Source organism: Pollachius pollachius (assembly GCF_949987615.1).
Source record: "Pollachius pollachius genome assembly, chromosome: 2".
Lineage (NCBI taxonomy): Eukaryota > Metazoa > Chordata > Actinopteri > Gadiformes > Gadidae > Pollachius > Pollachius pollachius.
In genome coordinates, this window is record NC_136935.1 from 21082162 (window position 1) to 21153504 (window position 71343).

The window sequence follows — 71343 nt, forward strand, 5'->3', positions numbered from 1 at the left end:
TTAAGGGCTTTAAACAAAAAGCAAAACTTGAAAATCCATTCTAAATTTGATAGGTAACCAGTGAAGTCTTAATAGTGGGTTGGGGTGGCTGGGTCATATCTCGGAAGCTATTGAGCAAAAAGCAATTTTCCATAGGAAATTAATGTGACTCTTAAAATATTTTTTAAAAAATGGGAGGTGCAAAATTGGAATTTTTAATGAGGTGTGTCTTGTTAGTACCACGAAGCAGGACAGGTCTGCATTGGTCTGGGGTGTCTGGGTCCCAGATCTCGGAAGCTATTGAGCAAAAAGCTATTTTCCATTGGAAATGAATGGGATTCTTAAAATTTTTGAAAAAAAAGGGAGGTGCAAAATATGCATTTTTAGTGAGGTGTGTCTCGTTAGTACCACATAGCAGGACAGGTCTGCATTGGTCTGGAGTGTATGGGTCCCATAACTCGGAAGCTATTGAGCAAAAAGCAATTTTCCATAGAAAATGATTATCCGAATATCCGTCGAATATCCAACAACAAACTAACTTCACCACGGTATGTTTGAAGAGGGCCATCTTCTCAAAGTCTTTCAAAAGCCTTTTGTCTAGGACCAGCGACGACAGGTCCTGAATTGCCACTGAGTCCTTCTCAATCCTCTTCTTCTGCTCATGAGCGGTAAGAGGAGCGTGGTCACACCGATTCCGTTTTCCGTCACCATCTGTCCATTCGTGTTCATTGCAAGCATGGTGTGGAATGAACTTCCACCTGTTTTGCAGTGCCTGGGTGAAAGAAAAGATTCTCAATAATACTATTACAAAAAAAATAAACAAAATCGGATAGAAGCTTTATTGCAGCTTTTTCTTCCTTACCTCTACGTCACCTTACTTGTGGCACAGGTAAACCACATGTGGTTTACGACAGACCTGTGAAAGATATTTAAATTAGTAATTTTATTTTCAATGTTGAATTCCACAAATTACATATACTTTTATAATTCCATTAGAGGACAATATGCTGTACAAACTTACAAACTGCTTGGCCAGAGGGAGGATTCTTGACTTGTGTTGACCTCATTGGTGCTGACTGGTGTTCCTCATCTTCTGGCGACGAGAACAAAGCGACAGCAGACGTCGTTTGAGTCTGAAATGCGATACGTTGAATAAAAAATGTAATAACATTTAGTAAGTAAGTAAGTAAGTAGTAACTAACACACGTGAAACATCGTAAAACATAGATAACAGCAAACGTATATAGAATGTAGCTAGTCTATCTAACGTTACATTGCCAACTTTGCTTATTCACTGCTGAGGAGTCGAGTTTTAGAGTCGCCGGTCAGACACCCAATTTGGTTCTCCATTGGAATTCCTGTTCCCCCTTGAAATGCCATGTTAAATGACTCCGCCCACAGGATCTACGGAAAGCCAAGTGGTACAAAATGATTGACGAGTTGCGTGAGATTGCACGCGAAAACGAGATTTCCCTATTGTTTTGATCTTCTGTTCTTTAATTCAGTGTTGTTAGTCATTCTTTTTAATGTAAATTAGTTAATTGCATTTGTAATATATCAGATCTGAGGATCTGTTGATTTGTTTATAATGTTGAATGAATAAATACCATGCTTTGTTGTTGAATTGTTATTGTGTGTATGCAACAGTTTAAATTGTCGATCATCACAATGACTCATGAACTCAATGAATCATGTAGGCCTATAGCTAATTTTATAGGCATGTCGTGCAACAGATAATAGATAATGGGTAGGCCTACCTCAGCTTTCCGTAAACAATATTTTGTTAAGTGTTCGGTGAATGGATCATTGATTTGGGTGAATTCATGAATGAATAGGCATTCTGCTTAGTTATTTTAAAATCTTATAAATCATGCATTTCTTTGGAACTAATAAAGAAAGGACTCTGAAATCTTGGTTGGACTCTGCTCTTGTCTGTTTTGTCCGATAAAGGCAATATAATAATATAATCGTAGTGTCTATATACTGTAATTGTAGCCTAATTGAAGAGGGCGTCTAACCAATTCCGATGGGCGCGAAGTGTATAAATTATGGTGGCAAGGCTGTACATGATCTGGGAAACGTGTTTGTCACATGAATTTATGTTTATGCTGCGGATTCGTGAAAATAGACAAACTCATGTATACTGATCTACTGAACTACAAAAGAGACGGCTCATGGCTTCATATTCAACCCACACTGGGTGAGTCAATACAAATCCCTCAAGATCACTTGGCCTAGTTATTGCTTATTAGGTACATTTGGTATAAATGATAATGTGTCATTCCATTTGATAATCTCATTCAACTTCAATTGGAGTGGATAAAAGTGTGATTTATCGCGAGTTGACTCACCATACTATGCGATTAAAACTTGTAATCGTTGCCCAGCCGTAATTAATACATCATTGATGGAGACTGTTTCCCCTATTTTTGTCCTTTAATCCTATTCCTTTGCAAAGATTGACAATGAATGGTCTAAAAAATACCTTCATGATTTATTGCTTTAATGTAATAAATGACATAACAGTAGCCTACACATTTATAGTTGTGTTGTGAAGCTAAAATCAACGCAGCAGACTACTGCCGCACAGCCTGGTGTGAGGTTTGTCCCATTTTGCTCTCCGTACATCCAGCGGTTTTCGATCTGCGTTTCTTTCGTAAGTACGTACGGTAACATAGCAACTAGGCACGGCTCATCAGTAAATCAGCGTAAAGGGGAGCAGGAACTGGGGGGGAACCAAATCGGTTGCTACACCTGCCCATTAGAACAACATGCGACAAAAACATGCGAAAGGAGGCAGCACAACTCCTGAGATGTGGTGCTTTACTGCAAACGAACGTCAGTGTGTGTTAGCATTATCAGTAATATAGTCGAGTGAGTCTTACCTCCAGGCAAATGAGTTTAGCGCTGCTAGTTGCAGACATCCCAGGCTGTTCGTCGTCATATGGAAAGGTAAATATCGACGGAATTGCGGTGTTCAAAAGGGTGGCTCTCTTCATTCCCAGGACATTGAATTCAAAGTCGTCCGGCTTGAAATGGAGACTGCAAACCTTCTTTTGTTTTACAGCTTCCAATGGCTGTGTCTTCTCCAAACTTTGGATGAAAAAAGCCACTGTTTGCAACGCTCCAAATCTCTAGGTAGGAGATGAAAACTTACTGCTTGTCCTTTCCTTGTCCTGCTTGAACATCCCGGCACCATGCAAAAGTTCCCCATTTCGAAAGAAACACAAATGAGTAATTCACTAATGAGTTCACCAACTAATACTCTTCACTAAAAATGTGTGAATTGATTTTCAAGCTGTCTTGCGGTATCAGCTTGATAGATAGAACCGCGAGGTCTCGGATAGGCGGAGATCAGCGGGAGTGGCCTGCGAAGCTGTGCATCGTGGTGCATGGTGGGAGTTGTTATCTTCAATCCACAAGCGCCAAAAAGTCACTTTCTGCGTTTTCTCGGTCAAGACGGCACCAAATTAGAAATTTATTTTATTATTCGACTACATATAGGACCCAATTTCAAAACATATTCATGTTTCCACCGGTGAAATTGTCCTTTAATTGAGTAGATGTACTATTTAATAAATGGAACCTGGACCTACTCAATGTATAACATTTATTTCCGTATGTACTGAGCTGGAATAGGATGTTAAAAAGGTTTTGAAACACAGGCATAAAAACACATGGTAAACTATTTTTTTTACAAGTGAACCTCCTAAAATGGCGCAATTTGATTGGTTCGCTATCTCAGGATATTGTGCAATATCCCATGATTGAGATCTCAAACTTGGGATATAGTTTTCATCGCAAAACGTCCCGCTTTGTTTGCTGATAAAAACAAATAAATCCCGGCAAAAAGTGTTATCTTGTTTATTTTTGGAGTGTTCAAGTGTAGTATATAGGCTACTAAAACAATTATTCACCTCAGGCTCCTATTCCCCACTATTCACTTTGCCTTCGGCGAATAATTGTTAAATATCCTATATAATAAAGGGGTTTCCCCATGGTGGGCTCAGTTGAGCTGCTATATGGTTACATCCTATATTATAATGGGGTTTCCCCATGCTGGGCTCAGTGTAGCTGCTATAGAGTTATATCCTATATTATAATGGGGTTTCCCCATGCTGGGCTCAGCGGAGCTGCTAAAGAGTTATATCCTAGGACTCCCACAGGAGCGTCGCTAGCAATTGACAACATTCGGGGCTGTAGCCCAGAAGAGAAGAGTCCTTTTAAAACGGGGGTTCAGGGGTTTCTCCGATTTGAAAACCAGGCTGATGAACATGAAATTGTATCGTAGTTTGAGAGGGAAAGTAAAGACCAATCGTCATGTCTTACTCAAGTGGGGAGTAGGTTAATGTTTACGTTAAGGATAGGAATGTGCACCAAATACACCAGCAGCCAAAATTAGACATTAGAATAGCCTGCTATAGCCAAATAAAGCCATGTGTCCATGCGTGCATGTGTTACTCGATAGCCTGTTAATGTTTACACATGGGCGGTAATATTCATGCTGGTTTACATAATACATTTGATAGTATTTCTCATCTTTCCTGAGCAAGAGTTTTGTTCGAAAGGAATTAAAGGCCTGTTCCGTATAGACGCCTATCCAAAATATTACCCTGTTGAGTTCAGTTTTACGGTACGTTTTTTTATTTTAAATTTGACGTTACAGAAATCCGGGGCTATTCCCAAAAGATCCGGGGCTATAGCCTTGAATGCCCAGGTCTAACAACGCGCCTGGACTCGAAAGTAGCCCACGTGGGAATGGTACATGGACGGATAAGAAGGAGAGGTTCAGGACGTTGGAGTGGTCCATGGATGGATGAGAAGGAGAGGTTTAGGACGTGGGAGTGTTCCATGGATAAGAAGGAGTGGTTCAGGGCATGGGAGTGGTCCATGGATAGGAAGGAGTGGTTCAGGGCATGGGAGTGGTCCATGGATAGGAAGGAGTGGTTCAGGACGTGGGAGTGCTCCATGGATAGGAAGGAGTGGTTCAGGGCATGGGAGTGGTCCATGGATAGGAAGGAGTGGTTCAGGACGTGGGAGTGGTCCATGGATACGAAGGAGTGGTTCAGGGCGTGGGAGTGTTTAAAAAGTTATGAATCAGAAGGGCCTTGGAAACTTCAAGGTGATAAGATTGAGGTGCTTATACATCTTTAATCCTATCCTAACTCTTACAAAAAGTAGGCCTAATGAAGAAATTATTTCTTCTGAAAGTGCCTTTTTTTTTTAGGTTAGCTCAGAATGGATTAGAGTAGATCAGAATACCACAAAATCCATTCTTTTATTTAGATTGTTGCGAATGGGGAAATAAATAGATGTCTCTGTAACTAAATCAAACTAACTGCAAACAATTTTTCATATTTAAACAAAACAAAAAGAGGGTTGACTATTGAAATCTATTTGTACAGTCTTGTAACAGTCAGTAGGCTAAATGCAGCAATGGCATTCCTACACTACATGCAGTTTGTCCAGATAGGCCATAGTCGTTCGTCCAAGCTGTCCAAGCCAATCGTTCGTCAAGGTAGTCCTGACCATAAAACGTTTGATTCGGGGCAAAAAAGTATTTGGGAAACAGAAGAAAAGGCAAAGGTACACTGTGGACTGTGTACATTATTTTTGTGAACGACTGAAGGAACAACTCATCCCATAAACCATTGCAAACCTTTTCACAATGGTTCCAACCAAATAATTTTATTCTGTGTGTATGTGTGTGTGTATTTGTGTGTGTGTGTGTGTATGTATAGTGTTTCATATAGTGTATAGCGTTGTCATCGACATGGTACGTTCCTTTGATCCTGACTGCAATCACTGCGTAATAAAGTTACTTGTTTTAATACCTGTGACTTTCTCGAATTCCAGGTACCTATTCATTCAACATTATGTATTCCTAGCTTTTATGCTACCAAAATTACTAAAAAGCACTGCTAGTGCTATATCATGCGAGACAACCTATTGTTTTCATACATTTTCCTATTATTAGCTGTGAGACAACCTATTGTTTTCGTACATTTTCCTATTATTATCCTTCAATGGGAGTCCATGGCAGCCCATAGAACGCCATGGTGAAAAGTTGTGAAATTTGGCAAACTGATTCAGGACAGTCCCATTATCTCATGATCCAAGTTTGTGGTCACTAGCTTATGAGCTCTAGCGCCACCAACAGTTCAAAGTTGGACAAACATTCATGTTTATAACTTTTGACCCATTCATCCAATATTCACAAGCAAGGCATCATTGGATTCCTTGGGCCAAGCCAAGTTTTTTTTGCGCTATGATGGATTTTCCGCCATCTTGGTTTATGTCAAAAACCTTCAAAATGTATCTCCTATCACAAATCTTGCCCAATCTTCTCTGAACTTGGCACAGATGATCTTCAGGCCATGCTTGACAAAAAACATTGAATCGATTTTTCAAATTCAAAACCGTTTGGCCGCTACAGCCAATCAAATTCGACCGCGAAGACGCCAATCAGCAAGTAAGCCAATTTCTCAGCAGCCCTTTGACATATCATAACCAAAGTTGTCACATAGACCCATGACATCATCATGGGGACACTCATTAAATTCGGTGACCTTTGACCTTTAGGGGGCGCTGTAATTAACGAAGATGTATTTTAACTCCTCTCTCTTCACAGTTCTTCAAACTTATTTTCAATGTCTGGTGATACTGTCAGACGGCCCCATATAGCTTATAAAATATCTCCCATGGCAACAGAATTTGGCCGCCATTTTGAAAGTTGTCAAAATCAATAGTGCATATCCACAGGCCACAAATTATGTCCAATCATCATAAAACTTGCCATATATGATCTTCAGACCAAGCTGAACAAATGTGTTAAACAGCTTTTTCAAATTCAAAACAGTATGGCCGTGACAGCCAATCAAACTTGACGGCAAAGCCGCCAAACAGGAAGTAAGCCTGTTCTCAGCATCTCTTTAACATATCATAGCCAAACTTGATACATAGACTCATGACATCATTCTGCGGACATCTTAACAATTTGACCTATGACCTCAGGGGGACGTCAAACAGGAAGTGAGCTCATTCCTCTGCAAGGCCTTCATAAAGTGTCTTATGACCCTATCCTGATGATGCCCAAATAATTTGGTGACATTTGACTTTAAGGGGTGCGTTGTTAGCAGGAAGTCTATTCCAGTCCTCTATTCCAGCAACTTCAATGTATTTTCATTGTCATAACCATTTGCCAATAGCTTTCATTGTCAGTAAAATTATATCTAATCATATGCATTTTATCATGGTCATCATATACGGTGTTATATAAAACTGATAACATATCAATCATATTAAAAAATCATCACGTCAATCTGACATACAGCATACAATCAGAACCCTCCTTCATTTATATCAATGTTAGTTGCGCTGAACAGCGCTCATTAAAGGGTAGACACTGCGCTCGTGTTGCGACAAGCGGTACTGCATGTAGAATGTAACAATGACTTTATTTACCATTCCGCCCACTTACCATATAAACTGCAATTCTTACTGGATTAGATGCTTCATGAACCACCTCCAGAACGGATGCTTGTTTACATTGTGTCTCTGTTAGGGATATTATTCCGAATACTGCTATGTATTTGTGTGATTTGTTCGGTCAGGCAGACGATAATGCGCCCCTACCACTAGGTGGGTTCATTTTTCCATTTTGTTACCATTGACGCGTAATAATGCTGTAGTTCCTTCCACCAGCTGTCGTTATTACTAATTACTGAGACGGTCATCATTTAGCTACCTAGCCGATTACGTCTGTCCGGCAAAATTTGTTTATGGAGTCCTATTCTGCTTGACCCCCACATTGCTGCTCGCAGCTATGTTTTTACTTAATTATTTTATCATATATTCTATATGAACATATTTTTCAACATGTAGAGCTCATTTCCTCTACATCTCTTACAACAACTCTAACTTTCCATTAGTCTAAGGGAAATAATGGTTGCTGTAGTAAGCGATCGAGTTCAGTGGCAGCAGTCAATTACCGCTTGACTTTCGAGGATGCTGTAAACGTTTCCTGTTAACAGCAAACTCATCCAATCATCACCAGTCGTGTAACATTTTAGGATTATGGGTAGTGTGGTTTCAAAGACATCGCGAATAAAACACCTTTTTCTAAAAAAAAATAGATGTTTTACTTCTTTAACTTGTGGCTTCTGCAGGAGCATATAAGTCTGGATCTGCACACTTATATGTAAGTAAATCCAGTCTTATGCAATAAAGACCTATTATATTGCATTATATTCTAATACAATAGTGATGACAGAGGAGGTACAAATGGTTGGTGCAAGTGAAAAGAATCAACCTGACCACAACAAAAGATAATTATAACAAGCCATCTGAGGTAATAACATGAGGATCTTCGATGAAAGCCATGTGTTAACTGGGTCAGGGTCTAGGGCCCCACAACCCTCCACCTCCATGCCATCCAACATGTAGTCCTATATAAACTCACAAGTCAGTCCCTCAATGCTTCCCTCAACTATAGACTTGTTGCTAAAACTGAGTGGAAACAATTAGAGAGTTGTGTGTGCTTTTAAACAGTGTCATCACGTCCAATGTAGGATGTTACAGGACTCAAATAATTAAAGGTTAGTCAGGGCATCCACTGTCAATGTTTTAAAAAACTATATTGGGTTACAAATTATTAAGGGTTGTAGTACTACTACTTCAGCAGAATTCGTTGTTATGTCGCTTACAACCCACAATGCATTTCACAATATAATAATCCCAATTGTTTTAACTGAAACTTTTAAGCAATTTACTCACTTGCTGACTTGCTGGAATTTCTAACAAATGACAGAAATATCACAAAAAGGTCTTAAATCTTGCCAATATGCAATACTTTTATTTAAATATTTGTACAAATACAAACAGTCACTATTGGTCCTGCTCTCAACAAACCTCCTAGTTGTTGTTTTATTATCTTTCACTCATCGGATCCCTTATCTATAGGTGATGATGGCCCTGCCAGGCAGTTCCCCAATCAGTCATGTAATGTCAGGGTTCATTAAATAACATACAGATCTTGCATGTTTGAATTAATCCGCATATTCTGCAGTGAATACCTTAAAAATTTCCTATTATACTACTTTTCTGGTCTTAATTTCTTATTTATGACTCCTATAGAGCAACCTGACACGAATCACAGCACAAAAAACTACGTAGTTTTAGGGAAACTCTTCCTCTCCTCTGGGCGCTTTCAGCATTCTCTGTCAACACTCGGCTTCGTCCTCCTCCGCGCCCTCGCCCCCCTCCTGCCGACCCCACTCCGTTGTGATTGGTTACCTTCCGGAAGAGAATGTTGCACCATACATGGAAAATCCGGATTGTTCTACGTAGATAAATCCCGGAAATTTGAACAAGTGAATCGTGACCGGCGTCCCTAGTGTTTAGCGCTCTGCACAGCCACCCCAGACGGTCAGCAGGGAATACGTCTAAATGTATGTACGTCCTTATTTGACACTTTAGTATGGTTAAACATGACTATAAATCATTATAACAACGTTTATAGGTCATAAAAGTCGAAAAAGGTGTAGTTCCCTCACCTCTATTTGCATTCAGATTTGTGGTTACAGTCACTGGTTCATCAAGCTGCCTGTTGAGCTCATGTCAAGACCAATCTGCCTGACCAGCTCAGGGTTCACCACACACTTTAAAGGGATTTGTCCTAATTCCTCCAGTCACAAGAGTCTGGAAACCGAGGCTGGCTTAAACCTTACATTTACAGACTAATAGCTCAAAAGCATTATTGTGATAGAAACCGCATACTCTTTGTCATCACCTCATTATGCTTTGTTATAGGTAATCTAAACCGACAGATAAGTTGATTAATATGTTAAAAAAAAAAGGGTTGATATGATTTGTGAATTATATAGATAGGGCTACTGATTTGATCTTGTATGGAAATAGTATATAAGCAGTATAACACACACACACACAGCAATCTTTAATTGAGGTACAAGTTGAAGAGTGAAAGTAAGGACAAAGACCTAACATTTATATATATATATATATATATATATATATATATATATATATATATATATATATATATATATATATATATAGCAGTAACAGTTTATCTCCAATCTTTCTTAAGGAATTTCCACCCCCCATACTATCCATGAGTGTCTGAGACATTATTCCCCTGTCTCCCACGGTTAATCTCCTGTATTTCTTTCCAGTCATTCAGTTATACAGTATTTGAAAACCTGTTTATGCAGTATTTGATAATCTCATGTGATTTCCCACAGGCCTTGAAATCAATCAAGCAATATTTTGAAACTTCTGTCTGAATTTCGACCGCACCAAAGCAGTGAGACATGCTGTGGAGGTTTTTATGAACTCTCTAGTAAAGTTTTTTTTAACTCTGGAGAAAGCTCCTGAATCATAGTGCTACTCACACATCAGGAATGTATAAAACTATGTTGTAAGATGTTATACAGGTATCTATCCTTTCTAATGAATCTTAGTATTCTAACTACTTAAAAATAATTAATGATATTAAATCAATAATTTCATTATGGATTGGTCACCTATAGGTGTAGGGATGCATTTATATATAAGATATATTGTTTCCAAAATTTGGGAAAATTCCCAAAACGGGCCTGGGTACATTTACTACGTTAAACGGATTACTAGTAAATAAACTAAAGTTATAATAAAGTTAAAGGATTACCAATAAATAAACTAAAGTTATACTAGGGTTAAAGGCATAGAGCTATTGTTAAAGGGATCACTAAGGCTACGTTTACATGATGACGGTCTGAACAGAAGACGCAAAAGTGGCGTCGCGTCTTCACTTTTTATTCCGCGTCTAGACGAGCGTTTTCGGGAGGAAATCTGCGTGCATACGGTGACGCAAAGGTGTGTGGAATTCAATTGGGTATGCATGTCAGGCGGCTAGATGGTGCTGTGATACACTCACACAACACCACCATGTCTGAGCGCATGCGTAGAAACTTCCTTCTCTTATCTGCGCCGCGAAAACCAAAACATAATTACAGATCCTTCTCTGTTCAGTAATATTATCTGTACATATCCTGTACATTTCGTGGAAAGACTCCTGTAAATTTATTAGAGCTGCCAGAGCATCTTGACCGTCCGACGCATGGAAATAATCCAACATGTTTGTTTATTTCCCTGTGTTTAAGTTTTACTGTGTATTTAAATTTCTATTTATTTTTATTATATATTGCTTTTGTATATTATTATATATTATAGATTCGATAACTATCTATGCTTTTAAGGAGCTGCTCATTGCATTTCGTTGTACGTTGTATAGTGACAATAAAGCTTTCTATTCTATTCTATTCTGTACTGCGGCATGTATGTGACGTAAAGGCGTACGCGACGTGAGCAGATCTGACTGAGCAGAGTTTTGCGCTGGCAGTGTAGACGGAAACGCTACGGCAGAGCGTTTTTATGTTTTTCACTCTGGAGGGTGGTTTCAAATTTTACTTCCGTCGTATTCTTCTACGTCACTCGTCTCTAGCCAATCAGGGGCAGAATAGTAACACTCTTTCGCGGCAGTTCCTCCATTTCCGGTGCTGCTGTTTCGGTGCGGTCTATATAAACAACGCTGCGTACCACAACAACTCTAGTGAACATATATCGCCGAGATCTTTACATTAATTCGTCTTCGGCACAATGGCGCAGCTTCGCGTTACGGCGTTTTTCCCGCAGAAGAAGAAGAGCAGCGCTGAAGAAGCGACGCGCCGAAAGGGACCAAGAACCAGCAGCGTGTCGGGGGACAATGGCCTGTCCGGTAAAGTGTTTATGCCATCCACGGTCTGCTCGACGCCACTTTCTTCGAGTTGTTCAAAGTCCATACACCGGGACTTTGTCAGGAATATCGTTGCTGCCACAGAGGTGGTTGGAGAGGAGACCGATCACTGGTCTGACCCTAATGGCCAGAGGAAGACCCCTCCGAGTCCCGTCACCCCCAAGCGGACCTCGGTGGACGAGGACCTGGGCGTAACGTCGGCTGCACAGGACCACAGCACTGCGAAGAAGAGAAGACAGCTGGATGTGAGCAAAGGCGCACAAGAAGATCGAAAGACGGAGAGGCAAACGGCCAGAAAAAGATTGATACTCCCAAAAAATGAAGAGGTATGGACTTCTGGAACATTTACTGCTTGTTATCTTCGGCGTCAATTACGTCTGCTAAATTATTACAACTTCCCACATTTAAATTATAATGTTGCAGTACGTATACAATAGTAATAAAACCTTTTTATGATTTTTTGCATTGATTGTACTCCGTTTCTCTAGGCTACTGAAAAATGCCGTGCAGACGACCTGGCTCCAGCGGCAGCACTGGTTCATGTATCCGAAGGAGTGGAGCTGAATATCCCGGCAGCAAGGATCTCCTCCAGACAACATGCAGGCAGTCTCGACAGTAAGGTAAGCTTCGGGCCAAATCCCTCTACAGAGGTTTAAGTTGGATATGAATGTATATGTATGCATGAATAACAAAAAAGCTGGCAAGATACATTCTTCCTTTTTTGCTATCACAGGCCATGTCCAAAGAAGACCTGGTGGCTCTCAAATCACGCCTCGAGACTATCAGAAGACGGGCTGAGAATCTTCCCAGCATCTCCTCCACGAAGACGACCCCGGTGGCAGAGGACGAAGACGCTTCTTCTAAAACGCCACCAGTTTGCATTGACATTGCTGCCTTGAAGAAGAGGGTGGTTCGAGCCAAAGAACTATCTGCTAAGTCAACAAATACTTCCAAAAATACATCTCAGGAAAAGGGGGGGAAGACGGACGCTGGGAACACTGAAGCTCAGGATAGGTGAGTAAAGGGTAAACATGTTGGGTTGAATGGATGTAAAATGCAACAAAACACCTCAGTATTGGACATTTGCGTGATTATGCTTTTTGTTTTATTCTACAGCAATCTGCCAGCCTACCAGCGCTACCACACGCTGGCCCAGGATGAAACCCCCGGCCTTACACTACCGTACCAGTACAAGCTCCTGGCTGAGATGTTTAGAAGTGCAGACACCATTGTTGGAATGCTCTACAACCGCAATGAAACGGTGACTTTCGCCAAGGTCCAGCAAGGGGTTCGGGATATGATGCATAAGTAAGTGTTCTTTGGTGTTGCACCTCATGTTGTTCTTTGTGTCTGTGTATCTGGTTATGGACCTTTCCTGTTTCTCTGCTCTACAGGTGTTTTGAGCAGAGTCACCTGGGACAGATGAAAACAGTTTTTCCTGGCGCCTATACGTTCAGGCAGGAAAGAAACATCCCAACTTTCAATTCCAATATCAAGAAGGGAAGCTATCAGCTGACCCTGGAGCCTGTCATAAATACAGGTGAGAAGGAGACCTTGTAACATTTGCTTGCTCTATTGAACATTTGCTGTAATGGGGCTTTCAAGGAAACAATGCTATGATGGGCTTTGTTTGACCACAGTTATATTTTATGGAAGTGAAGTCATTCAATGCAGTGTTCTGCAAACATACTTGTGGGTAGTAACGGGTGGGGATGCACTTTGCACTGCTGTGTAGTTTTGGATCCTGCACGCATTCTTTGTTCTACATTGGTAGCGTGACATCATTAAAGCTGAGAAACATTATAGTGTACATTCATAATTGCCAGAGATCTTCAGTGTACAATGATGTGTCAAGCCCAAATCATTGGCTTTCATTTGTAAGGATGTATACTAATGCCTTCTGCCAAACCTTGTATAACTACGTTTTTAGTTTATGTGGATGTGAACTTCTCACAGAGCGTAGCATTGTAAAGTGTGTCTTCATCGTGGCGTCTTCTTTCAGGTCAAAAAGAGGCCCGGCCACTTCTCACAGCGTCTCGCCTCCTGGAGAGAAGACGCATCTTCCACCAGAATCTGGTGGGCCACGTCAAAGAGCATCACAAGGTACATACTACACCTAGATGTTCCCCATGGCTATAATAATACCGATTTTTGCCAATGTTTGTTTCTGTTGAATGTATCAGCACTTAAGATGCAATGTTTTCAGCTTTGATGGCAATAACGTTTTTACCATATGAGGTCACATCAATGCATTGTTTGTGAAATGGGCTATATCCGTTTCAACCCATTCATAAGATTCAAACTCTTGGCTAATTAATCTCTGTTGTGATATTTTCAGACCTTCCTATCTTCACGGGTTCCTGCCCTATTGGTGCCAGAGGACAAACTCACTCGCTGGCACCCTCGCTTCCAAGTGGACATGGTGCCCGCCATCGTGCCAGACGAGCTCCCCACTCCCCCTCACGTGGAGAAACTCACCTCCGCTCAGGAGGTTCTGAACAGGGCTCGCTCACTACTGACCCCCAAGGTACACTACTGCTATGTGAGACGTTATGTTGCAGTTCTGTAGCCAAGACATGTAGTTTAATGGTCCGTTGCCCCGCACTGTATCTGCATTCAGTTTAGGATATAGTGCCGTTTGTTAAATAAAGCGTAAAAAATATTCAGGATTACAAATGTCATATTTGTAATCCTGTATATTCCAGGTAATGTCTAGCAAGACTCGTGGACTGGTATAATAGAACGCGATATGCAAATCACATTTTTTTTTTTTAAATGTTTGTACTTTTTTAGGTTTGTATTTTTCTTTTACAATTCAATAGTTAAATAAAGGTTATATCAATTCATGCATCGATTCATCTCAACACATAGGCTTGGCCTAAAGGAAAGAGCAGTTTATTTGTTGACTTGCTTCCAATGTTATGTTGGTCATACTACAGAATGATTTATTCCTTGTTTAGTGAATAATACATAACAAAAGGAACTTTAAAATTAAATCGCATACTAAATCGCAATATTTGTCGAAGTGATCGCAATTAGATTATTTCCCCAAATCTTTCAGCCCTAGCCTGCCACTATAACATGTAATACTTGCATTCCAGATGGCGAGCGCGTTGACCTGTGCAGCCTCAAAGACTCCTCACTTAAACACTGTTGGTGAGGAGCCACAGCCTGTCTCATCACCGACCACAGGGACCAACGAGCCGGTAGCTCCTGCTTCAACAACCTCCAGGGACCTCAAAGGAGTGTCTCAGGCCCTTCTAGATCGGGTAGGTGCCATGTAGCAGAAACACAGTTGGTTTCACATCCTTATTATCATGTCGACACCTGAATCTGGGTTCAGGTCAGTGAAGGACTTCTACATTTACATTCAGACCATTTAGAAGACACTTTCATCCAAAGCGACTTAAAATAAGTACATTTGGCAGAAGAAGGTGAAACAATGTATCGCTGTCGGAACAGTAATTTTGACTTCTGCACCAAAAGCAGAGGTTTGCGTCACAGCCACCGGGTCTTTTCACTTGAGTCAGGTTTTTTTTTTTTAAAGAGGTGTCTGTTTGTCAGATCCGTGCAAAGGAGGCCAAGAAGCTGGAGGCCGCCATGACGAGGAACCCGGCCCAGGAGATGCGCCTCCTCATGATGACCCGTCTGACAGAGCTGGCCTGCATCCTGAGGACGGTGTTTGTTGCAGAGAGGAAACCGGCTCTGATCATGGAGATGGCCTGTAACCGCATGGTGGCCAGCTACAGGTCTGCCCTCTCCACAGGTGCGTACACATAGGGTTTTATAGCAAAAATGTGCAGTACAAATAACCAAAGCTAATCGGAATTTCAATGTTATTTCAGATGATCTTGTATTAAATTAGCTCACGACGGTGTGGCTGTGCTTTGGAAGTCGACACCACAAAGAGCAGTTGGTTAAAGGTTTTATTTCCACAGTTTTTATGTTGTGAAACCATGGTGCTCTGCACTAATGTTGGAAATATTAATTGAAGAATTAGACTATGCATCTAATATGCCTTATCAACCAAAGCTGTAGTCAAGACCATCTTTGTCGAGTCCAAAGAGGTTAGGGTTCAGGTCAAGACCAAATGAGAGGGACAGAAAAATAAATCCTCTCCGAGAACACTGACTAACCGGTTTATAATTTGTGTGATGCTAGAAACACAGTATCTTCTATTTTTAAATCCTTTTTGCACTATTTGTTGGGATCAAATTAGGCCATATCATTAGCCATTTCACTTGATATCATACTCGACACTCTCCAAAGACAAAACTGCAAGTAACCCTGAGAACAGTGTTGTACCGTATTTGTGATGATGATCAAAGTCCTTGTAATAAACATGTAGAATGTACAACTTGACCAGATGCCAGCAGTAGTGGCGAAAAACTCTATTTCTAGCCCCGGTAGGGCAGCCCAACCAAAACCTATACGTGGTGGCGTGCTGTACTGTGTGTCTTCATTTTCTTCTTTTTTTCAGTGTCTTTACCAAAGCTGTAAACCTGGTCTCCAGTCTTTGTGTAACTCTCCCTATGAACTCTGCTATATCCTTAGTCACTTTGCGGTGCCGTTTTGAATCGCGTTCATATATACTCTGGATCATTTCGGTCAGTGGTCCCTGACGGGTGTTTTCGGTCTGCTTGACACAGTACTGAACTGAACTGGCGGTCCGGTTTTTGTCTTTTTTTTTTTTTAGGACAAGTCAGAGTGAAAATAAAACTAGTCTGAGACTATAAAAGGTCTTGAGTCCTACAGCCCTGTTATCCGATGTTAAACAACATGCAGGTTCCCAAAACATCTGATCATTAATTTAATCTGGTGGACAATTCTGAACGGGCCTTTTCACACCAGTTGGTAACATCGGCCTTTCATGACTTCGTTCTAATATCCTTTATAATTAGAAATGACATAACGTGGCAGTATGGACAAGGTTTTGATCCAGTCTCTTAAAAGGCTAAGTATTTATTTTTATTTTTTAACCTTCAAGGTACTGCCTACTGTTTGGATGCCTACATACCAACTGGTGTGTGGCGGAACACATTCAAGGCATGATGGCCAACTGCAATCATGCATGTTGCAAAAATAACTGTCTGGGACCATTGTGCTACTGAGATGTGCCAACTTTTAATATATTCCTTGACATTATTGAGATTTTGATATATTCCTTGACATTATTGAGATTCTTTTCGTCATTCACAAAACGTACGGTTAACTATCAGGGAAATTCCTACAGAACGTCTGTAATATAAATACTCAAACAATTAGACTTGAGAACAATATGCGTGCTTACAGCTGATTCGTGTCCCTATGCGTTCCGTCTTCCGTTCTATATATAAGCTCTATTTTAGCCGGCCAGGGGTTGATGTATTCCTGGATGCCTTCCCTCGGTTTTAAGGGGAAGTTGCCAGATCATAGCACTTTCCTTGGCGATGATTGCTTGTTTAACTAAAAGACCACAAGCGAGGCTGATTTTGGCATGCTGATTATTCCTACTTGTGCGTCAGACTCTTCCTTCAGCTAAACCGGCTATAGTATTTAGTATAAAATAACAGCAATAATGTAAATGTGTATTTTCAGTATTTGTTATAGTCACAGCTTTTGGTAGGCTACTGGTGCATCAAACAGTATCTTGGGAAACGTGTTATTTAACTGGGTCTCCTTTTTGTTCACAATTTTGTCGCCCTATTCTAGGTGAGATGGAGAAACACCTCCAGCTGTTGGCAGAGTTAGTCCCTGACTGGCTGACAATCCATCCAGTCAGGAAGGACTTCTACCTGAAGCTCTGCAAGAATATGGACCTCCACATTGTTCAGGACAAACTTTCCCTTAGGCTTAAAGAGGAACAGAGGCTCTGAAGAAATGTGTGTATACGTATTTCAATATGCATCTTTTGGTCTTGAAGTTTTAATCAGTCATTAATGGTGTCAAAAGTGATTGGTAAGCAGGCTGAAAAAATGTTTAATAACTAAGTTGTTTTAAGATGACAATCTCCATTTGTAACCTGGACTGTTTTACCCCCGTTCCTCTCAAAATACCTGGAACCTGCATAGCAAATGAATAATCACTTTGACAGAGGTTGTGTCCTTGACATCCGATGGCAGCTTTTGTCCAATAATAATAGCACACCTCAAGTGAACAACATGGATAAAGGGGGATTTTGAGGGGACAGTGTGCATGTTTGTGTATAGGTGCGGCTTGCTGAGCTTTAACATTTGTTTTTATTTTGGTTTAGCATCAATAAATGCTACTGTGTTAGCATGTCAGACTTTAAGGGCATGATTGTACATATGTGTATCAGTATCAGTTCTTTAGTAATTGGAAGCTTATTCAAACGATGCGACAAAGACGACATTAGCACATAACTACTTTTGTTACTAAGTTATGGGTTGTTTAAGTAAGCTCTGAATTTCCATTTGATGCTGTTAAGTTTATGATTAACAGATCTATTGCATCCCTGATTCTGCTAATTTTTTATATGAATAAAATATATTGATAAATACCAGGATACTTATACTATGACCTTTTTCATTTTGTCTAACATGATTTGTTTACTTTAAATATGTTTATATAATACTTATACTTGTTATGACATAAATGGAATAACTAATCTAGTAAGGGTTTTTGGGAGGGAACAACTTTAAAGCATTAAATAGGGGTAGTAAATAGTGGATTCCTAGTAAGCATTGTTCATAGATGAATATGCATTTGTAAGCTATTTATAATCAGTTAAAATGATTGAGGCTTTTTTAAGATTTATTTAAAAGTGTCTTGTGAATGGTTTAAAAAAAACGATTTGCAATGTGCTAATGGTGCTTTAGAAACACAAACAATGCTGCAATCAGGATTAGGTCCGGTAGTTGGCATTGATGGGTCTTTTTTTGAGCTTATCTAAAGTGAGGACTACGCCTTGCTAAACTTTTATAAAAGACATGTTGCGGCTGGATTTATCAATTCAGGTAGTAAGAAAGCACCAGTTAAGGGTTTTCTGTGAGCTAATCAAAGGTAGGGAGTGCCTCAGTTAACATTTGTAAATTACATTTAAAAGCTGTAAATGCCTTAAGTGCCTTTGCTACGGGTTATGCAGTTATATATATAACCGCAAGAGGTGAGTAACGGGGTCCGAGCAAAATTAAAAGTCAAGAACACACTAATGGAAGATATATAAATATGACAAATAATTATGAAGGAAAGATGTTGAAGATGCTCCACTTAATGCAATACTGTGCCTCGGCTTTCAGGTGAGCTGCAAAGCAATGGCCGAATGTCATGTTCAGCATGCTATAATCGGGATTTTAACTCAACTTAAGGATCACCTGTACAAGACATTATCCCATTGAGCCACTGATAAACCTGAACTGCAGCCTCATTTACATGGTCACAATGTCTATTGATAAGCATACAACATCCAGAAACCTCCAAGCACACATTTCTCAAGTGAATTAAGGGCTTTCTTAAAAGCATATACCTGAAAAATCTTTGAAATTCTGGGGAAATTAAACCTTTGTAGTCAAAAACACTAACAGAAGAAATATAAATATGACAGTTAATTATGAAGGAAAAATGGTTAACGAAGAAGTTCCCCTTAATGCCGTACCGTGCACTCAGATTCTTGGAAACTAATGAGTCGGAATGTTGATTGCCTGATGAATTTCAGGTGCTGTTCAATGTTGTGTTTCTTAAATGAGTGGCAATGACAGAATGTTATGTGGATCACCAGTACACGGTATTATCCCGTTGAGCCACTGACATTCCTGAGATGAAGCCTCATTCACATGGTGAAAATGTCGATTGATAAGCGCACAAAATCAAGAAAACTCCAAGCACACATTTCACAAGAGAATTAAGGGCTTTCTTAAAAGGGTACAGATCTGAAAATTTGCATCTGTTAATGGTATCCACCTAATGATAGCCGTATGGTGGTTATACAATAACAAAATGGTAATATAGGCAAAATGGGTTGAGACTGTGGACGTTTGGCTTTTCTATGAAATTGTGGGAAAAGTAAACATTTTTAGAGCAGAAGACCCGCGTTTTATAAATGCGTATGCGTCTGATTCTAGAGATTAATATTCGGAAAGAATTTTGAGTCCATTTTGGGTTTATGGGTAGAGGGGGTTATTGGTAACCATACCTGAAAATTTCAAGAGTTTTCGACTTACGGTATAGGCTGCAGTTTGACTTTTACAGAATTTGAGAAGGAAAAAAAAAAAAAAAAAAATTGTCCTGAACAAGCTTAACTTCAAAGATCATACAAGGGTGGTATGGCTGTAGGCAATCAGGCCACAGAACAATGTAAAAATTGCAGGATTATAGTTGGAACAACAATGTTATTACCACCAACAACTTTTTCCCAATATAAGATTAGTGTATGTTTATGTTTGTAATTGGAGTTTAAGTCTTTACTAGAGTAAGGTCTAGTTGGAAATAGTGGCCTGCCTCGACCATATGATTGTTTCAGGCCTAATAAGCCAACCTCTACTCACCTGGTGTGATCAACCGTGTAGTTAGTGAGATTTTTTCAGTAAGAGTTTTTGAGTTCTTCTGCATGCTTGAGTTTAAGTAGCCGCCAAGTCATCAAAGAAAAGACCACCAATTACGCATTTAAAAACTACTTCAATTCAATTGAAAGTATCAAGCAGTCTTGCAGAAATTACAAAATCACAATGTTGTCATAAGAATTGGAGGCATTATATGTAAAGTAAAGGTTTATTGTCACCTTATTAAAGAGTTTGTGTGGCCGACTTGCTTAAATACATATTTAAGAAGCTATATTGATGTTATTTAAAATTTGAACATTAATAATCAAAAACAGCCACTTAATGAATCTTTTATAAGCTAGTAGTCGTTTAGCAGTATGAGCATTACAATGAGCGATATCTCTCGGACGCAGCCAACAACATCAGCCACTGCCCACATGGAGATCCATGGGGAGTTGCCTCCAGCCCATAGAAGGGGTTACACCGGGCCAGAGCTGTCCCTCCCCTGTTTCACCCAATCTTTGTGGTCCATGACAACATCCACCTTGTTCTCTACTGACTGTTGTCGTGTTCCAGTATTAGCTGCAACACTCATTAGGTGAGTGCTGCATGCAGCGCTCAACTATTGTTCTTCATAAGTTTCTTTCTTTCTTTCTTTCTTTCTTTATTTCTTTATTATTCTCTACAAACTTTGGGACCTATCTCCTTCCTCAATTTTTAAAATATTCAGAATAGCTTTGAATCGCGCGCTTCTTTTCAGATTTTTAAAATATTTTAAACTTTTTAAGATATTCTACTGTTAAAATATAATCTTTTTTTAACATGGGAATCAATGGGAGGCCTCTGGTACTTCAACTGTTTAAGACGTAACTAAATCAATTTTCAACCGTTTATCTTCGTTTAAAATCTACACACTTGTATCTTCAATAATATCGAAACGGAATTTCGATATCATTTAAACTTTCTTCAGAATCACAGTTTTAGTTTCAAACGGTCATATTCTACAGTTAGTCCCATTGTAGCCATCTGCCCATTCTGACACTTAAATTTCTTAAGACATCGTATCTCGGTCAAATTTCAACCATTTACCTTTGCTCAAACCATTTAACAAATCATCACACTTGTATCTTCAATAACATCCAAACGGAATTTCGATATCATTTAAACTTTATTCAGAATCACAGTTTTAGTTTCATACCGGTTTCGTTTTCAGTTGGTCTCATTGATTTACGTTGATGCTGGAGCTTGATGTTCAGCAGTGTTGCAAGATAGGGCGTTTTTTTCCCGCCAGATTGGGCTACTTTTGGAGGACGTTCAGGCAGTGTTGCCAGATGGGGCGGTTTTTCCCACTCTATTGAGCTACTTTTAATCACACACGTTTCAGATTCTTTAGTTCAATTCATTTTACCTTTCTGCATTTTTAGCAATGCTTTGCACTTTTCATTCAGCGGTAATTTTATTTGTTTCCAACCATTTACTTTTTCTTAAATGGTGTGCATGTTTACATTGTTTACTCCATTTAGACTTTTGTTGAAATCCCTTAACTTGATTTAAGCCATTTAATGTTTCTTTATTTCTTAATCTATGTGGCTTTATTAAAAAATATTTTCAACCTCACTTTGTAGCCTACTACAGCACTCACCTCATTTTCTGCAGGAAATGCATTTTCTAGTTGATACTTGCTCCACCTCCATCCTGTCCTCCTCCCATCTTATACACAACCCCAAAGAGCACATGTTCAATTGCTGACCATGACAGGGAAAACAGCCCCAATTCCAGGCACCTGTGAGTTATCACCACAGGTGGCTGATTATTGTAGCATGAGAACCCTGTCTACTGGGCCGGGATTTCCTTAGTAGTAAGGACAAGCACGTTTGGACCATAGTGCTCAGGATGGCCAGACCACTTCTCTCATATCAAGGAACAACAGAAGTCACAGAGAGACATTTTGATCCAGTTGGCACGTTTCTAGAGTGTCCAGTGGGAGCAAAGGTAAAGTTTTTGAAAACACTATAATTCAGGAGGATTCAGAAGCCCAAGCTCTCATAGCCATTAATATTTTCTTGCTCTTAAGCCAGAGCAGCATTTCCAACGCTTATACAAAGACGGTACTAAAAACAAGTAACTAATAGTTGGCATGGATCGTAACCATTGGGATAACACGCCCTCCTCTGTCCTTAAACTCTCAGCCAAAAACAAATGTAGGCCTATATAATGTATAAACAGAACGAAGTGGGTAGTGCAGGCCAGCTGGCTTCGGCACTGGAAGGACATGCAAGAATGATGTGGCCCAGATTCTTCTGAGCCAGTAAGTCCTTCAAGTTATTTTTCAAATGTATCTGAGGATTGACCTTGAGTACGCTAAGTGAGCAAGTTCGTAAGTGAAGTGAAGATTTTGTATGATCTCTTACCAAAGTAGTAGGGCAGCCTTCAGAACACGTAATGAGATTATTTTTTTGTGCATGCCATCAACCAGAAGGATCCATAAAAGCTATAGGAACAGCTGAGGGAATTTGTTTGCAAAATCTGAAGGCTACCTGCCCAAGCGCTCATATTTGACACTGCCAGTGTCATCCATCCCGTATTTGAGAAGTAACCATATGGCCTCCAGGAAAAGTGGAACCTCACCTTCCAAAGGAAGATTTACAAACTCACGTTACTGTGTTCAACTGTTTTGGTTAGTCAGCTCAGATATTGTGTTTACATTTGATGTGTGGTCAAGTTGTTTCCTAAGGTGCTTTCCCCCAAATCCAAGAAGAGTGAATGTAACGCACAGCCAATGAAAACAGGCCCTTCTTTTACTTTGTAAAACATTTGCATGAAACATAATAAAATGTAAAAATTGTAAATGATTATTAACACACTTGACATATGTACAAGGCAGATGGATTCAGAAGTTATTTCTTAAAAAACGCAAAATATGTCTATTTGAATGCAGTGTTTTACAGGTTATGAGGATGGGGCTCATCTTTGAGGACCCAGCGATGTTTGTTGAGTTTAAGATGATGCTTTAATCCCAGTATGAGGGACCCTCAAAGGAAGTTGTGGTTGCCATGTCTCCCGCTTCAGGCAAGTGGCGGTCTGATGCCAACAAACTGTCGAAGCAGGAAATTCCTGCCATATCCCGAGTACCACAAAATTAGAAAAACGTTTATTTCTTAATTATTTGGGTCCTTTAATATAAAAAAACCTCACTTTTCTGATTTTAATTTAGACAAAATTCTTCTGTACTTCTTCTGTACTATGCGTCAAAGGTCCATGGTCAGCTCTTTAAATGTTGATTTTCTGCAGGGTGTAACGATTCAAACAGTTCGGCCCTAGGTCTGGATGGGGATGGTGTTCCATGCATGTAGGGGAGACTGGAGCCTGGTTACGTTGTGATACAACCTAATAAGGAAATTAATTGCCTTAGAAAAAATACGGTTTTACAATATAACAAATAACTTATTCCGCAACATGTATGCATTGGGCAAGTGTTGATCTAGGAAGCAACACACACACACACACACACACACACACACACACACACACACCATTAGAAGGTTCAATATAAACAACACTGTACAAGATAGGCCTAGTTGTACGCACTGCATGCAGACTCTCAAATCCAAGGCTCTATTATGATTTTTTTCTCTATTTGCATACTAATACAAAGATTTAAAATTATTAGGATTAGGACCCTTGCCGAAACCCATGTCATAATGTATCTGGAAGGAAGAAAATGTATTGATTATTTATTACATCTGATCACATCATGCTGCTAGCAAAAGAGAAGCTTACTTAGAGAGGGTCAATACTGAATAAGTGGGAAAACGGTGTGTGGCTTCAGTTTGTCTGCACCGCTCAAGTCCTTGAGCGAGACCACCACCAAGCATCCAAGGACCTCGGCACGTAGCTTCTTCATCAGTTCACATGCAGCAAACAGGGTCCCTTGTAAAACAGAACACAGACGGCAGACAATCAAAACATTTAAAGCAGTTCTGTTTCATGTTTGGTGTATGTTCATTTATCCATATGGTAGCGATGGATTGTTAAATTCTACATTAAAAACACAGAAATAAACATCAACATTTCATAATCAACATTTCATAACCACATATTTTCTCACCTCCAGTAGCCAAAAGATCATCAATAAGAATAACTTTCTGTCCAGGGGACACAGAATCTTCCTGAACTTCAGCCTCAGCCTATGTTGGAAACAAAACATTATATTACCAATAAAGTCACTCACATGGGGGGGGGACCTAATTGTTCGTGTCTAACTGAACATTGAAACCAATTATCCTTATTTATAGTACATAAATAGTAGGCTCTAAAGTATGGTGTTTACGAACATAATACTTACATAATGACTACATTTATACCATCAACGTGAATAATGTGTTTGGTTGAATAATAATTAAGCTGAGAGCATCCAAGTCCACCTTACCGTGCCATACTCCAACGTGTACGCCACAGACACAGTAGGCCCTGGCAGCTTGCCTTTCTTCCTCACCATAACAAAGCCTACTCCTAACCTCTGTGCCAGAAGAGGACCGAAGAGGAACCCACGAGCATCAATACCTGTGGTGCAAAGAAGTTTTAACGTTTTTCTGAACAAAAACAAGTGTATTATCCTGATTGATCTGTGAGATATTAATAACCCTATTGCACTAAATATTGATTTAATTGTTGGTGTTAGTAAAGAGGTAAAATTTGTTTTGTGGGATGTTTTGACAATTGACAATTGACAATTTATAGAAATTTAATCATGCACCGGGTCGAATTTACCAAAGATGAGCAGGGGGGTTAAGGGAGGTGTATGTGTGGCGACATGACGGCTACTTACCAACTATCAGATCAACCACCGGGTGGCATTCTAGGACATGTTGTTCAAACAGATCGATCACTGCTGTCAGTGCTGCTGGCCTTTTCATTATAGGGCAAATATCTCTGCAAATGAAACACATCATGTTTCAAACACACGATGTTAGCCTCACACATAACGTAAGCATACATAGATTAATCAGCAATGGTCTACTTTACGTTATTATTATTATTATTATTAATTTAACCGTTATTACACTAGATGGCAACTCAAAGGTACGTACCTGAAGAGAATCCCTTCACTTGGGAAGTCGGGGAACGGTCGGATACATCTGCTGATTAGATCCAACTTTGATTCCTCTTTACTTTCTGCCATTTTCACACGAAGACACGTCCAGATCCGAGCGGAAAGCGTGTCGGATGCGCATGCGTGTTCTCCATCCGGGCTCGGGGCTTGATTATGTTTCCTTGTGCTCCTCGATCGCCCGCCACATACATGCCCACAGAGCGCGACAGTTTGGTTCCGGAAGTGAAAATCCCGTCATATTTTGCATATAGGTTTTGATTAGCATAATGTCGTAACCATCCATGTGCAGGGTTGCCAACTTTGGGACTTTGGCTGGAGTGAGACTCTAAAATATTAGTGTGAGCGGCAAAACATTTGACAACCCTAACCCTATTTTTTTTTACAAAATAGTCCTTGTTTACTTAGTATAAACCCTCATTTATGAAAAAAAGTTATAGAATGGAAACGCTTTTTCAAAATGTACAATTAATTTATTGATTGCGCTATTACAAAATAAAGACAGGCATCTCAAATAAAGACAGAAATTTCAAAAACAAAAAAAGGGACACAATAGTTAGCCCAGCTCCCCAGGGCTGTGTGTGTGTGTGTGTGTGTGTGTGTGTGTGTGTGTGTGTGTGTGTGTGTGTGTGTGTGTGTGTGTGTGTGTGTGTGTGTGTGTGTGTGTGTGTGTGTGTGTGTGTGTGTTCCTCAGAACAGGCAGAACACAGAAGTCACAAATTAGGCCTGTTGTATGCCACAGTGGCAGTTTTGGCCTGCTTCACAACCTCTGCAGGAGGTTCGTATCTGAAGCAGGGTTCAAGGCTGCTCATTTTCATGGTCATGATTGACGACAGGGTGCCTTCAAGGGACAGTCTGTTTCTGGTGTCAGTCTTGTTTAGGCCAATCAATGAAAATGTTCGCTCAGCATCCGCATTTGAATGAGGCATGCTCAACACAATCTGGGCCACCTTGAATAATTTGGGGAATTTAAAAGTGCCACTTGCCCGATTCTTAAGATTTCCAAGATATACCCATCCTGTGGTACTGCCCATCCTCATTTGTCCAGATGACTGCTTCCCCCCAGATAGAAACTCCAGGAACTCGTCATTCAGCTGGTCCTGCTCCCTTGGTTGGTTGTAGGGCAGGAGATTTGAATCCAAACAGAGAAATACTGGTTTGAGAAAAGTCTCTTTACAGCAGAAACAGAATAAACCAATATCACTCTACAGCCCAGATGGTTGCATACATACCTATGAACAAAGTAGAGCACATCATCCAAGGTGGTATCCATTTTTTGTCTGAAGTCCACAAACCTTGAATGCTCCAGCACAGGGTCGTAAAGGGAGCTTAGCTTAGCTGTGGCGTACTCGACTGCCTTCACAAAAAAGCTCCTGGCTGCGAGATGGAAGTTTTTAGCTGAGTCCATGGAGACATCACCTGCTTCCACAAGGCGGTTTAATGTTGTCCTCGTTGTGAAGCCAACACCAAGCTGAGAATCTAAAAGGCATGTATGGATAATTTAGTGCTTAGAGTAACAGAAGACCTGCATACAATGCAAACATTATATAAAACCTTTGTTTTTGTCACTCCTAATATTCACTTGGCAATTGGCTCTCCTCATCCCTGAGGTCCACTGTGTCCACATTGACCCCTCTAAAAGCTCCTGGCTTCAGGAATTTGGACAGGAGTTTCTTGACGAACAACCTGATCTTGAATACACAAATAGAAGTAAAAGTATTAGGGTATCGAAAATACGGACTCTCACACATTACCCTAAAAAATATACACCCTTGTAAATGATCCCTATTCATACAATTACCTAAGGCACAGGGCTAAAGGAACTCTAAAATAGTGAAGTGAATAGTATAGTAGACAAATAATGTTTTATACATTTGTGAGTGCAACTACAAATAACAAACTAAATGCAACAATAAGTGCTATGTACTTGTTCATGAAGTAGATAGACACAAGGGTCTTGCCGCTGGAATAGCAGGTTTAAATGTGTGAATGTTATCAGTGTCGACCGGTAGAATAAGAGATGGATCTCCGTCATTGGGTCCTGGAACGATTCACGCAGCCGATCACACCTGGCTTGCTTCTCATCTGTGGAGTTAAAGAACAGGCACTGCAAAACAAATAAATAATAATTTGGAAAAATTCTCATATTCCTTGGCACTGTGTGAACTTGTGACAAACCAAAAACCGATACATTGTTACATTAGATGGATACATCATTCATCAAATAGGTTTCAAAATCTAAACTAGGCTTATACTTACGGATGCTTTCAAAATAACTCTTGAGGGCATTAGAGACGTAGAATCTGACTGACCATCATCTCCAAACTAAGCCATCTTGTGCTCACATGCAGCAGTGTCTCCATGTAGTTTGTGTCACAAAACGTACAGAATTTTGTGACGATGAAAAATGTAGATTACAGCAAACAAGCAGTGCAATGATTAAAGAAAAAAAACGAATTAATTACTATATCTGTATGTAAACTAGATCTTGAGAAATGAAATCAGTGAATTACCATCCAATATGTTCTTGCGTTTGGTGCTAGCCTTGAACCAAAAGCCCACATCTACTGCCAGGTCCTCAACATCGAACCCTGTGATCTGGAAGGATTTATTTTCTTTTTAAAGAAGAAATTGCTAATGCAAATGGGACAGGTTTCCTATGGAATACCAACTTAACATTATAATGCTATGACATTTACATTTAGTCATTTAGCAGACGCTTTTATCCAAAGCCACTTACAAGGGAGAATAACATTCAAGCTACATTGCAACAGACATTAGCGTAACAATAAATAAATACTGCTAAGTAGTGCTAGTAATTGTAAGTTAGGAGAGGAGGTACTCTCTGAAGAGCTGGGTCTTCAAGTGCTTCTTTTATGACTAGAGTAATTGAGCAATTTACCTCACTGTACACGGCACCAGCAGCAGAGGCATTGTTGTGCACTATGTGGCATGGGCAACCTAGGATGAACACTGAAGAGTTTTCTTTCAGCACCCTTGATTTGATAGAGTTTCTGTCTCCCATATTTACGCTGGCATTGTCAACAGAAAGAGCAACGCAATTCTGCCAAGGTATACTGTGCCCTTTCAACACAGAGTCCATCTTGCTGAATATGGTTGCCGCAGTGCCACAGACTTCTCCAGTTGTTATTCCCATATCCAAAAATCTATGGGCTACTCCATTGGTCTCCCAGATTTTGACAGTCAAAGGATTCATCTTTGCCTTTCCTTAAGAAAAACCCACAAGTTTTACACAATCAGACAATGATTGAATCCGCTATCGTCAGTAAACAGTAAAGCAGTAATTCAAGCAATGCACAACTTGTCATTCTCTATACCTATTATATGTTGTATTGATTAGATGTTGGATTCAAGCATCATGTAAAAGCCTAATGGGAGAGGGAAAATAATTAAAAAAAAGGTCACCTGTATCATTGGACCCATCTGTCGACAGACTGAATGGTTTACTCTTCATGTTACGAACCAGCTCGTTCAATAAATAAGGACTTATTGCCTTGTTAATGATGGCTGATGTCTTTGTTCTTGCAGAACAATAATTTTTGGCAATTTTAGAATCCGGAAAACATTCTTTAAATAGCGGGCTGAGGTGATCTGCAAAGGCTATAGGAATATTGTGGCTGACCAGGGTCACTGCCACTTTGACCTCTGCCCTTCTAGCCTGTAAAAAAAATACGAGGTTACATCTGAGGTAGAATATGTGCAAATGCATAGCCAAAGCACACATATGATTGGATTCAAATTATCACCTGAGTGTCCAAATTCATCTCTTCAGCCCTCGAACAAACAAATCTATCTATTTTGTTGGTACTGTCAAGGATTTTTTGTTTTTTGATATGAGTCTCTCTGGTGATATGCCGCTGAACATCTGCCCTGCCTTGATGCCTGCATTCCAACTCGTGCCGGCAGACTTCACACCAAAAGTGAAACTCAGTTGTGCCCTGTTTAATGAAAGGCCACTCTTTGGTCCAGGCACTGTTAAATTTGGAATTGCAAGCAGCGGCCCCTGATTTTGCCATTTTCTTCTGCTAGACTGTGGGCTCTGTGCTATCTTCCTCCTCCTCCACCACATCCTCCTCATCATCATCATCATCATCATCCAATATCACCACTTCTTCATTGTCTTTCTCGTCTCTTTCCTCTATCTAAAAAGGTAGGCTGTGTTAAAAAAAAGCTGCAGCCTTATAATGACATGGTAGCCTAATCATGACATCTCCATTAAAATTACATGTAGGCCTGGATTTTCCTTGTGCTAACATTGGTAAGACAAGTTCATATTAGGTGGAGGGCACACTGTCCATCTTTTAATGAAAAGGTAGCCTAGTGTAACATTTTTATTTTTGCTAACAAACAACTGAACATAAATCATTATGTGACTAGCTTACCTGCTGAAGCTCTGCTTGATTCTTCTCTCCATGTCCATGATCCGTTTTTCTTTTGAAATATTTCAGCAAGCTCATCTAACAAAATGTATTTTGCACATGGGCCTTTTATTTAGATATTACTTAGCCCTCATAACGCTCGTGTGAGAAAACGTTTGCAACTAGTTTAAGTCTTTACTGTCTCAGCACACAATTAGACTGATTAAGCAAGGCTACGTCTGTAGTGACAAGGCACACAATTGTATTAGACAATAGATTATTCGATTTGTTAGGCTATTTTATCTGCTTACCTTGATTAATGTCATCCAAACTTTCAAACGCGCATCAGTGGGCTCCGACTCCGAACCTATACGCTCTGAACTCTCTGAACTTTTCAAACGCAACTGACGTATCAGGTGCATGGTTTTCAGCGAATCAACGATCAGAGAATACTGCCGCGATCACTTTGTAGGCAGATGTTACAGCTGCTAGTCATCAACAGAAAATGAACGGGAGAATTTTTTTTATATATTTAATTTTTTTAATTTTAATTTTTTTTTTTATTTTGGCGTGACATTTCTTGCGTGTGCGTGACAGCGTGAGATTGATGGTGAAAGCGTGACTGTCACGCCAAGGGCGTGACTGTTGGCAACCCTGCATGTGTTACACCTTTCCTGCTCGATGGCTCCCAAACCGTAGTCGGGGAGCACAGGGGAGACGTTCCCTCCAGGGCCGATGTCCTTTCGGGGATAACACCCTTCACTATGAACGGCAGTGGGTCTGCTCATACGTCGGAATGACACTGGCACTGATTCTTGACGGCTGGATACTTTATTCCACAGTTTCGACAACCTACAGTACATGTCTGTCTATCTATAGCCTTTTAGGGAAGCATTTCAGTTGCAAGCAGTTTTCACCACTGCCTCTGCAAGACTTCTACACGACCTTCCCTGAACCACGGGAAGATCCCTATGACTACTGGCTTCGCCTTAACTGTGCTGCTGATATTGCTGCTGAGTGTCTCATCGAACAGGGTAAGCAGCAAGACAGCTTGTCCATAGAGGTCACACGTATGTTCATTAGGAACTGCCCAGATTCAGGTCTATTGCTCACTTTTCGTTCTTCCATCGACAAGTGGTCGGCTGCGGAAGTGCAAGAAGTTTTGGATGAGTACCACTCAGAGAAGGTCATCAGAGCAGCAGTGATAGGGAAAGATGGGGCTGTTGAGGAGAAGAACGTGGCTGTGAACAGGATGGAGGTAAAGAGTAGCCCAGCTCCACTGTGTAGCGCTCAGTCAACACCACAGTCCACATCAGCTGATCACTCTGCTCTGGAGAGGATGATTGGTATGATGGAGAAGGTTCTTATGAATACTGCTCAGTTCAGATCAGCGGATAGAAGGACAAGTGGTCTACCTCGTATTCAAGGTCTTAAAGACACACCGTGTTTAGTTTGCAAAGATCCCTCGCATTCTGCCTTGTCACACTGTAGGGATAACAGACTGTGTTTCCAGTGTTTTTCTCCTGACCATGCAAGGAACAGATGTCCACGTAGGGGACAGAGTGCAGCACCCGGTGGCCAGGCGTCAAACTAACAGATCTGCGTGTGGGGGAGGACCACGTAGATTGTGAAAGTGTGCTTCCCACTTCTAGCTTTGAGGCTTTTTCTGATTATGAATCTCTTAGTCAGTTGTACAGTAGTGATTGTTCGTCAGAGAAGACAGTTATTTTTCAAAATTTGCAGACAGTTCCCAGGTCTGATAGTTTATTTTACACATCAGTTTCAATAGTGAATGGACTCTCTTTCAAAGCGCTTATTGATAGTGGATCCATGGCGTGTACTCTTAGTGAGTCTGCTGAAGCCATGTTGTTGCAATACATTCCAGGCATTTCAAAGCAGTCAGCTCAAGATATTGTGATTGTTGGCTGTGGAGGCCATCGTGTCACTCCAACAGCAATCTATGACCTCCCAGTCAGACTGTACGGTTGTTTGAAGACTGTTCCCACCTTAGTTGTCCCAGGTCAATCTAAGGAGATGATTCTGGGCGGTAACGTCATAAAAAGGCTTTTGACGTGTCTGAGAGAGACAGGTGACTATTGAAAGCTCACGTCCATGCCCAGCAATAATCAGAGTGATGAATGCTCTCAGTTTTTGTCTCTTTTCTCCAACACTCAGAGGTGGAGAGGTGAGTCTGTGCCAGACAGAGTGGGCACTGTAAAGCTCATGAGAAGTGTGACATTAGAGCCACAAACAGAGCACCTGGTTTGGGGTAAGCTACCCGTGTCTTCAGCCTTGTCTGTGGGTAGCACAGTCATCGTTGAGCCGACAAAGTCAAGATCAAGACCTAAGCAGATAATGGTTGGCAGAGTGATCACACCGCTTTGGGGTGATGGCTCCATTCCGATGAAAGTTATAAACCCAACAAATCATAGAATAGTCCTGAGGAAAAATGCTAAGATAGCCGACGTGTCACCGTGTATTGCTATGGAAGACCTGCCACAGCCAGAACAGATCAAGTCAAATGTGCAGTGTACGGACAGCAGCCCCTCAACCCCCAGGTCAGAGGAGGAGATGAAACGTGCCTTGTGCAGTTTGAACCTCCCTGACATCGATCTGGAGTCTTGTGAGGTGTCAGAACACTGGAAAGACAAGCTGCTCCAGACTATTGAGAGATATGAGTCAATATTCTCAAGAGACAAAATGGACTGTGGAGAAGCCAGTGACTTTGTCCATCGCATTCATCTGGCTGATGACAGACCCTTCCGTTTGCCTTACAGGCGTATACCACCAAGCCAGTATGCTAAACTAAGGACGACTCTGAACGATATGGAGGAGAAGGGAATCATTCGCAAGTCACACAGTGACTATGCATCTCCCCTCGTGCTTGTCTGGAAGAAGAATGGCGACTTAAGGATCTGTACAGATTTCAGGTGGTTGAATGCTCGGACGGTCAGAGACGCTTACCCGTTGCCTCACCAGGCTGATGTGTTGGCTGCACTGGGCGGGAACGTCTTCTTTTCCACAACGGATCTGACATCAGGCTATTATAATGTGCCTTTGCAGGAAGAGCATAAGAAATTTACAGCCTTTTCTTCTCCTTTCGGCCTGCACGAGTACAACAGACTGCCTCAGGGTCTCTCAAACAGTCCAGCCACGTTCATGAGAATGATGATGTCAATCTTTGGCGATGAGAACTTCAGCAGTGTCCTGTGCTACCTGGACGATCTCATGGTGTTCGCTCCTTCCGAGTCTGTGGCCCTTCAGCGGCTTGAAATGATCTTCTCCCGTCTGTCGAGTCACAATCTGAAGCTGGCCCCAAAGAAATGCTTTTTCTTAAGACGTTCTGTTAAATTCCTTGGCCACATAATCTGTGAGAAAGGCATTGAGACGGATCGAGACAAGGTCGAGGCCATCAGCAAAATCCAGAGAGTTGATCTGATGGAGGCTGACGGGCAGACACCATGTTCAAAGAAGATCCGATCGTTCCTTGGTATGGTGATGTATTATCAACACTTTATTGAGGGATGTTCTGCGAAGGCCAAGCCACTCTTCAAGTTGACAGCAGGGTCCAGTAAGCAGACTCGTGGGAAGTTGGGGAGAAAGCCAAAAAAACGGCCGAGCGTCACTAAACTCGTCCCTACTGATTGGACACCTGCTTGTGAGCAGGCCTTTGAAGTCCTGAAGTCAGATCTGCTACAGAGTGTGACCTTAGCTCATCCAATGTTCGACCAGCCTTTTATTCTGGCTGTTGACGTGTCTTTTGACGGAGTTGGAGCAGTTCTCTCTCAAGTCCCTCCTGGTGAGGAGATAGCAAGACCAGTAGCCTTTGCCAGCAGAACGTTGTCTCGTTCACAGATGAACTACCCTGCTCATAGACTTGAATTCTTTGCACTGAAGTGGGCTGTTTGTGAAAAGTTCAGCCATTGGCTAAAGGGAAGACATTTCACAGCATGGACTGACAACAACCCATTGACATACATTTTGACAAAGCCCAGACTGGATGCCTGTGAACAGCGATGGGTGGCTAAACTTGCATCATACAGCTTCGACATAAAGTATATCCCTGGCCCCAGAAACGTTGTGGCAGATGCTTTAAGCAGAGAACCCTTCGTCCAGTCTTGCGTAAGCCACCGCATTGTAAGCGAGCCATACATGTCTCTCTTGAGAAATGTCAGTGGTGTTGTGGATGACACAGTCCAAAATGCCTTCAGGTACTCCAACAATCATCAGATGGTCCTGAGATCAGGCAAGAATCCACATAACCCATCCGCCAACGAAACCTCAGACGTTGGTTCGGTCGGAGCTCCAGACGTTTCAGCTGTTCTGGAAGCTCATTCCAGTGGTGGTCTGAGTGAAGTCCTGGGTGCGAGTCTGGCTCAACTGCAGCAGGTTGACTCCCCCATTCCTCACAGCAGTCTTGTGAACCAACAAGGGCAGGATAGTACTATCAGCCGAGTCCTCTACTATATCGAGAGACGGCGGAAGCCATCGAAAAATGAGAGAACAGATGAGTCCTTCAGTGTGCATCAGCTGCTGAAGTATTGGGACAGGCTGGTTATCCATGATGGCTTACTGTGCAAGGTGAGAAAAGATCAAGGCATGAACAGACGACTTTTTCTCTTTGTCGTGCCCAACTCTCTCAAAGCGCAAGTACTGAATGGAATTCATGATTCCGCTGTGTTGTTGGAAAGAAACCAGAGCCCGGTGCTTGTGCTCCACTTGAGAGCATCCGCACATCGGAGCCGATGGAACTAGTCTGCATTGACTTTTGGTCTGCAGAGGTCAGTGATGGGAAGTCCATGGATGTGCTTGTTGTGACTGACCATTTTTCTAAAATGGCTCATGCATTTCCATGCAAAAATCAGTCCGCCAAGCAATTGGCTCGGAGGCTCTGGGATGATTTTTTTCTCATATACGGTTTCCCTAAGAGGATTCATTCTGATCAGGGAGCGAACTTTGAAAGCACATTGATCAGGGAGCTGTTGATTCTTTCAGGTGTCGAGAAGTCGCACACGACACCATACCACCCCATGGGCAATGGCGTGGTTGAGAGATTCAACAGGACCCTTGGTTCCATGATCAGAACGTTGCCTCCTAAGTCCAAAGCAAAGTGGCCCCAGATGTTACAGCTACTCACTTTCTGTTACAATTGCACAGAGCACGAGACGACAGGCTTTGCACCTTTCTATCTGATGTTCGGTAGAGTCCCTCGTCTCCCAGTTGACGTCTTGTTTCAAACTGTGGTTTCTGGTGTTGTGGTGGACCACAATGAGTTTGTGTCACGTCTGAAAAAAGACCTGCGTGAAGCGGTGCAGATTGCACAAAGACACAGTCAGAAAGAACAGACTCGACACGCAAGGCTCTATAACAGGAAGTTCAAGGGGTCACCTCTAATCATTGGTGACAGAGTGCTCGTTGCGAACAGAGGTGAGAGAGGGAGAAGGAAGGTAGCTGACAAATGGGAGTCAACAATGTACGAAATTGTGGCTGCGAATCCTGACATCAATGTCTACAAGATCAAAGACATTAATTCTGACAAACTGAAGGTAGTCCACCGAAATCTACTGCTTCCTGTGAATTTCTTACCGATTGGTGATGGAGAAGACACCCACCCCAGGAGAAGCGGTGAGGTGGTGCCTGAAGTCAATCATGTAGTTGAGGTGGATGTCAGTGAGGGGATGGTTCCCATAGTCAACCTCCCAGGTGAGATTGATGGCAGCGTTGACCGGACTGTACACTGGGTGCTGTCCAGCCCTGATGATTCTGAGTTGGAGGATCGGCAGACTGGCCTCTCTGAAGGACATGATGTGTCTGAGCCATTTGACTCAGCTAGTGTCATCGGCAGTGATAGGAGGTTGGAGGACAGTGATGTTCCCCCTATAATCAATGACCGACACGGTGCTGAGCTCCACCCCGTGGTCATTGCACATGAAGAGGTATCCACAGATGCACTTACAGTATGCACTCAACCTCTGGGTTTTGAGGACACAGTAGCTCGAACCAGACGAGGCAGGCCTGTCAACCCTCCAGAGAGGCTTATTTGCGAAATGAATGAGCAAGTCCTTGACACTTCAGAGTCCACAGTGAACTCTTTCATTTATTTAGTTAAAAGTTTATTTTGAGGTTCAACATATAGGTACTAGATGTCAGTGTAGTCAGTCTGTAGACACAGTAAGACACAGTTAGAGATAAGTATCATTTATAGCAATATTTGAGGTGTAACAGGCATCTCAAGAGTCTACTTTTGGTCTTGGGTATGGCGCCATCCCATTCCTTAAGTACTCCTTAGTTGGAGGATTCCTTAATCGACAGCTAGTGATATTTGGTTTTAGTGACTTGTCAGTGCCTGTATTTTTTTTATTTATTTTTTTCTCTCCGGTTTTGAGGCCTAGGAGGTATATATATTTTGTTCTATCTCTCTTCCTCTTTATTTTGGTGAGTGTTTTACCGGTACGTCCCCAATTTAGCAGGATTTAAGGGGGGTGTATGTAACGGAGCAAATAAAATGAGTATGTAAATAGTTAAATCCTGTATCATTGGGTCAAGACTTTTATTTTGATATGTTGCTAATGTGGCATTCCGGATATCCTGCAGCAGAAAAGACTGTATCTGCTGCAGGTAGGTTGAGCACAGAACGTGTCCGCATGAAACATTTGTTATAAGTAATTTTACCATTGTCACTTATCTCTAGACGGTTGTTTAATACACTTCTGATATTTGGCATAGTATTGTTCTTTTATTTGATTTTTGATTTTCCTTTGCAATTTGTAATATTGTATTCATTTTGTCTAGGCGGACCAGGAAATGTTCAAAACCTGTCCTTTATGTTTGCTGACCCATTGTGCAGGTAACCGATAATTTGTTTTAGTTTTATGTATGTTTAATCCCACTTATGGCTTTGCTAGCACAATCTAGAATGTCTATTCTTTCCCGCCACTTTTGTGTTGTCGCCGGTCGCCACGTGAGTGGAGAGTTCACTTGTTTGTGCGCGCTGTTCAGCGCGACTCCATTTTGCATTATAGCGGAAAAGACTGTATCTGCTGCAGGCGGACCAGGAAATGTTCAAAACCTGTCCTTTATGTTTGCTGACCCATTGTACAGGCAATGAAAACACGACGCAGGTTACATCTGCACCAAACATAACCGGACTCGTTCCATTGTTCCCTAGACACGCTATCGCTCGCTCACTCGCTTGTTTACTCCCTCGCTGATTTCACTCACACACGCACTGTCATTCTCGCGTTCACACATACACTACTCTCAACCCCCTATACACATTCGATCTAGTTGAAACGATGCACCATAACTAGTAAGCGTCAATTTAAGAGGAATGCTGATAAATTGTAGCTTTATCAGTAGTGCAAAGGCAAGAATTTAACAGTCCATGTGTTCAGTGCACATTACAGTTGAGCAAAACAAACTGGAAAAGGCATTCAAATACCCATTACTCAGGCTATGATTCATAAGGAAATATAATTAACATTTTAAAGGATAATGGTAAGCGAGTTCTCTGTAATTACTCAAAATATAAACAAAAAATACACCAGATGCAGTTTACCCCATAGTGCATACAACTACCATTACCGTCGAGTTTTTCTCTCTTTTTTTTTTTAGAAAAATCACAATTAGCTGGAAGAGCCTATAACAGTTGACTTTGTATCAAACTTTTTACCTTTTAAGTTCTCTCTTTTTCTATTCATTATCAAGAGAAATACAAAACATAAGCAAAATATAAGCGGTAAGCAATATATATATATATATATATAACATTGTAAACATTGCCCTTTAACTCTCGGAACTGCCCATGAACACGGGCTCTCAGTGAGCCACCCACTCACCAAACTGAGTTGGTGGTCTACGCCTGCGTTGGGGCCTTTGACAACGAGGGCTCTGAGGGTGCTGCACCGCCACACCATCCCCACTATCCTCAAAGTCCACAGGAACAAAAGAGTCAAGGTGAGTGGTGGAGGGGTGAGAAGCAGCAGCTACAGGAATGTCCACAGCTGGAGCTGTCATCAGCGTCGGCGTCGGAGAAGAGCTTGTGCAGACCAAGTAGACTATCAGCAGGATCTACGTCGTCTGGGGGTGACACCTCCACTGGTGTCCAGCTCTGGGCTAGCTCCAGGGCCCAAGTGTTGTCCAGTGGGTTGCGGCAGAGATAAGGCTTTAGCTGATTGTGGTGAACCACCTTTTCTTTAGTCTTTGGCCTTTTCTGGATTCGATAAAACCAGGTCGTCCAACTGACCAAGAACGAAGAATGGCCCTTCGTAAGTTGGGAGGAACTTCCTCAATTTCTTTTGTTCCTTTGATGAGGTACCACACAGCATCACCAATGTTGTAATGTGTGCGGCAACAGTTCTTGTCATATTGTCTCTTTGCACGTTTCACAGACTCTCCAAGAGCATCTCTGGTGATTTGGTGCGCCAGGGTGCGTACTACAGTGAGAGTTTCAATGCGCGGTATCAATTAATCGCCTGTCCCCTCCCTTGTCCGTTCCATTTGGGAACATGTTTGGTAAACATGTTTTATTTTGCTTGTTTAATTTAATTTAATTAATTAAGGGCGCCACCAGAGGGCGCCCTCAACACATTTGCCGTCCTAGGACTAGGTCGCCTATGCCGATCCCCGACCAGTTTGTCGCATTTTATTCATAACCAGTCATTGACTTGGGGCCCCAGGCCAGCTCGGGGCCCCAAGCAATTGCTTGGTTTGCTTGCCTTCTCGCGATGGCCCTGGCCTGATACCAGGTCTACTGGCTCACTCACTTCCCGGCCAAACGTCATGTAGTTCGGGGTGAAACCAGTTGAACTGTGCTTTGTTGCTCGGTAGGCCTTGACAGCGTAGGGAATCATGAGGTCCCAATTCCAGTGGCAACGCTCGGCTGTCGTGGCCAGGATTTTTTGCATAGTGGCATTGAACCTTTCAACTTGCCCATCGGACTGAGGACGGAAAAGCGTGGTGTGTGTTTTGTCGATCCCGAACAGCGTGCATATTTTCTGGGACACCTTAGACTCAAAGTTCCGGCCTTGGTCGCTGTGCAGTGTCTGCGGGGCTCCATGGCAACACACCCACTCTGAGAAGAGCACTTCAGCCACTGTTGCAGCTTGTTCGTTAGGTAGGGGAAAAGCTTCGACCCATTTTGTGAAATAGTCTGGTATTGCCAGCACGTATCTTTTGTTGCGCTCCATAGGCGCTCTGACTCGAAAAGTACCCATGGGGGCTTGTGATGTTTTCCGTGGCCTGGCTTATGATGCGCAGTTGATGCAGGTGTAACACCACAGGGCAACGTCCTCCCTCATTCTCTACCAGAAGCATCAGGTTTGAGCCGAGCTACAGTGCGCTCTACACCAAAATGTCCACCAACTTGTCCCTCATGCATCTGTCTCATGATGTCTGGCCGGAAGGTGCAGGGCAGCACCAATTGTGGATAGAATTGGGTATCGTCCAGGCAGTAGAAACATCTAACCAGCACTCCATCTCTGATGTAGAGGCGTTTCCACTGGCTCCAATATGTCTTTGTGGCTGGGCTGCATGGTGAGACTGTTACCCATGCAGGACGTTCTCCGCTGGTTTCCAACCAGGTCCTGATAGGTGCAATGTCTGGGTCGTCTTCCTGAGCTTGTCGTAGCTCCTCCAGGGACCAACCACCAAACAGTTAATTTTTCTTTTATCTTATTCAGGTACATTTTCGCTGGCAGGGCCTTGTCTACCCCCATTAGACTTATTTCTGTGGGAGCTGGGTGTCTCTCTACCCCCACTGGACTCAGCATCGCCTGGTTGATGTCAGAGTCCAAGTTCTACTGCACAGCCTGGTGACTGACGTTCAACTGAGGAGGAGGTGGGTTAGGAGGTGAGCTTACAAGGACAGGTCTGACGGCAGGGTCTCAGAGGAGAGGCTGTCTGCATTGTCGTGAAGCTGGCCAGGGCGATGTATGATCTCAAAGTTGTATTCACCAAGTTTCTCGAGCCACCTGGCGAGCTGTCCCTCAGGCTCCTTCATTCTTGTTAGCCACCGAAGGCTGCTATGGTCGGTGCACATGTGAAGCGCCGCCCCAAGAGATAGCAGTTCTCGCCGTGTGGTACAGTAATTCTGTTCAGTTGTGGACAGCTTGCGGCTTCCATTGGTGAGCACACGTTCCACACCCTGCTGAACTTGTGAGAGAACAGCGCCGATACCGACGTCGCTGGCATCTGTGTCCAGTATCATGTTGCCTTGCCTCGAGGGTGTAGCCCAGGATTGGCGCGGTTGTTAGCAGGCTTTAAAGTTTGTTAAATGCCGCCTGGCATTCCTCAGACCAACAAAACTGGGCATTTTTCTTGGTCAGGGCATGGAGAGGTTCTGCAATGGATGCAAAGTCGTTAACGAACCGCCGATAGTAAGATGCAAGACCCACAAAGCGACAGACATCTCGGAGTGACGACGGTGTTGGCCATTCCGGCACTTTCTGGACTTTGTTGAGGTCACTGGCCACACCGCTCTCTGAAACAATGTGGCATGACATTCCATTCAAACAGTCCCTTCGTGGTCACCAATGTTACACCTTTCCTGCTCTGTGGCTCCCAGACCGTAGTCTGGGAGCCACAGAGCAGACCGTAGTCTGGGAGCACAGGGGAGACGTTCCCTTCAGGGCCGATGTCCTTTCGGGGGGTAACACCCTTCACTATGACCGGCAGTGGGTCTGGTCATAGGTCGGAATGACACAGGCACTGATTCATGATGGCTGGATACTTTATTCCACAGTTTCAACGACCTACAGTACACATCTGCACCAAACATAACTGGACTCGTTCCGTTCTTCCTTAGATTGACACGCACTATTGTTCACTCACTCGCTGACGTCACTCACACACACACTGCCATTCTCGCGCACACATACGCTACTCTCGTAACACAAGGTTGGCTTACCACGAGCTGTTATATTGTAAAACAATGGTATATACTCCTGTAGAAGCAATAGATTAATGCAAAGTTTTGAGATGATATAATTCGCGATGCCACAATCCTAAAGTGTAGCACGACGTCTCTGATTGGTGGAGCTCGCTGTTACCATGGAAACGTTTACCCCCGGAGCGAAAGTCAAGTTGTCGATGCATCCACTGATGGTGCTATCCATTTGTATGGTACGCCAACCCATACAAATCGTAAGGTGTAAATCTCCAAGCTTTCTTGCGGCATTTCATGGAGGCACGCACCCTTTTGGTGGTAGTAAACCTTCCAAAACCTTCCTACTTGTAGTTCTGAGAGTAGACCGAGTTCAGTAAAGCTGATGGTGTGTTCCTCAATCCTCGGACCCCAGACTTCCGGGTCGAAAGTCGAAGATCTCCCAGCTTTCTTGCGGCATTTCTCGGAGGCACACCCCCTTTTTGTCTTCAACTTTCGGAAATCTGAGAGTAGACAGAGCGCAGTGATGACGCTCTCAATAAAATGGCTGCGCCCGTGAAGAGAATAATTTTCTTTGTATTTGTACCACGTTGGTCATTTTAATGTAGATTTTAAATGCTCTTACACACTTGATTACATTGCTACTTTATTCCGGTCACCAATTTATGCATTGCACGGTCTGGCTGTAGACCGCGTAAAATACAATGTAAAGTTGTGTTGTTTGTTTTCAAGCTGGTTTGCTAAAGAGGCAACCTGGTCTCACAGGAATCTGTGAAATGACCATGGATGCTTAACTCAAAATCCGTGGAATCCTCACGGACACACGCCAATTTCCGTGAGGACTCCACGGATTTTGAGTTAAGCGTCCGTGGTCATTTCCCAGATTCCTGGGAGACCAGGTTGCAAAGAGGCTACGGTAGCTAACAATAACAATGACTAGCCAATGAGAATCAGGAACGCTATAAGTGCTGCAAGTCACGTCACGCTAGAGCAGGTCGGACGTTCCGGTTTACCACACAAATGGATAGCACCATGAAATCTATGATCGTTTACCACAGTGCGACCGTGATTTACCTTTTTGACATGTTTCTTTTTTTAAGAGAAGAGGACAAGAGTGTCATAAGGGGTGAAGATTACTACAAGTAAGGCTGTTTTGGATACAAACTTTTGACCAAAGAGTGGTAGCCTAGTTCACGTCTCGAAAACACGACTCCATCATAATCCCCCTCACCCTAACCTATTTGACAATAGGAAGGAATAGTGAAACGGTTAATCGCTGCACCCCTATTGAGGTCAGCAACAATGAACTCTACCATGTCGACGACAACACTACTATAGGCCTGCACTAAATGAAAGAAACACAATATGAACACTATACATACACACAAACACAAGCTACAATTTATTACAAACCTATTATTAACCCTGTTATATTGACAAAGACTCAAGAATCGGGTTGGGAGCCGTCGGAAAATGTATCATTCACAAGGTTTATGGGATGAGTAGTTCCTTCACTTGTTCACATAATTAAGTTGAGCGACGGATCCGTCATCCAATCAGATCGCGTATGCTCGGGCTTAGCTCACAGATGCCTCTGCAAAGACTACTCCCCCATCCGTCAGCCACGCCTTCCGTCATCCGTTGATGGACAGTGCAGTGGCAAAGAGGTGCAGGTTTGGATAACTGACACGAAGTTATCTGGAACTGTGCTGCAGAACCACTCCTGCCCCAGATCATACCTGTTGAATTTACCTCAGGGGGGTGAGACGAGACTGACCGCACCGGATTCCTCAGACAAGAGGTTAGGGTTAGGTTCTCCACAGCAACCAATGCTAGAGCCCACTCCTGAGCAGGCTCCTATGTCACCTGCCGTGGTTTCCCAGTTCTCACCTGCAGGCTTCCACTCTCAAGGTACGGCCACACTGAACGCGTTACGTGCGTAAGATTATGCGCGTAACGCGCCTAAAAAAGCGTCACAAAAATGGTTCAACGCGCCTAACGCGCCTACGCAGCTAGATGAGCCCGCCCAGCGGAGGTGTCTTGCTTCGCCCTGAAGGGGCTTATTTTCGATAATGACCGGCGACGTTCTATACATTATCCCGCTTATTACATGGCTACTTGCCAAAACGAAAAAATAACTTCACATGGTGTGTCTTTTTACAATTTATTTGTTACCAGCATTCGTAGTGTTGATTAGCAGAGAAATAGTCCGCCAAAGACGTTGACGTCGCGGCCCGAGGATAGTGGTGGGAAATATCGGCCCGACCCGGCCCACGGGTCGGCTCGGGCTCGGGCAGAGAATCTAAACTCTAGTGCATGACATCCTCCGTAGGCGCTCACAGCTGGGTGAGTTTCACCACCTCCTCATCGTTTCAGCACACACAAACGATGACTTGGTCGTCCGTGTTCTTTCTGCTTCTAGGCGTCCTCCGTCTTTCTGCCAGTGACATCGGGTCAAGCGCAACGCTGATTGGCTATCGCAGCTAGGCGTCACACGTAGGCACGTCACATGTTACATTTTTTGAACTCCGCGCGTTGATGCGTTGGTGCATTATTTAGGTGCGTAAAACGCGTCTATCGCGCTGCTTTAGCGCGTGTAACGCATCTACGCGCCTAAACCAATGGTTCCCTATGCAAAAATGTCGATTTTCAACGGCTCTAACGCGCGTAATGCGTTCAGTGTGGCCGTACCTTCAGATCTAGGTCTAGCAGTGGCATAGTTAACTCTAGCAGGCTTTGCTAGTGAACTGTAAAAAAACTAAAGAAAAACAGGTTTGAGCATTTTAAGTTAACTTGTAAGTAAAATAGGTATTGCTTAAGTAACTTAGAATAATATCACCAAGAGTGCCTATGTTAACACTGTTAACAGGAATTAGATAAAAACACATTTCAGCATAGTCTTCCCAAATGCAGTCTTCCCTTTGTTCTCTAGGAAGGGGAGACGTGGAAATATGCCTGTTGATGCATTATATGTTTAGGGATACGCAGGGTATCGGGATGGTGTTCAGGTTATAGACCAATTCCAAAAGCCAAGTGTTTCTCCAAGTCTCCATCTGTGAAAAACCTCCATCTAGCAGCAGTGTATATGGCTGAATTCATTTTAAAGCAGTTGGGGACACTTGGGACAGCTGAGCTGCATCAGCATCGTGAGATCTAATCACAGCTGTCAAGACTTTTTGGCAAATCACGTTTGTTATATGTGCCCATAAATATGACTTGTCTGATGATAATCTCTAACATATTTGTTAGGATACACTGATTATCAGTCCACATCACGATTCAGCCGCCAAGCTTCTCGTCAAGCAGCTGCAGCAAACGTGGGTACAATGGAGATCAAGATAACATCTGAAGATTTGAAGGAAGTGAGTGGTGAATGGCACAAATGCTTTTTGGAACCCAGCCTATGTGTGCAACCATCAATACAGGCGGCCATTTCTGACACTGCATTAACTTAATAAATGTCCTTCAACAATTCCACACTGCTCTTCTTAAAAAATACTGAAACTGCCCTAAGCTCTACAAAACATGATTGTAGAAAGCTAAACAAATGACCAAGATTGAAAGACTACACAAACACATCCATCCTTAACCTACACTCGAAAAGTAGCACACAGAAGGTTTATGCAAAGACATCCTCCGATTAGCATAATATTTTTTTATTTCGGCTTGATCACACCAACAAACCTTGCAAGTAAATTTATTCAAAACATTCCCCGTAATGTCCCCTTTACTTTAGTCATCCTATCTACCTAGTTGAAATACATCCTAGGAAAAGAAGGAATATATAAAACTCAAAATTGTATTTGCAATTTAAAAAAAGCTTTTAAAAAAAACAGTTCATACAGCACATCATTGATGTCATTACTTAAAAAATGAAAAAAGTACAAGCTTCGATATAAAATGTTAAATCCAACCAAAGAGAAAAAAATAACATTTTCATCAATTTAAAAAAATAAATCAGTGCCAGCAAATAAGAAAAGAAAACACAGGATAGATCAAAAGTGTATCAAAGGTGGAGAATTATCTAGTTCAGGGGTGTCAAACGTACGGCCCGCGGGCCGGATCAGGCCCACGAACAGGTTTAATCCGGCCCGCGAGATGATTTTGTGAAGTACAGTATTGTAAAAAAAATAATAATAAAAAAATATATATATATATTTTTATATAAAAATCCTTCCTAGCATTACATGGATTGCATTGACTGGCACTGATTAATTTGTTGTACATTGAAGTACTGGACAATTGTGTGTAACTGGAAGTCGCTTTGGAATGTAACGTAAAATGAGCTGCTATTTTTCAATGAAAGAAACCGCCGTTCTTAATGTGTCCACTAGATGTCACAATAGCAATTATGTTAAGCACGCAAACTTTATACCGGGGCTGAGCAGGGAGCAAGTAGAAACAGGTAGTGCAGCTTGCCCGGAGCTACCTTGTCGTTCTGCCTTATACTTTCAACATTATGCGCTTTGGCACTCTCATTGCCCCAAAATGTCTCTGTCAAAAAGACGAAAAGTGGACACAGAGTGCAGAGTTCTAGAAAGAATACAACCTTCGGCGCCACTATGAGACCCTTCATGCTGACAAATACCACCACTTGCAAGGACAACAGAGAATAAATAAAGTTAATGAACTGTTGGCCTGTCTGAAGAAACAGCAGTCTGTGTTTAGTCACAGCAGAGAAATCAATGATTCTGCAGTGAAAGCCAGCTACCTTATTGCTTATGAAATTGCAACGACTTCAAAACCATTTTGTGATGGTGAATTTGTGAAGACATGCATGCTGAAGGCTGCAGAGCTCGTGTGCCCTGAAAAGCGTCAGGCTTTTGCAAATATCAGCCTGGCAAGAAACACAATTGCAGACAGGATTTCTGATCTTTCGGCGGATTTGGACAGCCAATTGAAGCACAAAGTAAAATCATTTATTGCGTTTTCAGTTGCAATTGATGAAAGCACGGACATTACAGATGTTGCGCAACTGGCCATATTCATTTGCGGAGTTGATGACACTTTGACCGTCACAGAGGAGTTTGTGGAGTTGGTGCCAATGATGGATACCACAACAGCGGCTGATATTTTCACCGCCCTCATCGGAGCATTGGAAAGGGTCGGAGTGGACTGGTCCCGCGCTGTCAGCCTGGCTACAGATGGTGCTCCGTCAATGATTGGGAAAAAAGCGGGTGTTGTGACAAAATTCAAAGAGAAAGTGCAGACTGCAAATGGAGGACGTGATTTTTGGACTTTTCACTGTATTTTGCATCAGGAGGCATTGTGTTGCAAGTCATTAAAGATGGATAACGTCATGAAGGTGGTCGTCCAAACTGTTAATTTCATCCGATCGAGAGGCCTGAATCACCGTCAGTTTGACAGCCTTCTCAGGGAGAACGACCACAACCATGGCCTGCCATACCACACCGAGGTAAGATGGTTAAGCCGAGGTGCTGTGCTGAGGCGTTTCTTTGATTTACGAGGGGAAATTGAAGAGTTCATGGAAAAAAAGGGAAAACCAGTGGTAGAATTTCAGTCCACAGAATGGATACAGGACCTTGCCTTTATGGTGGATATCACACAGCACGCAAATAACTTGAACAAATTAATGCAAGGGCGCAACAGAGTTGACTATTGCGGGAGTTTGAACAACGCTTTCAGATTTTTGGTGAACTGGAAAAAGACTTCAAAGTTTTTTGCTCACCATTCACCGTGAATGCCGCAGATCTGCCCGTCAACATTCAACTTGAAATAATAGACTTGCAGTGTGATTCAGATTTGAAAGGCAAATTTGCCGCAGCTGGCTTGGACACATTTTATCAGAATCTCTTGCCAGGTTACCCCAACTTGAAAGCCCTTGCTGCAAAGGTGTTGTGCATGTTTGGAACCACATATCTTTGTGAGCAAGTGTTTTCTGTAATGAGCATCAATAAAACAAAGCTGCGCTCAAAGCTCACGCACAAGCACTTGAATGAAATTCTGAAATTGGCTGCCACTCAGGATGTGACGCCTGATATTGATGCACTTGTGAAAGCTAAAAGATGCCAGGTTTCAGGAGTAAAATAAACAGTGGGTAACCCCACTTAAAAATGCTGCATGAGACACTGCACCCTGATGTAGATGTGAACATGAATGTCTTCTGTGGAGATTTAATGAAAGTGAATCGTGTGGGATTTACTATAATAATGTCAGTCACTTCAGTTCAAAAGTTTGGTTGATTGACATTTTTCATGCATTGCACAGCTTTTATTTTTCTATCAATAAAGTGTAGCCTACAAGGCAAGGAGTAAATCAACCTTATTGAATAGTTTCTACCTCCGTTTGTATGGTTTGGTTAGCCGAGGATTAATATGTGGAAATGACAAAATTAAGTATTTGATACCTAGAAGAGATGTTTGTATTTTGTTCAATCTCAGATAGGCTGAGACTCAAAGTTGTGTGCCTTTGTAGATACACTGAGACGAAGTTTAAGTTCCAATCGCTGAGGTATTGTTCTAGAAATTGCACACTTTGCACAATTTTCAACTTATTTGAAGTGTTTTTGCAATATTATTATTTGTGATGTATACATTTTCTGAATGTGCTACTATTTTGTACCAAATTAAAACAAAGAAAACAATCTGAAATTGTTGTTATTTTTAATTATGCCATATTTTTACCGGTCCGGCCCACTTGGGAATAGATTATTATGTGGCCCCTGAGCTAAAATGAGTTTGACACCCCTGATCTAGTTCATAGCTCAGATAAAATTATGTGCACCATTCTTTGTGATAGGTTGCCCTTCCATATACTTAAAGAATCTTGATTTTTTTTTGTATTTGCTTTGTCCAACAAGACCAGCCAAGCATACCGTTGAGGAATTTACAGCATATCATCCTCTCCTCCTCCGTACATGTCTGCTAGCTTCTTAAAGCGAGGACCCCATTCACCGAGGCAGTCGTAGTCCTGGTCCCCACTGCTTGAGGAGTTGAGGGACGACAGGGAGCCAGCATCAGAGCCTTTACCCTCGTCATCGAAGACAAGGAGGGAGTCATAGGGGGGCGCCAGCGGGTCGTTGTCTGCTGCCGTCAGGTTCTGAAGAGGGCATACAATATAATGGGGGTCATTGCATTATTACACAGATTATTAAACAGAGAGATCCCCATTTGCTTGACAAATAGAACAGTAGCATACAGTGGAGTGAAAGTTTTTTTCCCCATTCACCATGACCAGCTATAAGATTGATATGACAAGTTAGCTAGAAGCATAGGAAAGGCCAGATTAGGGTGTAGACATTTTCTGTGAAACTCAAGTAAATTACACCAACTGATGCATTAAGTAACTTGCTTTGATGCAAGACGTCAGTGATTTTATAAAGCATTGTATTTGAAGAATCATCATGAAATGACACTTAAAATCACGATTGACTCACATCATCAATAAATTTGCCAATGTCTTCAGGATTGGCAGGCCGAGGTCGATACTCGGCTTTAGGCATGAAGCATGGCATGACGTCATTCCGGAAGACCTCAGGGCGGTTGTCCAGACCACGATGGAGCACACTCAGATCATAATAATCCTTAAAGAAAAAAATATAAGTCAAACCACAGCAGGTAAACTTAATAAATGCAACAGAAGTAAAAACAGCCATCCTAAACAACAATTACATCATCACATTTAAACAAATTTCTTGATCAATTGAGCCAATATCAGGACCGTACCTGGTCGTCCTCTCCCCCCCCTTCTTCATCATAGTAGTAAATGTTGTCCCTGATGTCCTCATTTGGTAGTAAAGGCTCCTTTTGCTCTCCACCTCTGCGTCTAATGAATATTAGCAGCAGCAATACCAGCACTGCAGAGATAAAACAGTTGTCTTATGAGATCAGACGGGCAAGTTGCTGAATTTACTTTTCAATCATTAATAGCATCCCAGTGCCATCATCCTTAGGAAAAATCCTTAGGAAAAAGGAAAATTGAGGGCTGGCCTCATGGTGATTCAGTTGACCAAACTGAAGTACCCTGATGACTTGATGTTTATTAATATGATTGGAGTCCAAATAGACCAAAAAAAATCATGGCACAATTGTCAAAGCGTATTTAGCTTTTGGCCGTTTTAAGAGGATGTCAGCAAGGTCAAATGTTGTCTTCTTTAAACAAAATAAATTTTAAAAAAAAGTAAAAGAATAGCCAATTGAAATCACGAGTTGAAGGAACATTTTATGACAATGTCTTATTTTATAAACAAACTTACATAGCAGCAGCAGAACAGCGCCCAAAATTCCTAGGATGACCGGCAGACCAATGGCTCCCTCATTGATCCGACCTTTGCAGATCACTTCATTTCCTGTACAGTCGCAAACTGTGGCCATGACAATGTTGTCTTGCTCTAGACCATGGTTGTCTGCCACTCTCAGGACTACATTGTAGTCTCCCAGGAGAAGGGGCATGATTAATGTCAGGATTATCCCTGTTTCTAGATTAAACAAAGAGGGAAGGATGAGAAAAATAAGTCTAGACACCATCATTTTAATGATTTTTAAGCTGTGAACAGGGTCTGTCACATAAATATAATGGATAATGTTCAAATGTCAATCAATTTACAATAAGAGCTACTTCACATATCCATTAATCATGGTAGATTAACAGTTCACTATAATACCCCATACCATTACAATTATTCCAACATTTATGTCCCTGTAAAAAGTAGAAGTACAAACTTGTGTCATCCATTTTAGCAGTCCAGTTATTCTTGGACATGCCCATTAGGGATACAGTATAGGGTGCAGCAAAGTCTGGCCCATCGGCGTCCGTCACAGAGAGCAGCTGAGGGCTAGATTCCTTATTGCAAACCTAAAAAAGGTAGAGAAAAGATGTGCTTAATAACACACACACACACACACACACACACACACACACACACACACACACACACACACACACACACCTTAATGATGCGCTCATTGATTGAAGGGATGTTGTCGTTAACATCTTCTACTTCAATTTCCAGGGTTCCTGTACCAGTGGCTGGGGAAACATCTTAAAAAGAAAAACAAATCAAATATATCATAAACCCTAAAATTAAATTGTCCTTGCACCAATATTTCTTAAACATAATGAATCTTTAATATTCCTACATACCATCGTCATATGCCATTATCAGGGCAGTGTATTTGCCGTCTTGGATGTATTGGCTCTCTCTGTCCATGCCATTCTTCACTTTAATCAAACCCGTGTCCGGGTTCACACTGAGCCACCGCGCTGGGTCTTTCATAATCTTGTACCTGGATATACAGAGTGAAAAGTGACATGCAAATGCTTCATGATCTTATACCTGGGTATACAGAGTGAAAAGTGACATGCAAATGCTTCATGATCCAATAAAAAAAAAAAAGTGGTTGTTTCAGAAATGGAAAGTAATCGTTAAACAAACAAACGATTTTAACTTACGAGACTTTCTGACTGCGTGCAGTGTCAGGGTCGGTTGCAGTAAACTGCACAATGTCACTGGCAATTGCGAGATCTTCCTTCTTCTTCACAACCTGAATGGATGGCCTAAACACAGGAGCCTCATTCACATCTTCTACAGAAACCACCACCGTGGCAGTAGCTGTCCGAAGGCGAATGGCAAAGGGAATCTCGTTTTCAACGGCCACAAGCAGGGTGTAGGTCTGGGTCATCTCATAGTCCAGACCCTAAATAGAGGTTTTGATTAGTTGATTCAAATGTAGAGATTTTTATGAAATATTGGTACATTTTAACATATTTTGTAGTATCGTGTACAGAACATTTTTCTTAAGCCACTACTCGAGATTCAACCCTACCTTCACAGTTGTAATGATTCCTTCTTGCTTGCCAGGTCCGGTTTCCACAGTGAATTGGCCATTCTTATCTCCAGCAACAATTTGAAACTTTGCATTCCAGGCTGGAGACTGACGCTCGTCCCCATCCGTTACAGACATCTTCACAACCAGCGCTCCCACTTTGTTTTCTGGGACACTGGCATTATACTGTGCATTTTTGACCAGAAAGAATGATAAAGGAAAATAAAATGTAAACATATAAACCATTAAATAATGATGCAATTCAATTTTGCCCAATATGTGGATTGGAACTGAATGGATAGCCTGGAATTGTCCAGTTTGCATAATCATCTTAGGGGTTAATTCGGGTTTGGGTCCGTCATTTTGGACTCATGAAGATCTGTACTGGGGGGTTGTGTGGACTGCTAAAACCACAACAGGGATCACGTCTATGAACAACACTTTAACTCCATTGTTTCTGCGTTTAGGTTTTCAGTTAACACCACTATAAATGGACCAGGGATTGTCCCAGTCGTTCCAGTCCACAACTCCCCCTAATTTCTGAACAATCAGGGCATTTTCTCTGATCCCCCTCAACAAAGATTTTTTCGGGAAAAACCCTGAATACTAGACATTCACATTACAAAGTCAATAAGCCTATTAGCCATGCGCTTTATCTTGGAGGGCACTGGGCAATGACAATTTACCATAACCCTTAGAATCGGAGCAAATTGTTTTCTCAAGCAAGACTTCAGCCTCAAAGCAGTTAAGCCTTGAGTAAGTCTTACAAGAGGCGAGTCGAAGTCAAGTCAGAGTCTCCAAGTGGTTTGATACTGACACGTCACAAGCCAAAAATCAATAAAAGAAATGGGTCTGGTTCCATAAAGAATGCAAGGTCTTCACACGTGTACTTGCCTGAGCCTTCTCAAAGGCCGGGGCGTTGTCGTTACTATCAGTAACTGTGAGGTGAACACGCCCTATAACAGTCAGGCCGTTTCCTTCCATGTCTGCAGCTTCTACTTCCAGAGTGTACCTTGGGTATTTCTGCAGAAAAATATACAGATTGAAGTCCGTTTTCAATAAAATAATTGTGTATATGGAAACCTTTCTGCTTAAAATGACTGCCGTGGACAAATGAATATAAATCCGTACCTCTCTGTCGAGCCCTTGGCTTTTGACTCTGATGACTCCAGTAACAGGATTTATGTCAAACAATTCAGCATTGGGAAACTTTGGATCCTGGCTCAGAATTTTATAGCGGACATCAGCATTAGAAGAATTTGGTTTGTCAAGATCATTGGCTTTGATTGTAATCACTTCAAAGTCTGCAAGGGAAAGACAGGGGAAAGCAGAAAGAATGGATTTACAAAACTATGAAGCGCTCCAGTTGTAGTCGGTGGTCACATCTAGAAAACAATGTGGATGTAGAGTAGGGCTGCAACGATAAGTCGATTAATCGATAAGTTCCGTTAGCACCCCCCCCCCCCCGACAATTAATCAATTCTAATTTTAATAAATCAATTGTTTAAATAATTCATCAAGTACAAATAAGATTTGCTGCTTAATGCTTCAGTTCAATTTAAATATTTTGTACATGGATATTCATATGAACTATAGCATAGCTCTTCTTGGCGGGTTGTCAGATAAAGCAAGCACATTTTATAGACTAAATTAATCCAAAAAAATAATTACAAAAATCTACTATGAAGATAAGCGTGTGCTGCAGAGATGGGCAAAAAATATAGGCTTTCAATCATAAGCTGCAGTGTTGATTGAAAATTCAAGTGCATTCAATGCATTCTGTTCCATGTTTATTCCAATAGTTACATTTTAAAAGCATTTAATTATTAAGTGGTGGTAATTAAATAATATGGGGTTGGCTTAGCTCAGGAGGTAGAGCATTTGTCTTGTAACCGAAAGGTTGCTAGTTCGATCCTCACATGATGTGTCCCTGAGCAAGACACTTAACCCTAACTGCTCCTGACGAGCTGGCTGTCGCCTTGCATGGTTGACTCTGCTGTCGGTGTGTATTAACCGATGTAAGTCGCTTTGGATAAAAGCGTCTGCTAAATGCCCTAATTGTAATTGTAATTTAGTCATCGGCGGGTTAATCTCAAATTGCAAGTCGACACATTCTATAGAAATGGTTTTGATTTCCTCTGTGTGGCATTACCTTTTGCTGAAACTTCTGCAACTTCTCCGACATAGGGTTCTTCGGTGAAGACTGGTTTGTTGTCATTGGCGTCGAGGACATTTACAATGATGGCCATGGCTGCCTCAGCCGGAGCGTTCACCATGCCCGCTACGTTGGCATGAGCGTCAAACTGCATAGATAAATATTGATTATTTTACATGCAAGGGTCGTGCATATTGACATATTTTAATTTGGCCAGCAGGTTTTCCCTACCATGTACTTATCTGTCTTCTCCCGGTCTAGGGGCTGGGTCACAAAAAGCTCGCCGCTGTTTCTATCGATAGTGAAGAGGCCCTCATTTGCTCCTGGACCCGTTATCTTGTACTCCATTCTTGACTCTTTATCTTTATCAGAACGAATCTAAAAGGAAGATAATACGTAAAAAACATTGTTACTCTGGTAAGACTGAATAGTAATTCAATACCTTTCACTTTGGATTTCGATATTGTTAAGTAAGAATCTTCACATGTAGTTCAAGTTAAAAAATAGCCTAACGTCATCTTACCTGAGCCACTGGTTTGGGGTAGGGCCCCCTATCATTCTCCAGAATGTTAAGAGCAGGGATAACCCAATCCCTCTTCTGCCTCTTAGAAAACTTAAGAAAGCGCAAAACTGGCAGGTTTTGAATAACCTAAAAAGAGTTCAAGGATTAATGTTGAATTTAAAATAGGAGGGATAGAATTGCAAAAAAAAAAAAGAGAATTAATGTTGAGAACTTGGCATGGCAAACAATGAAATACATCTCAGAAAATAAACTGTTTTTTATGACTGGGACCACAAAGATACCTCTGTCTTATTGGAAGGGTCCACATTTGCACTCTTTTGCAGTTCCTTTCCTGGATTCTGATGTGGCTGAATTTTCATGGGGTTATTTCCAGGGTGATGATGGCCATTGCCATGGAGTTGCACCCTGATTATTGTACTAAATTTTTGCCCATTAGAATTCAGCGAAGAGATGAGGAAGGCCCTTTTTTTTCCATGCATGGTAGTTTCTCTCGTCACCTTCACAAAATACCACATTATGACACATTACATCCAAAACTAGGACAGAGGCTATATTTATAAATCGCAAAACACACTTACCATTAATGTTCCGTCCTGTGCCACATGGAAATGGCGGTCGCTGCTGCCGAATTTGAATCTTTTACGGGCCATGCAGTCATCAAAACCAACTGAAATGTCAGCACAATAGAAGTTAACCTTTATACACTGCGTCTGAATAAATCCTGAGTCAAAACACAAGAAACAGGAGCAATGGTGAGAAATTTGCACTGAACCAAATGCTGGTCTCTTTTTACTACTACTCTCCACCACCAACAATGTAAGGCACATTCTTTAGATCAGATGTCATAGGTAGATCGAAAATTGAGCTAGTAATAGTTTGCGCTGCTCAAGTGAACAGCTATCTAATTTCCCAACGCAGTGAGAGACAAGGGATGATGAATTTGAAGCTGCTCTGCAGCTTCAAAGGGGGAAGTTAAGAATTTAACACATTTATTTTCAAACAGACACAGATAGGCTTCTTACAACACCCACACAGCCTGCTGACTACAAGCTATAGCCTACTTTTATAGTGGTTCCGTTTTGTGAGAAAAACTGAATTGGCCTCAGCTTTTAGGTTGTGTAACACAGCGACCCAGCTAAAATACCCATTTCCCGAGAGTTTTTCCACGCACCATTAGCCTAACCAAATGTGGCCTTCAAAACCACTCTAATTTAACGTCACATCGTTACATTAAAGAGGTTAATTTATAATAAATGCTACATCTGGTCTGGATAAATGAAGTGTTTAATGCACAAGTAGGAAAAGTCCAGTGCACGCTAGGTGAAAAGGAACTCAACGCAATGACATCAGTTAGCTTTCAATCTCAATGAGGCATTAAATTAGGCACACACAAATGCCTCTGGTCAAGATAGACCTACGATCATCAGAGCAATGGGTCGTGCGTCATCAATAGCAGTCATCTTGGTGGTTTACCAAAATTCTTGTGCTCCCCTAGACACTCCTCTTTACCGGCATAACGTTGAACCTCCCACATTAGCCTGGCCCAGGCATGTTCAGTCGGATAGGATTTTCGAAACCATAGCCTTGCTATATAGCCATTGATGCCTCCTTTCTGTTGGTCAGTATTTGCTTAAAGGCTTGGACTAGATGACCAACAGTGGCTTGTTTTGGAGGCCTCTGGCGTCCAAAACAACATATTGTAAACTTAAGTGAAAAGGGAAACAATTTTCTTTTCTTTCTAGTTCCTCCCTATATATAACTCCCTAGAGATAATTTAACAGCAAAGATTCAATTGGTTTATTAGGACCACTTGGCCACAATATATATATATATATATATATATGTCTGTCTGGAACCTCTCAGTTAGCTTTCAATCTCAATGAGGCATTCAATTAGGCACACACAAATGCCTCTGGTCAAGATAGACCTACGATCATCAGAGCAATGGGTCGTGCGTCATCAATAGCAGTCATCTTGGGGGTTTACCAAAATTCTTGTGCTCCCCTAGACACTCCTCTTTACCGGCATAAAGTTGAACCTCCCACATATTTGATGAAGCTTTGTGATTAGCCTGGCCCAGGCATGTTCAGTCGGATAGGATTTTCGAAACCATAGCCTTGCTATATAGCCATTGATGCCTCCTTTCTGTTGGTCAGTATTTGCTTAAAGGCTTGGACTAGATGACCAAAAGTGGCTTGTTTTGGAGGCCTCTGGCGTCCAAAACAACATATTGTAAACTTAAGTGAAAAGGGAAACAATTTTCTTTTCTTTCTAGTTCCTCCCTATATATAACTCCCTAGAGATAATTTAACAGCAAAGATTCAATTGGTTTATTAGGACTACTTGGCCACAAAATATATATATATATATATATATACAGGGTGCGATTTGTGAAAAAACCAGAGGGGGGGATAATTTTGAGAAACATTTTAAAATGTTTCAAAATGAAGACGGACCCTGTGTATTTTGGTTGTTAATTATTACGATGTAATGGTGAAAATACTTTAGGTGGGGGGGATAATTTTTATCCCCACCGAGGATAAAAATAATTCAGCAGAGGGTAGGACGTGTAAACCAGAGGGGGGGATAATCCACACGATCCCCACCGGCAAATCGCACCCTGTATATATATATATATATATATATATATGTGTGTCTGTCTGGAACCTCTCGGTTAGCTTTCAATCTCAATGAGGCATTAAATTAGGCACACACAAATGCCTCTGGTCAAGATAGACCTACGATCATCAGAGCAATGGGTCGTGCGTCATCAATAGCAGTCATCTTGGTGGTTTACCAAAATTCTTGTGCTCCCCTAGACACTCCTCTTTACCGGCATAAAGTTGAACCTCCCACATATTTGATGAACCTTTGTGATTAGCCTGGCCCAGGCATGTTCAGTCGGATAGGATTTTCGAAACCATAGCCTTACTACATAGCCATTGATGCCTCCTTTCTGTTTGTCAGTATTTGCTTAAAGGCTTGGACTAGATGACCAACAGTGGCTTGTTTTGGAGGCCTCTGGCGTCCAAAACAACATATTGTAAACTTAAGTGAAAAGGGAAACAATTTTCTTTTCTTTCTAGTTCCTCCCTATATATAACTCCCTAGAGATAATTTAACAGCAAAGATTCAATTGGTTTATTAGGACTACTTGGCCACAAAAGTTGAAAGCATGAACGTGTCAAGCCACAGACATTCACATTCAAACTATTTTTCAATTAAGGGGGGTTTCCAGGGTTGGTAGTAGTCTTAAAAAATAGAAAATAACACTTTAGCAGAGTGTACAAAGAAGCTGATGACAAAATGTACACACAAAGAACAGCAGATGCAAATCAATAATATTGCAAGCAACCATTAGTTATTCATGTTTCTGGAGGAACATCAATACTAATACATAATGAATTCAAAATTCCATTAGTGACCATGCATTACACCATTCTAGTGTTTGAGGAAACCGGTGCTGTGGTGGCCAGTCGAGTGGGTTCCCGTTACATTAAGATACATACAAGAACATGTAACAGATACATTTTAACGTTGACATTAGGGATGGGCCGATGGTCGATTCTATCGACTATTGACAATAGATGGATTCAATCGTCATTTGTCTCAAGTTGCCGATGAAAAGGCGATTTTTTCTTTTTGTAATTGTTTTTTTATTGCCAGAAAACCGGACAAGTTACTGGGATTGATAAGTTACTGGGACATGGAATTCTATTCCGATCAGAGAATTGTATTCCGATTGAGGCGTATATATGATAATTTTTTATTCAGATTGAGCTGTCCATCCACTTCTCATCGGATCAAAAGTGTCCATAAACGCGGCTTTGTGGCGGAGCTTTTGCGTGTGTGTGTGTGCATGAACGTCCTCATGCTCTGGCGTCAAAGGAAATCAATGAGAGCAACTGAAAACTATGCCGGTAAGAAACTAAAACTGTGAAAAAAATTCTGAGAAAAGTATAAAAGATATCGAAATTTTGCTTAGGTATTATTGAAGATACAAGTGTGTAGATTTGTTCATTGGTTTGAAAAATGAATTGATTACGATGTGTTGAATTGTCAGAGGTTGACCAGACAGCTTCAATGAAACCAACTGAAAGTAGTAGAAAGGAGTAGTTGCATCCGGCGTTACATGAAACGGTGATATCGACATTATTGATATTGATATTCAATAATTATTCAGTCTCATAACATTTCGATTCTCAGAGTTGTTGAGCAGGGGCGTAGCCAGGACGGGGGGGGGCGGCACTTGATTGTCAATGGGGGGGGGGGGGGGCAATTTTAAGTGCAATAGTTATTCATTTATTTATTTATTAATGTCAAAATATAACACTTTAAATAAGAATAATAGGTCAAAGTAAGATCAAACTAATAGTGCATATATTTCAACTTTCTTTAGACCGTGTCCGTTGAGGATTTGTTAATTTTATTTTTTCAGACTGGCCACCCATGTGGCTACGCCCCTGTTGTTGAGCCATAAAACTAGCAATACACCACTCCCCTGTCTGTAGCTAAGTGCACTCAACGGGCACTACATTAGTCGTATGGAATTATTTCCAACTAAAGTATACTAGTTGACCTGGGTCTATATTTTAGGTAGGCCCAGGCCCAGCTATATTCGTTTGCAGTATGTACTCAAGAATCATGACGGCATATAGAAAACCATTGTTACCTTTTCCAAGGACATGTCCGCTATGAAGATGTCTTCTGTCTACTTGGAAAAGGTTTGAATCCTTCTTGAAACCAGGCACACATTTTTGCTTTTCAGGAGTTGATGCCCAAGCCTGTAGAAGAAAAGACGCACACGTTCAGGGGAATAAGTTATAGTGGAACATATCTATGATGGTTTGAGGAGAGATCATTGTAGCTGGATGGATGGTCCAGGAGGCACACGATATTTCAACATGTAGCCTATGCAATGTTTTTCAACATTTATGTTATGTGTTTCAACATATATGTATAGTATTTCAATTGTATCTAACTTAATGTATGTATGTCATGTGTTTCAACATGTAGGCTCATAGGCCTGTACCGACGTGATGAGGTTTAGTTGGTTCCCAATGTTTTCACATATTCCACTGAAATGTCGATTAAGCTGTGATACAAAACTAGTTATACTAGAAAACATGACTAGTTAAACTAGTATACACAACTACATTTGTTTGTAACGCAGATTCGCACTCAAAAAAACCGAAATAACAAAAAGGACTTCGAGCAAGTAGGAATATGGAAAATGCAATAGGCCCATAGGCCGAGGCTATATTATTTTAATGTTTATGAATTTAAAACTTAACAACTGGACAGCGTCAAATGTAAAAGTATGAAGTTGGGCGTAGGCCGCACAGAGGAATGGCGTCGTGGAGCCCACACAAAAGTCAGGAAATCTCACCTGGGCGAAGACGAGGAGAAGTCCAACTCCCAGCCACAAAACCAGGCCCATTGGTCTTAAAAGATCCTGTGTTCAGAATTCAACTGAATTCAATCCAACAAAATCAATCCGTCGAGGAGGCTGCTCTTTGTTGGTTTAGTTTCCTTGTGTACTAGCAGAGGGTAGTATTTCGCCGACCGAAACAGCAGGACAAGTTGGTAAGCAGGTATGATCAGACAGTGACGTCACGTCCACAGGTGCGCAGATGCCGCCCCTTCTCATCTGCCCTCCAAATATGGGCAACCGCAGGCTGGCCGTCATACGAAACCAGAACAGTCTGCTAGTGCAAACACGGAAAGAAATAAAAATAATTTGCAAAACCCTAGTGGGTATTTTGAATCCAGGTTGTATGTGCTATCTGATCAACTAGAGTAGAGTCGGCGTCTAGTTTTAATAATAAGTCCATAATAAGCACACTGCCTCAACGTCGGCTGGGTTCTGCAACTTCCCCATCGAGAGCTCCTTTCTGGAAGTGCGTGAATCAATAGGCTCAGTCTCTCTCTCACCCACACGCATGCAACCACACACAAAATCCGTTGTGAGTCAGTTTGCTGTTACATTTAACTTGTAACTTGCTGTTAATGGTGGTGTACGGATATATTTTTTTATGTTTAGCACAATCCCATAGGTAGCTCAAAGACGTGTTCACTTCTGGTAAATATTAGAAGGACGGTTTCTCTTCTGTTTATTCATTTTGATCTTATCGTCTTTCTGCGTTTCTCATTGATCACATATCACTCCAGTCGAGTCATATCCTGCATTGTCACGGCCTAGTTCATCATCAATGAAAACAACAAGCCTTTCGTTTCACAAAGTCCTGCCACTTTTTAAAAAAATCGTAAACATATATTGAAATAGACAGGCCTATATAGTAAGTGTATTAATATTAAAAGTGTATATTTGGTTAGCTTATTCGGTTAAAGGTGGTTAGGTTTCCAATTATGCTAGACCGGTTAAATGAAGGTGTTAGAAATGGTTGTATTAAGACTCTTGTGGATAGAAGAGACACGCTGCATTACCAGTAAGCGTTTACAGAAAATAACTAAAGTGTATTCATGAAATGAGCTATGACATTGGCGACCGATTTCAGAAAGTAATAGGCCATGAATACTATCAAAAACATGCAATAACATGGGACAATGTCAAGAAACAATTTGTCCCGACTCCCTACCTAAAATCGCATTCAAGCAGAACATTTATTTATAGAGCATAATTTATGAAAAATATTGTTAAAATGAACAAAGTCATCTCTGTGCTCTTACAAAAAGATTGGCAACTGATTTTTCTCCAATAGTTTAATCTGCCGTAGCTGATTCTCGGTCCCATTTCAAAAGTTTGGTGATTATATGTTTCAACTTGTCTTTCTGCAGGGTCCGCACTGGGACAGAGAAACAAGTCGAATCCAAACTGGTTTCGGGGCCTCACTGTGGATCTGTTTCGAGGGGGCTTCCCCTGAGAAACATAGACGACCCGACTCATCGACCTCATTATGACGTCACAGCGCTGGCTGGAGACCAAACAGGGCAACCATTATCCAACTCCGTCATCTTGCTGTGTTGTTGGGCGCTGAAATGTGACAGCATGTTCTCCTTTAGATGGTCCCGAACCAGGGTGTCATACAATGTCTTTTGTTTAAGTGTTTATTTTATGATTTGTAAGATGACCCAAATTCTGAAAGCAGCTCTTGTGTCATTGCAATTGCATGCGTGTCTTAAAAATAAAGACGCATCTAATTGTAATTTTTAGAGGAAAAAAATATTTTAGAAAAAAAGCAGTATAGAAAATAAAGTATGAGCGAAGTGATTGTGTTTCTAATATTCAGACACAATTTCTGTTTGAGTGTTAAAGGGGAACTTTTTTGGTTTAATTTACCTTAATATAACAGCTTAAGAGTCATTGTGATGGTTCTATAACCCTTTATGGGTCGATTGGTCGCTGTTTCGACTCCCTCTAGCGCATATTGGCGGAAAAAGGGAATATGCAAGTTTCTGCCGGCGACCCGCTACCCACTCTCGCGGGAGTCTTGGATCTTGCGAAGCACCGAATTGCTTTACGGCACTACAGACCCGGCTCAATTTAAACAAAAGTAGCGAAGGGATTGTTACGTTCATCACGGATCAGCCAACTAAAAAGAGACAGAGAAACCCAATGTCGGAGAAACGGAAGAAGAGAAAAGGGAGACTGACCGACAGAGAGGCTGCAGACACGAGTAAACGTTGGGCGACCTTCTCAGGAATAGCATGAACTGAAAGAAAAAGAAGACTGCAAATCGGATGCCGACTTGCCATGGCCGTGTTGCTCTTGAAATTGTAAGTACCCTTGGGTGAACTTTGTCCTCTTTGTATTGTGGCTTCTTGATGTTGATAGTCTCTGTAAAAATGTGTTTGCCCGACCGTTTTGTTGTGAGCCCTGTATGTTCTAGCTTGCTTGCTGGGGTGTTAGCGTACTCGCTACCAAACACCTTTGTTTCCATGGTTGTTTTGCTGTTCGTCTGTCTAGTCCCCCAGATACAGGCTAAATCCCTGAATCCAGGATCTTGTTGATTTAGATCACTAGACCGCTATTTGAATGCCTGAGATTTTTCTCAGAGTGTATAGCCTATATCATGTGATATGTCCGGCTGGCCATATAATGCAGTACCCTGCACGAGAGCTGGTTGCCATACAGGTGGATGTCTGGAAAAGGCTGCATGAGGTCACGGCGCAGTGGGAAGGCCTCATCTGCAACAAAGACAAATGGCTGTGGTCCCAAATGCTCAGCACCTGGCAGCAGAGCATCCTGTGGAAGGCCAAGGTTCCCATCCCGCAGCGCCATGGCAAAGCTGGAGTTGGCCAACACAACGCCGTCGCTGGTCCTCCCGTAGCTACCCAAATCCAGCACTCTGAAGCAGTACTCAGAATCCACCACAGCCAAGAGCACAATGGAGTAGGTTCCCTTATAGTTATAATACAGGGACCCTGAGCTGTCTGGGGCCGTGATCACCACGTGCTTCCCATCTATGGATCCCAGGCAGTTGGCGAAGGCCCACCGGCGATCGAAGCCCTCCGCGATGCTCCTCCAGTCCTCTGTGGTGGGCACTGGCATGTACTCCTGCACCAAGGCATCCCAGATGACCCTGGTGACCTGGGTCACGATGCCGACCATGGTGCTCACGCCCACACGATAACTGTAAGCTATGGTGCGGTAAGAACCCTGTGGCAAGGAACCGCAGACAAATGGCCAAGCGCTCAGCGGGAGGTATCGGGCGACGGTTATTCATTGCCTGCATGGATATCAGCGGCCCCACTTTCGACAGCAAATTGTCGAACTGCTCCATATCCAGCCTGAAATAGCGCTGGAACCTAGCGGCATCTAGCCGCAACTCCTGCACCAGCCGATGAAACTCGCCGTGCTGCTCACGTCTCTGGAGAATTTCGTGCACCCAAATGCGACGAGGCCGACGACGTCTTCGCAGGTAAAACACAGCAGCAGCAATAGCAACAATATCCTGGTCTTCCATATTGACTTGAATATAGGGACCGCAGGTAGGCTATTTATAGAACATAATTTGAGTGCTAGAACACTCATTTCAGAGCGGGAACACTTTTTTATAGCGGGAATGGAATTCATTTGCATTCCCGTACACTCTCTGTAAAATTGATCTAACCAATTGCAGGTAGGCCACATAGGGTGACCAGAAGTCCCGGTTTTGCCAGGACAGTCCCGATTTTGAGTTGCCTGTCCCGAGCTCAAATGCCCCGGTTTCCACCAAGCACTATCCCCTTTTGTCCGTGATTGCATAGCCAACGTGGTCTTATTATAGCCCGAAAATTAACTAAAAAACACATAGAAAACATAAAGCATCCAGCATATGATTTCATCAATGTATGAGGGCATGCGCAATCCGCAATACACAACAGGGATGGTCGCACATGGAATGCTGATGGAAACCAGAGGACGAGGGGTGGGTGGAGATGTGCACCCATTTCGGAAGCAGGGAGATACCGCACAAAAACCTATTTCTAATTTGTCAGTTTACCATGTGTCTGCCTGGCACAAATGCTCCCGTTGAGCGGATCTTTTCCATAATAAACAATACCACACACACACACACACACACACACGATAGCGATCAACTAAGCTATAATCTAGCATACAAGCAATCGCTCCATTAATTAGTTATTCAGTGTTTCATGTATTTAAGCTTATTATTCTTTTTCTATTGACTATCTTGTGTTTTTGTGGCTCGGCATCAGCAGCAGCACTTGCCTCAACTACGAGCATGCAGGCAAAAAGCGCAGCTCCTTTTAAATGGAAAAGCAAGAGCGATATGAGCTGTAAATATTTTGGTCAGCGTTGCGTTTTGAGCTATTCGGCGATTTTGCATCTTTTACAGCTTTTGGTGTGAACGCACAGTTACGATACGTGAACCTCCATTATAGCTTTAGCCATGTTATACCTTTGGTGTAGTTCCCCGCTTGTAAACATGTTTGCAAAAAGATTGCTTTGTATTTTTTCTTAGTTAAAAGCGTTGGCAAACAGCATTGTTATGAGGCTTGATGACCGAAGGCGGCTCTGCCTGCCCAAGTACAGCCACCACCCAAATCCGAACTCGTGCGGGTAAGTGTCACGAGGAAATCCAGAGAACCCTCAAGAAGATGTTACACAATAGCCGTAAGGCAAAAAACAAAGAAATGTCACTTGCATATCTTTTAATATCCAAAATAAAGATTTTTTTAACCAAAGTGTGTATTATTGAACCAACGAAAGAAAGGTGGTGCAAACATCTATTTAAAAAAATGGAAACATTTTAAAACCATATTCAATAATATTTATTAACAATGTTTATTTGCAAGCATTTACACGTAAACATTTATAGGCATAGTGTCCCTATTCTTCCAGACACTGTGTTATGTTGCAAGTAGTGTAATGAAGCACAGGAGACCGACATACGTTCAAGTGTAAGCAAGAGTAGAAAGCAGTTCATCCATATGTGGTAGAGGATGACTGTCCACCACTATGGCTTTATTTGGTTCTCTGAGGTCAACACACATTCTTATGCCACCTGTTTTCTTCTGAGTCACGATGGGTGAAACCCAGGGTGATGCGTCAATCCGTTCAATCACCCCAGCAGAGAGCAATCTATTCAATTATTCAAACACATCAGATCTGACAGCAAAGGGCAGACGTTGTAGCTTTTGGCAAACAGGTATGGCAGACTCAGAGACCTTAACTTTATACATGAAACTTTTCACACAACCCACTGTTGGAGCTTGCGCTTCGGCTTTGGAGAGCTGCATGACTGGGCTGGAGGCAGGAGAGTTGCAGGCAGGTGACACAGAAAGCACCTTGTTACCTTCAATACGCAGCTTAAGTGCAGTTATCACATCCATGCACATTAGTGGAGTCCCAGTCTCTGTTACATAAAAGTTCACTTTACAGTACTCACTGTTCCTCACCACTGTAGCAGTCATGCGTCCCAGCACTTTGAATGGAGTTTGGGAGTGTGTCACAAGACGAGCTGCAGGCGGCTGTAGAGGCACTCCCTCTAAGTATAACTCCACTATGCATTTTGGCAAGACTGACACTGAGGCTCCCGTATCCACTGTAAGTTTAACTGTCTTTTGCAATGTCCCAGCACGAATGTCCACAGTGCAATGTAGTTTTGCTGGTGACTCTGACTGTTGCAGCAATAGCAGAGTATATTCCGGTGTTTTCGCTTGACGCACGTTATGAGTCTGTGCAGCAGACCTACGCACGCAAAATGTCCCTTCTTGTTGCAGGTTCTACACATGACTTTAATCGCGGGGCATTCCGGTGCATTGGCCAAACGCTCGTCGGATCCACAACGAAAACATGAGCGGGAATTTGTAGCAGGAGTGTAACTGGCAGTAGAATGGCTTGCAGATGAGCCTGAACGTGCATTCCTGTATGGCTGTCTACTCTTCCCTTTTCCTTGAACTTGGACTGCATGTACAGGCAAGCTACTTTTAATACTAGTCATCAGAGTTGTGGACTCGAGTCACATGACTTGGACTCGAGTCAGACTCGAGTCATAAATTTGATGACTTTAGACTCGACTTGACAAAATCTTAAAAGACTTGCAACTCGACTTGGACTTTAACATCAGTGACTCGTGATTTCACTTGAACTTGACCCTTTTGACTTGAAAAGACTTGCTACTTTCCTCGAACCCAAAGATTAAAAAGTATGTTCACACGACACTGATCGCTCTTTCTCCCTTTGCATCTGTGTGCATCTGTGTGCGTGATTCACGCAGCGTGAAGTGTGTATGGCAAGACATCCAATCAAATTAGATCCACGTTGTTTCGACCCGACAGCATCCAACCAATCAAAGTACGAGACAACCAATAAAGAGGAACAAACTAAACGCGCGCAACAGTAGGCAAAAATGATACCAAAGGTAGTTATGTTTGCAGAGACTGAGCAACCTGTGCTTCTTGTTGATGAAGAGGAAGAGGACCTTGGAGAAGGAGAAGGGCTGTTTGCTGCATACCATAAGAGGCAGAAGAAGGATGTTGGGGGCTCTCCAGCACTACAGCTAAGTCACTACCTAGACATAGCCGATGGACAGAATGCCCTTTTGTTCTGGGCACTGAACATGAAGACTCTTCCTTCACTCTTCCGAGTGGCCATCAGAGTGTTAGCAGTGCCTGCCTCTAGTGATCCAGTGGAGCGAGTTTTCAGCCATGGTGGCATCATTCTACGCCCCCATCGTGCACAAATGACTGACAGACTTTTGGCCAATTTGATCTTTTGCAAATGCAATGCAGCATAGGGCCCTGGCATAGAAAAGCACAACTCTGTTCATTGTTATGTTCATGACACTTCCAATCCAGTCCCCTTCCAATCTCTCTCTCTCTCGCTCTCTCTCTCACACACACACACACACGCACACACACACACACACTCACTCTCTCTCACACACATACACACACACACTCTCACTTTCTCTCTCACTCTCTCTCTCTCACACACACACACTCACTCACACACCCAATCTATCTCTCGCTCTCTCTCTCACTCACTCTCTCTCACACACACACACTCTCACACACACACACACACACTCTCTCTCCCTCTCACACACACACACACATACACTCTCTCTCTCTCACACACTCAAACACACACTCACTCTCAGACACACACACACAATCTCTCTTTCTCTCTCTCACACACACACACACACACACTCTCTCTCACATACACACTCACTCACTCACTCTCACACACACTCACTCTCACACACACACACACACTCACTTTCTCTCTCACTCTCTCTCACCCACACACTCTCTCACTCTCTCACACATACACACTCACTCACACACACACAATCTATCTCTCGCTCTCTCTCTCACTCACTCTCTCTCACACACACACTCTCTCTCTCTCACTCTCACACACACACAACACACAACACACACACACATACACACACACACTCTCTCTCTCACACACTCTCAAACACACACTCACTCTCACACACACACACACACACAATCTATCTCTCTTTCTCTCTCTCTCTCACACACACACACACACACACAGTCTCTCTCTCACACACACACACACACACACACCAGTCACACACCTATGGATGCATGCCAATTGATTATCAAGGGAGCAACCTGAACTGATAGAGGCATGAATGTATTTCATGTAGATTATTTAATTTAATTTTATTGAATTTTATTTTTATTTTATTTAATTTTGAGTGTGAGGATATTTTTTATAAAGTGGTGACATGGTTGAGTCAAATGAGTGTTTGAACAATGTTCTTGCAAAAAAAAGGTTTAATAAATATATACAAATCTTAAAGGCATACATGATCTGTTTAAATATTATTTCTCTGTTGTTAAAAGGACTCGAAAGGACTCGAAACTCAAACGATAGGACTTGGGACTCGACTTGAGACTTGTCGGTCTTGACTTGGGACTTGACTCGGGACTTGCCTGTCTTGACTCGGGACTTGACTCGGGACTTGAAGGCAAAGACTTGAGACTAACTTGTGACTTGCAAAACAATGACTTGGTCCCACCTCTGCTAGTCATGCACTTCGCTTGTTCTCCAGCTGACTCCATCTGACTAGCAATAGTGGTAGCCTGCTCCAGTGTTAACTTTTCTTTAAGCAACAGTCTTTCTCGGATACGTGGATTTGCAACAGTCCACTAGTTGGTCACGTATCATGTCATCACAGCTAGCAAATTCACAAGTAGCAACTGACCTTTGCAAAGCAGTCACGTACTGAATCGATTCATCAGCTAGCTGGACTCGTTTTCTAAATGTGTGTCGTTTGACGACAGCGTTTACCTTTGGCGTGAAGTAGCCATGCAGGGCAGCTATCGCAGTTGCCAATGTAGCACCAGTCTCCAGCAATGTGTAAAATATTCTTTGTCCCTCTGTTCCTAAACAGTGAAGCAAAAGGGCACGTTGTCTTGCCTCAGTCCATTGAAGTCCTTCCTAGGGCTGGGCCATATTGCAAAAAACATTATCACGATTACTTTTTCGATATCGATATTAATCACGATATACAATATATATATATATTTATATTTTTTGACAGGTGAAAGACATAACATTAGGTGAGGGACAGAACGAGACAGAATGGACAAAAACATACAGGAGGTCGTTTCATATTCTTACATTGTTGTTGATAGGCTGTTTGTGTGTGTGTGTATGTGTGTGTGATATAATTTGATACTGCTGAAGCCTGAAGAAAACAGAGTGTTCATTAGTTAAACCATACACTTGTTTATTATCATGCTTCTTTTTGATTGTTTATCATACGGTACAACTGCCGCAAAAGACGACACGATAGACTGCTGTTTTGGAACAGCCCCGCTCGCGCTGCTGACAGCTGCGGTAGGACGGCGGGCAAAACTTGTTGTTGCGTGCATTTTCATACTTTCTGTGTAGTCGCTGGGATGGTATGTTTTCAGATGTTGAAATAAATTAGTGGTGTTTCCCAATCGTGCTGGCATCGACCGACGGCATAATTTACAGACGGTCTTATCCTGTGCTTCATCAGTTTTGAGATAGCCAAACCACTTCCATATAATGACGTCTTGTAACCTTTTTTATCGACTACTTCACCCTCCGTTGTTCCACTCATTTTTATTAGTCTTTCCTTACCGCGGTGCTGGAACGGAAGCTCAAACATGCACCAGGGAATGGGCGTGTACTTAGACATTAACCACAAAACTGCGATCTGACTATTGTGTTTATTTCTGCTGTGTGATTGGCTGTTAATCCATATCAGATCTGTTTTTATTTATTTATTTTATTTTTTAAACTTTTTTTTTATATTGAGCATTTATGTCTAATGCTTATCGTCGTAATCAACGTGAGTTTTATCGCGATTAATAATCGTAATCGAGTTATCGCCCAGCCCTAGTCCATCCACGTCGATGACCAACTAGTAGTTCTTGAATATTTGTTCCCAAACCTTGAAAGGAACGGCTGGCTCCCCCGGCGCAGGCAGAGATACAATCCGGGAAAGGCGCCGTAGCAGTCAAGTTGAAAAATTAAAATGTAGAAAAAGAAAATCTGTAGTGCAAAAGTAACGTGAATAAGATCCTCGTCGACAATTTGTTATGCTGCAAGTAGTATAATGAAGCACAGGAGACTGACATACGTTCAAGTGTAAGTATATTGAGTAAGTCCAAGGTTGTAAGCACACGGCACAGTACTGTAGGTCTAGCTCCCTAGACCAGGGGTGTCAAACTCATTTTAGCTCAGGGGCCACATGGAGGATAATCTATTCCCAAGTGGGCCGGACCGGTAAAAATATGGCATAATTAAAAATAACGACAATTTCAGATTGTTTTCTTTGTTTTAATTTGGTACAAAATAGTAGCACATTCAGAAAATGTATGCATCACAAATAATCCTATTGCAAAAACACTTCAAATAAGTTGAAAATTGTGCAAAGTGTGCAATTTCTAGAACAATACCTCAGCGATTGGAACTTAAACTTTGTCTCAGTGTATCTACAAAGGCACACAACTTTGACTCTCAGCCTATCTGAGATTGAACAAAATACAAACATCTCTTCTAGGTGTCAAATACTTAATTTTGTCATTTACACATATTAATCCTGGGCTAACCAAACCATACAAACGGAGGTAGAAACTATTCAATAAGGTTGATTCACTCCTTGCCTTGTAGGCTACAATTTGACAGAAAAATAAAAGCTGTGCAATGCATGAAAAATGTCAATCAACCAAACTTATGAACTGAAGTGACTGACATTATTATAGTAAATCCCACACGATTCACTTTCATTAAATCTCCACAGAAGACATTCATGTTCACATCTACATCAGGGTGCAGTGTCTCATGCAGCATTTTTAAGTGGGGTTACCCACTGTTCTATCTTTTAGCTTTCACAAGTGCATCAATATCAGGCGTCACATCCTGAGTGGCAGCCAATTTCAGAATTTCATTCAAGTGCTTGTGCGTGAGCTTTGAGCGCAGCTTTGTTTTATTGATGCTCATTACAGAGAACACTTGCTCACAAAGATATGTGGTTCCAAACATGCACAACACCTTTGCAGCAAGGGCTTTCAAGTTGGGGTAACCTGGCAAGAGATTCTGATAAAATGTGTCCAAGCCAGCTGCGGCAAATTTGCCTTTCAAATCTGAATCACACTGCAAGTCTATTATTTCAAGTTGAATGTTAACGGGCAGATCTGCGGCATTCACGGTGAATGGTGAGCAAAAAACATTTCAGTCTTTTTCCAGTTCACCAAAAATCTGAAAGCGTTGTTCAAACTCCCGCAATAGTCAACTCTGTTGCGCCCTTGCATTAATTTGTTCAAGTTATTTGCGTGCTGTGTGATATCCACCATAAAGGCAAGGTCCTGTATCCATTCTGTTGACTGAAATTCTACCACTGGTTTTCCCTTTTTTTCCATGAACTCTTCAATTTCCCCTCGTAAATCAAAGAAACGCCTCAGCACAGCACCTCGGCTTAACCATCTTACCTCGGTGTGGTATGGCAGGCCATGGTTGTGGTCGTTCTCCCTGAGAAGGCTGTCAAACTGACGGTGATTCAGGCCTCTCGATCGGATGAAATTAACAGTTTGGACGACCACTTTCATGACGTTATCCATCTTTAATGACCTGCAACACAATGCCTCCTGATGCAAAATACAGTGAAAAGTCCAAAAATCACGTCCTCCATTTGCAGTCTGCACTTTCTCTTTGAATTTTGTCACAACACCCGCTTTTTTCCCAATCATTGACGGAGCACCATCTGTAGCCAGGCTGACAGCGCGGGACCAGTCCACTCCGACCCTGTCCAATGCTCCGATGAGGGCGGTGAAAATATCAGCCGCTGTTGTGGTATCCATCATTGGCACCAACTCCACAAACTCCTCTGTGACGGTCAAAGTGTCATCAACTCCGCAAATGAATATGGCCAGTTGCGCAACATCTGTAATGTCCGTGCTTTCATCAATTGCAAATGAAAACGCAATAAAGGATTTTACTTTGTGCTTCAATTGGCTGTCCAAATCCGCCGAAAGATCAGAAATCCTGTCTGCAATTGTGTTTCTTGTCAGGCTGATATTTGCAAAAGCCTGACGCTTTTCAGGGCACACGAGCTCTGCAGCCTTCAGCATGCATGTCTTCACAAATTCACCATCACAAAATGGTTTTGAAGTCGTTGCAATTTCATAAGCAATAAGGTAGCTGGCTTTCACTGCAGCATCATTGATTTCTCTGCTGTGACTAAACACAGACTGCTGTTTCTTCAGACAGGCCAACAGTTCATTAACTTTATTTATTCTCTGTTGTCCTTGCAAGTGGTGGTATTTGTCAGCATGAAGGGTCTCATAGTGGCGCCGAAGGTTGTATTCTTTCAGCACTGAAACATGCTGTGAGCACACCAAACACACAGGTTTCCCATTTACTTCCGTGAATAAAAAGGACGATGACCATTTTTCTTGGAAAACTCTGCACTCTGTGTCCACTTTTCGTCTTTTTGACAGAGACATTTTGGGGCAATGAGAGTGCCAAAGCGCATAATGTTGAAATTATAAGGCAGAACGACAAGGTAGCTCCGGGCAAGCTGCACTACCTGTTTCTACTTGCTCCCTGCTCAGCCCCGGTATAAAGTTTGCGTGCTTAACATAATTGCTATTGTGACATCTAGTGGACACATTAAGAACAGCGGTTTCTTTCATTGAAAAATAGCAGCTCATTTTACGTTACATTGCAAAGCGACTTCCAGTTACACACAATTGTCCAGTACTTCAATGTACAACAAATTAATCAGTGCCAGTCAATGCAATCCATGTAATGCCAGGAAGGATTTTTATAAAAAAATAGATATTTTATTTTTATTTATTTTTTTATTTTTTTTACAATACTGTACTTCACAAAATCATCTCGCGGGTCGGATTAAACCCGTTCGCGGGCCTGATCCGGCCCGCGGGCCGTACGTTTGACACCCCTGCCCTAGACTATCTCTACACGTGGGGCGTGCCATCACGATGGTGGCCCTCCATCGTGATGACACGCCAGTCACCCATCACGACGGACGATGATATCGTCCATCGGCACAACCCTAGTAGGCAGTGCATTTTTTTTTTCATTACCTCTAACCCCACAGATGCGCCATCATGTAAACAAACCGGGCTCTCCCGAGGAAAGCTGGAGGTTGTATTGATGTTGAATGTTACATTTCCTTGATCAAGTTTTTTTAAAACAAATTTTGAATGTTACATTTTCTACGTTAAATCCCAAATAAATTGTTGACAGTTCTAAATGAAAGCCGGAGACTCCATCATTAACTGTATTCGTTTTCGTGGTTATTCAGCT

General features: G+C 42.0%; 3 protein-coding genes and 1 long non-coding RNA gene across 10 annotated transcripts; 1 reads left to right on the forward strand and 3 right to left on the reverse strand.

The window, feature by feature from the left end:
- Positions 1-548: 548 nt before the first annotated feature.
- LOC307092011 lies at positions 549-1065 on the reverse strand. Its single transcript, XR_013812781.1, has 3 exons — positions 1001-1065; positions 842-895; positions 549-751 (listed from the first exon to the last, which is right to left on the reverse strand). It is a non-coding gene; the product is annotated as an uncharacterized lncRNA (long non-coding RNA).
- A 10078-nt stretch (positions 1066-11143) lies between these two features.
- On the forward strand, positions 11144-18275 carry cdt1 (chromatin licensing and DNA replication factor 1). Its single transcript, XM_079730989.1, has 10 exons — positions 11144-12099; positions 12262-12393; positions 12507-12787; positions 12890-13081; positions 13168-13313; positions 13776-13876; positions 14112-14300; positions 14875-15042; positions 15338-15539; positions 17465-18275. Exons 1-10 carry the CDS (start codon positions 11638-11640, stop codon positions 17626-17628), a joined length of 2037 nt encoding a protein of 678 aa, XP_079587115.1. The 5' UTR covers positions 11144-11637; the 3' UTR covers positions 17629-18275.
- A 4769-nt stretch (positions 18276-23044) lies between these two features.
- On the reverse strand, positions 23045-32346 carry aprt (adenine phosphoribosyltransferase). 6 transcript variants are annotated; one of them, XM_079729174.1, is made up of 11 exons: positions 28787-32340; positions 27620-28588; positions 27288-27467; positions 26943-27051; positions 26593-26839; positions 25341-26467; positions 25079-25182; positions 24680-24813; positions 24359-24437; positions 24031-24180; positions 23045-23731 (listed from the first exon to the last, which is right to left on the reverse strand). In XM_079729174.1, exons 6-10 carry the CDS (start codon positions 25430-25432, stop codon positions 24041-24043), a joined length of 549 nt encoding a protein of 182 aa, XP_079585300.1. In that variant the 5' UTR covers positions 25433-26467; positions 26593-26839; positions 26943-27051; positions 27288-27467; positions 27620-28588; positions 28787-32340; the 3' UTR covers positions 23045-23731; positions 24031-24040. The 6 variants fall into 6 exon arrangements, with proteins under 6 accessions (XP_079585300.1, XP_079585299.1, XP_079585296.1 ...); XM_079729173.1 differs by having other exon boundaries at positions 23045-23637; positions 28787-32336; XM_079729170.1 differs by lacking the exons at positions 23045-23731; positions 24031-24180; positions 24359-24437; positions 24680-24813; positions 25079-25182 and having other exon boundaries at positions 25228-26467; positions 27620-27958; positions 28263-28588; positions 28787-32339.
- An 11910-nt stretch (positions 32347-44256) lies between these two features.
- On the reverse strand, positions 44257-58686 carry LOC307070619 (B-cadherin-like). Of its 2 annotated transcripts, XM_079729168.1 has the most exons (19): positions 58474-58686; positions 57757-57868; positions 53663-53751; positions 53366-53581; positions 53085-53210; positions 52793-52939; positions 52559-52709; positions 51538-51710; positions 51301-51429; positions 50407-50592; positions 50033-50277; positions 49724-49866; positions 49530-49621; positions 49303-49435; positions 48837-49058; positions 48307-48437; positions 48018-48164; positions 47457-47680; positions 44257-46075 (listed from the first exon to the last, which is right to left on the reverse strand). In XM_079729168.1, the coding sequence occupies exons 1-18, from the start codon at positions 58522-58524 to the stop codon at positions 47468-47470; spliced, it is 2706 nt and encodes a 901-aa protein (XP_079585294.1). In that variant the 5' UTR covers positions 58525-58686; the 3' UTR covers positions 44257-46075; positions 47457-47467. The 2 variants fall into 2 exon arrangements, with proteins under 2 accessions (XP_079585294.1, XP_079585293.1); XM_079729167.1 differs by having other exon boundaries at positions 44257-47680; positions 58474-58685.
- Positions 58687-71343: the final 12657 nt, after the last annotated feature.

What these genes read in the sequence shown, in the direction of transcription:
- cdt1 (XM_079730989.1), top strand. Translation starts at nt 11,638, where the DNA reads ATGGCGCAGCTTCGCGTTACGGCGTTTTTCCCGCAGAAGAAGAAGAGC. An exon ending in TACTCCCAAAAAATGAAGAG is followed by an intron (nt 12,100 to 12,261) that starts GTATGGACTTCT and finishes CCGTTTCTCTAG; the next exon opens with GCTACTGAAAAATGCCGTGC. An exon ending in GCTCACTACTGACCCCCAAG is followed by an intron (nt 14,301 to 14,874) that starts GTACACTACTGC and finishes CTTGCATTCCAG; the next exon opens with ATGGCGAGCGCGTTGACCTG.
- aprt (XM_079729170.1), bottom strand. Translation starts at nt 27,649, where the DNA reads ATGCCCTCAAGAGTTATTTTGAAAGCATCC. An exon ending in TCTATCTACTTCATGAACAA is followed by an intron (nt 27,052 to 27,287) that starts GTACATAGCACT and finishes TGTGTATTCAAG; the next exon opens with ATCAGGTTGTTCGTCAAGAA. An exon ending in GTGCTCTACTTTGTTCATAG is followed by an intron (nt 26,468 to 26,592) that starts GTATGTATGCAA and finishes CAACCAACCAAG; the next exon opens with GGAGCAGGACCAGCTGAATG.
- LOC307070619 (XM_079729168.1), bottom strand. Translation starts at nt 58,524, where the DNA reads ATGGGCCTGGTTTTGTGGCTGGGAGTTGGACTTCTCCTCGTCTTCGCC. An exon ending in ACCCTTCCAATAAGACAGAG is followed by an intron (nt 53,211 to 53,365) that starts GTATCTTTGTGG and finishes AACTCTTTTTAG; the next exon opens with GTTATTCAAAACCTGCCAGT. An exon ending in GCACGCAGTCAGAAAGTCTC is followed by an intron (nt 49,867 to 50,032) that starts GTAAGTTAAAAT and finishes CTGTATATCCAG; the next exon opens with GTACAAGATTATGAAAGACC.